Raw genomic sequence first — 72,089 nt, 5'->3', positions numbered from 1 at the left:
TATATATATATATATATAAAACTTTCCATTTGTTCTGTGGAGGGGGCCTCTAATTTTGAAACACCCAGTATACATATATATATATATATATATATATATATATATATATATATATATATATATATATATATATATATATATCGATACTACTAATGAATTTCTTTGGCAAATAAGTATCTGTAAGTTGTATAAAGAGATAACATGCGTTTTATGATGAAAGTTAATTGAATTAGTTTAAAAGAAATTCACCAAATAATGTTTTGTTGCTGGCTTTATGTTATTTCCTCTGTTTAGACTTGTTGGTATATGAAACCCTTCCCCACTTCCCCATGAGCCCTTGCTCCGACCTAGAAGAGCAGTCTTTAGACAACATCCCCCAGTGCCCCCACGGTGTTCTCAAAGCCTCAGAGGAAAGGGGTCCGCTCGAGAGTGCGTGAGGGGTTGGGGGGAGGTGTTGGCACAAGAAAGACACCGCTGTAGTTTGATGTGCAAGAAAGGCTTTGCTTATGTTCACTGCATTTATTCCATTGTACCCATATACTGGATAATTCATTTTTATGTTAATATACCATTATAATTTCTCCCTTCTTATTAATAATGTTCATATGTTAATGCGGAACTTCCGCCTCCTTAAAGTGCGTACGCCATGGCAATAAGGACATTTCACCACGTTGGCAATACTGTTGCTCCCGGGACAATAATTCAGTGAGTCGGAGATTGTCCCGACGGTTACATCCGATTTGTGTCCCTTGCATATTTTATGCCGTTCCACAAGATTATACTGTAAGATCCTACTTTATTTCGGTGTTTGCTCTCACCCACCGGTTGAGATACAAGAGTGGTTGCATAAAAAAAGTGAATGAAATTTGGATTTACAAATATTTCTCAAAATGAATTTAATACCGAATGAGTGACAGAGGACATGTTGGGCACCGAACGTATTCAAAGAAAGTTGTTAGCAGTTAATGTTATCACAATGAAGCTCTCAAACGCCGTGAGAGGACATGAAAGTGAAAGGTAAGAACAATGAGCAATATCGTAGCATTAGAGGTATAACATCGTAAGCGGTCGTGGAACGATTCCAAACAGAATAGCTAAGACTCAGATCAATAACCGATGATGCCACTAGAGAAGGAATGGAACGAGAAAAGGTTTTCTCAGAAAGCAAAACTGGAAATGCAGAAAAGAATGTCACTCCAAAATCCTCTCGCAGTCACGCTGAACAACGGAAGGAAGCTTCTCTAAAAAATGAAAACTGTTCATACAACTGTTTTGCAATGCCCGTGGAAAGATAAAAAAATATTCGGTGTGGTTTTATACGCCTGGACAACCAACACTAGAAGAACTGAACGAAGTTGCAAAATGTTTATGTTGACAACCATGAGATGACTAGAGATACTAACGATTAATTACCTGAGATAGATTGATATAAATACAAATAATCAAGAGGGAAACTGTTTTAAAAGGAAAATAAACAAACACCATTAAATGGATAAAGTCACAAATTAGAGACAGCTTTCATTACCCGGTCAGTGCGAAGTTTTATATAATCTTTTCATTCTGTTTCTTCATGATATTCAGACAGAAGTAGATGGATTCCTTGACGTCTCAGGAAGAAGGCAGATTCCTATACGTTTCTCAGAGGCCGTCTTTTAACCGGAAATTTCTCCTTAGCATTGTTACAGGAACTAGTAACGACTATATATATATATATATATATATATATATATATATATATATATATATATATATATATATATATATGTGTGTGTGTGTGTGTGTGTGTGTATAATTATATTATATATATATATATATATATATATATATATATATATATATATATATATATATATATATATATATATATATATATATATATATATATATATATATATATATGTATATATATATATATATATATATATATATATATATATATATATATATATATATATATATATATATATATATATATATATATATATATATATATATGGGAGTGTGCCCGTGTGCGCTTGCGTGAGGAGGAGGAGCACTTACTAACTTAAATGTTTCTTACGTAAATTCAGTTACCTTTAACTGGAATAATTTAAAACGCATAAAAGGTTCGATGTTGAGCAACGAGTAGGAGCTGTGAGTGGACATTGTTCTCATCTAACTATAACCTATCAATGATCACTATCGAATGCTTTGTTGTTACATTTGTCTCTCCTGTTGTCATGTGTTACCGGTTAATATGAATCACAGCGTAACGCGACCACTTGTACGGAGTTTTGAGAAGGCAGATGAAAAACCCACCGAAGGGAAACTGGAAACTCGGTTTTGCTTCAAATTCCGAAGAACTGTTTGTCGGCTCCAATATCAGAGCAGAAGTGAATCACCGACAGCCGCAATGCAGTCGCAATGAAAACGTAAGCGCCGTTTAACGAAGAATGCAATCGTTATCGTTCCGGTAACAGCTGAACAATAGTGTTTTTTTTTTTTTTTTTATTTTAAAGGATATTTCAGATGGGCTGGTGGTATTATTCGCTCAAAACAATAGGCAATCACATCAAAATAAAAGCTCCGCCTCCCGGAGGCAAATTTTGCCTTTCACTCGGCGAGGAAAGTATTCTCAGGGGTATCATTTCGTACCCATATTGGTTTCATGCAGCAGGAGAATGTTTTTCTGATAACTCGCCAAATAAATAAATAAAGAAATGAACTGGAGGCTAGGTAATTGTTCTTGGAGTGCGGAATGCTCGAAAATTCAGTGGTGGTATAATGTCAAGGCAATAAAAGCCATAGAATGGTTAATGTAGGAATCTTCAGGCTTCTGGAAAAACTTCTTGCTTCGTCACGTTCCTCCTTCCAGTTCACCTCACTTACCTCACATTCCCTCTCATGCCGAGTCTGACCCTGGGACCCCGGGGCTTTCGCGCAGCATCATAACTGAGGACCTTTGTTAAAATTCGCTGGTTCACGGTGGAGGGAAATGGGTTTGCTTCGCCATGTTTGTATTTCGTTATTACTAGCATGGCTACTGTTATGGTTTATGTTGTTATCGCTATTATTTTGGTAGCTGTTCTCCTTTCCTTTGTCTAAAATACGACAATTAGCCTACTATCTTTTGAAATATGCTGTCACGGGTTCTAATCAAGGATGAATTCACTTGTGTTTATGAATACTTCTATTAATTTTATAAAAATTTACATATCACCAACGAAAAAACCCTATTACTCCTTCCACTTTTAGTTTTCTGTAAAATAAAACTATTGAGATGGCTTTGTCTGACCGTTAGCACTTTTTCTGTCCTCCCTCAGATCTTAAAAACTATTGAGGCTAGAGGGCTGCAAGTTGGTATGTTGATCATCCACCCTCTAATCATCAAACATACCAAATTGCAGCCATCTAGCCTTAGTGGTTTTTATTTGATCTAAGATAAAAGTTAGCCATGACCGTGCGTCTGGCACCTCCATAGGTACCAACACCACATGCCACCACCGGGCCGTGGCTGAAAGTTTCATGGGCCGCGGCTGACAGTGTCATGGGCCGTGGCTGAGATTTCATACAGCATTTTAAGCTCTACAGAAAACTCGATAGCGCCGAAGAAATTTCGACGCATTTTTACTTGTTTATTATAGCAGCAGCAGGAATTATTGGATAAAAAAACATCACATATCTTCAGAGGTGTCATTTTCAAAAATCTCTTTATGATATAAATTTTTTATTAGGAAGTAATCGTTTAAAGAATAATTTATTATCAGAAGTTGAAGCTAAGCTCCAGGTAGCAATGGTACTGTGTTTTCTTTACTGATGTTCACGTACCTTGATAAAAAATGTACCCATCATCTACAGTCATTCTCCTTTGTTAGTTTTCATTATATTATTTTGTTGTTGATGTCTTGTCTTTGCTGCAACAATTATTTGTCGTTTGCTACAAAATTTGATGCGAACGACACCTATCGGCTTCTCGTCACTATCTGAACCTAGTGGACCAAACAAAGCAAGTAACATGGATGATAAGCTGTTTTCATCTATTATTCCTTGTTTATGTTTTTCATTATTGTGCCACACACCAGTTTTTAAGCAGAGGGCGTTCCATGCCTATTTTGTACATGTTTTATTCCATTATTAAACTAAACATTCAATTCCAAATACTTTTTTCACTGGACTTTGTTTTCCATGTAGACCAGTAAATGGGATGTGCTTACATTATAAATCGATTAAATAACTTGAATTTTAATTTACATTCAAATTTAGAATGTTTCCAATAAGTTTCAAAATATTCTAACATCGAGAGGCTTTGAAACAGACTATAATGCCACACTGTTAACTAATTTCATTCACGGCTATAAAGATGTAAGTTACTGAAATCTAGTCAACTAAAAATAAGTCACATGAGCTTTCGCTGGATCTGTGTACAAGAAAGAAGAGTTCATCATTTTCTTCAAGGGTCTGAATATTTATTTTTCGGAAAAATAATTTATTGAGATAAGATAAGAAGAAATTCGTCAAATTAGTATGAAAAGTTCTACCGGATGTATAACTTATTGTACGTTGCCTTTCATCGTGAAATAATTTTCCAAATAAAAATAATCACATGCATTGCTCTCTTCTTGACTAAAACAAAGCGTTTTGTGAGGCAGAATTTTCTTTTGAGGTCATAACTCCAGAGTGAGAGAGAGTCTTTATCTTCTCGCGTTCATTTTACTTCCTACAATGGTACCGTCTGACAAATGTAGTACAACTTGAACGAAAATGTCTGATAAGTGTTTAAAATGTACGCATTTATTTCGCCATATAATATAATTTTCTTTGTTTTCTTTTTTTTTTCAAAAGCGCCCGTCAATATGATAGGCAAAGTTCTTGCCCTAAGTCTCTCCTACAAAAAAAAAAAAAAATCATGGCTTTTTGGGGCTCATGAACAAATTGCGCAAAGAATGTAGAAATGTAGTACTGAGCAGGAAAGTGATGCTTCCATGGATGAATTGAAGACAAAAAATAATAAAGATAAAAAGAAAGACGGTTCCCTTCACACCCCGTAAACATCGGAGATACCGTGTAGAAACACTTGATGCTTAAATGGCCATTTGGACACTGCTACTGAAGTTTTTTCCTACAGACACCCAGTGTTTTGATCTAATCTCACGAAGACATGCGCACGCGCTAAAAACGATGAACGGTCTAAAGAACACGACAATTTGTTGAACCCCGAGCAACAGGTACGCTCAGTTTATTGTTACGAGCACTGAGTAGGAAGTTCTTAGATTGCGGAATGAATGAATGATGAGAAATTGCATAGGTTTTAAGACGTCATGACGCTAGACTGCAGATGGGAATTATATTTGCTCTTTGATATCGTAGGGTAGCAACAAAATAATAGACTCCTGATGTAGAGAAAACTGCTCTACAGAAGGACGGAAGAATCAGATGACCCTCTCTCTTCGTTCCCCATTGGAGGTGGGTACCGTTCTAAGCAAGCACTCTTCTGGTCCGCGTTCGATTCTCCGACCGGCCAATGAAGAATTAGAGGAATTTATTTCTGGTGATAGAAATTCATTCCTCTTTGTAATGTGGTTCGGATTCCACAATAAGCTGTAGGTCCCGTTGCTAGGTAACCAATTGGTTCTTAGCCACGTAAAATAAATCAAATCCTTCAGGCCAACCCTAGGAGAGCTGTTAATCAGCTCAGTGGTCTGGTTAAACTAAACTTTTGACCCCCATCTCTCTCTCTCTCTCTCTCTCTCTCTCTCTCTCTCTCTCTCTCTCTCTCTCTCTCTCTCTCTCTCTCACTTTACCACGTAACCTTTTAATTTCTCCCTTTCCCCTAGTTAGTGCAAAGTATATATGATGGAATGCATTTAAAATTTATTATATATATATATATATATATATATATATATATATATATATATATATATATATATATATATATGTGTGTGTGTGTGTGTGTATGTCTGTGTGGTGTGTGTGTGTATATATATATATATATATATATATATATATATATATATATATATATATATATATATATATATATATATATATATATATATATATATATATATATATATATATATATATATATATATATATATATATTCACAGCAATGCACGTGACTTCAGCGAGCAAGCGAATTCCACAGGAAAATGACAGGCAGAAGTTCAGTACCAAGCATTTTCACGTTTATTGACGAATCGTCTGGGCACATATGAGACACAGATACAAAGAAGGTTACAAAGTAAACAAAAAGAACAAGAATACCAGATGGTCAGTTGTCAAAGGGTAATGAGCAGAAAGATAATCCAGGATAATCCGGGATCGAGCTGTCACAAACTGGAACCATAGACCAAACAATAAGAGATACGGGATTTTAGGCTTACAAAATCCAAAAACATATATAACCTTGTATACCAGATGGTTAATTGCCAGGGGGTAAAAAACAAAAGGTTAATCCACGGCAAATCCGGGGTCACGCGGTCACAAACTAAATCCATATATATATTTACCATAAGATAAACGGAATCATACCCATTCACATTGCAGAAACATGTATAAAAATGAATATTAATTTTGCATATATTTATTAACAACTTTTTTAATTATGAAGGCATCAAGTTTAAACAAACCAAGACTTAATTATAGAACACTTTCATTATTTGACTTGATAGGTACTGTTGGAGGTTTTGTCACATTAGTGAATTGTTTGTTAAGAAAAATTCGAAGCTGTTTAAAAGATAAAGTTTGCGGAAAGCAGTTACTCATGAAATATTCTGAGAGGAAATTAATTTCCTGATGAAATGATTGCTTTCCGTAAACTTTATTTTTTAAACAGCTTCGAATTTTTCTTAACTAACAATTCACTAACGTCACAAAACCTCCAACAGTACCCAAATTAAACTTTTACGCCAAATTTCCCTTTTTACACGATGACTCTTTTTGAAAACGGTTTTGCAAATTATCCACAATCATTATGGTGCGATTAATTTAAAATTAATTCCCAAAACCCTTTAACAATAGGTTCGTTTTTTTTTAACTGCAAGGATCGATTAAGCCGTTTTTTATCCTCTAACGTAGTGTATAAATATACTAGCCCTAAGTGTAACTCTGGGACATATGTCGGATCCACGAGGAGGTTACTGAGGGTCAGAATCGACTCCCATCGGGGAATAAGCTTTCGTACTAGTTGTAGGCTCTCAAATCCAGAAAATTCTAATATCAGAGCTCATTCTAAAATTTGCAAAACTCATATTGAAAGAAATGATTTCAGCACAAGCCAAACAGCAATTCCTCACGAATTGCCTATACTCGAGTCATTGTTTATCAAACACCTGGTCGCCCAGTTAAATACCCAAACCTCCTCTACTCAACTGTACCTGAGTTAACTCTGTCTATAAGCATTCTGTCGTTTGCTCTCTCCACCTAAGGTTGGTTAGCGGTCTTTTGTTCTGTTGTGTTTTTAGCTGTATTGTATTTGACGAATTTTATTTTATTTTTCTTGTGATTTTTAAATTTTTACAGTAATTTTTGAGTAATTTGTTCATTATTCAACAGATCCCTGATGATGTAATAGAGAAATTATTACGAAACGTGGAAATAAAGAAATATGTTAGAGTTAACTGGTTTCCCTGGTTCACCCTCACACTGGTGTGTCTTGCTGGTCGTCGACTATTTGCTTTTGATACACACACACACAAACACACACACACACACACACACACACACACACATATATATATATATATATATATATATATATATACATATATATGTATATATATATATATATATATATACACATATATATATACATAAATATATAAACATGTATATATATATATATATATATATATATATATATATATATATATATATATATATATATATATATATATATATACATATATATTATACCTCAAAGAAAACACCACGGAAGAAGCATGGCGTTGAACATTTCTCTTAACTTCATAGTCAATTTGTCAATTTTTAGTTATCAAATACCAATTACTGCCGTTTATGAAAATATATGCAACCAAATATTCTAACTAACTTGCTGTGGCTTGTCAAGCTATTTGATTATTTAATTTTCCTTATTCATTCAAAAATTTAATTGATTAGAGACTGATGAATTGAAGTGTGGCAAATATTTGAGTGAAAGGATTCCCACACGCCAAAATAGTAAACGGGGATTTAGACAGACTTGTCGAATATGGAGTCCCGCCGAATATGGAGTACCACAAAGTTGATTTTGGGACCTATGCTGCGTATTACGAAGATGGCATACGTTTAGTTGCCATTTCAATGAGATATATTTATAAATATGAGGATAATTTTGGTAACTTTGAAGACTCAGGATTTACATATGGAAAATTGATCTCTAGTTTTTATTTCATCTAATAAAATCTGGTTAAAATTAAATATAAAAAATAGGTTTATATTGGACAAAGCAAATATTAAAGTACAAATCATTAGAAATAAGCTACAAAGGGTCAGTAGACTTATCTTCGTTGAAATCGTAATGAAGAAAATCCTCAAAAACTGAAGAAGAAAGCATCAACGGTGTTCTCAAAAGAATAGCCTTAAAAAAGCAGGAATAATCTTTTTAACCCTATTACCTTGAGTTAGTGTGGCTTAATCTAAAAAAAAAAAAAAAGACGAGCGTTAGGAACGACTGTTTGTGTTTTAAGTTTTCTCATTAAGAATTACCATCATAGGTTTCTTTATTGTTTGAGTTTTTTTTTTTTTGCCATTTTTCGAGGAAACACTTTCAAAACTAACCAGTATTGTACGTTATTCGTCTAGTTTATTAAGTGGATTGTCCCGTTACATTAAATATTTACAGTCATTTTTGAATTCAATTTAATTTCATTGATCTTATAAGGGAAAGACATCCAAAACTCATACAATGGCAGCATTATTGTGCATGATCAGTGATTTTAATGGGTCTACATGGACAAAGATAGCTCATATGTGAAATTCTGTGATCAGCATTTTCGGTGTAGACAGTCTTAGGTTTTATAGTTCTGATCTTTTTCTGAAGAAGTATTTTAATGCCGTAGAATGAAAAAAGTGAGCAATATATTATGTCCTTGACTTAGAATGAAGAATTGCCGTTATAATCTTAACATTATCTATTTCCTGTCTCTTTCTCTCTTTGCTTGTGCTCGCGATGTGTAACTATAAAGCAAACGTTTGAGTACAGTTGCAGTAAGACACATTCAGTCCTCCTACCAAAACGTGTCCGAAGAGGAACAAGAGAGGGGAAAGTGGAAAGGGGAAAGGAAGAGTGGCTTTCAATTTAGGCCCCTAAAAGCCAATTATGACCTTGCTGTTCCGGCGATTATTTTCCGAGGTGGAGAGACAGACGGTTCCAGCCCTCCAGAGATGATGGGCGACTGGCTGTCTTCTTGAGTGAGGCCACCTCCTCCCTTCTTCTTCTTCTTTTCTTCTTCTTCTTCTTCAGTTCTTCTTCTTCTTCTTCGCGCTCTGTGTACACAGGACACTTGGTTCTGACGACTTGTCACTTTCCAAATCGTTTTGGTCTCTTGGTGCTGGTTCGTTCAGAATATTAGGGTCAAGGATTCAAGATGTGTATTAATATAAAGATACAGAGAAAGGCCTTGTGCAAAACAAGTATTATAAATCGATTAGGAAGTTGACGGTGGTATACAAGGCAACTGTCCGTCTTTTTTACAGATATTGGAAGTTCCACTGCACACTACAAAAAATGAATTAAGTTGTAAATGGTACGACGGTTTGATTATAAATAAAGAAACAGTCTCACAAGAAGAGGTAACAAAACAAGCGTATTAAAAATTGTAAATGAAAGGTTCATGTGAGCTAAGACGTTGTTGAAAGTAACTATCGATCGCCATATTAAAAATGCAAACTCATTCTATATTAAGTCAAAAGAACTAAACAGCACCAGCAAAGGCACGTAACAGAGAGAGAGAGAGAGAGTAGAGAGAGAGAGAGAGAGAGAGAGAGACTGTCTTCATCGAAAGGAGGAGAATGGCAGAATTACAGGAAGAAGCACCAGCAAATGAATGAGAATGCTTTTTCAAAATATAAGTGAATTACAGAGAACGTGTTTATGAAGATGTCCGAACAGCATTCCATTTCCCAAACCGCTGTTATGCTGAACCATCATGCAGAAGCTGTCGTAGCGCTCGATTAACCCCAGAATGCAGTAAACAGAACTTACTGTCATAAGTATGTTGGACGACATGGGTTTTTAGTTGAGGAAAATTAAAGCCTAGGGTGCAATATTTGACTTGGATACTATTTGCCTGCTGAATGATTAATGAAGAAAACGCCATTTCCTTAATACAATAATAAAATGCCACGGAAAAAATTTTTGATGTTCTATCTTACTTGTATGGAAGATACAGATTACCAATAGTACACACTAATTTATTAGTTAAAATGAAAAAATAATTTGATCGCCCTAGCATGAACCTTAAATCATCCCATTTTAGCCATTCCTTCTTTCTGTAAGCGTAATTTGATGGTAAAATAAAAAATGATCAACACTGCCAATACACGAACTGAAGCCCAGACCAAGGCACTACCATTCTGGGGACTGATGTAAAGGGTTACAGAAGTCAGTATGCTGTCCACAGGCTGGACGATTGAAGATTCTAAACGCTATAGATCATTATCCAAAGACTATCGTTATAAGACAAAAATACCAATAATATATAGAAACGTAGATTTTACATAGTTTTAAGTGAATGACAAAAGCCCATTAACTACAGTTGACAAACTTGAGGTATAACTTAGAATATGCATATGACTAGATCCGAAGGTAAAGAAAAATATATATAATATATATATATATACTGTATATACACACACACACACACACACACACACACACACACACACACACATTATATATATATATATATATATATATATATATATATATAGTATATATATATATATATATATATATATATATATATATGTAGAATCTACTGGTCACTTTTTCGAGAAGTTAAGAGGCATTGTGGCTATTAGAATTACATATATATATATATATATATATATATATATATATATACATATATATATATATATATATATATATATATATATATATATATATAAATTCCTTTCGTTTGTCACTCAAGAACAGAAAATCATGTCTCTCTTATTTATTATTCAATCAACAAATAACTGAATAAATGACTTACCCCATGAAAATTTGAAGGGAGTAGATTTAAAAGAGGACGATTAACAAAGAACCAGACATAAGGAAGAAACGAATGAAGAAAAAAGGAAAAGATGACGAATATTAGCAATTTAGTGATATAAATGTAATAAAAACTTGTTATAGGAACTTTAGGTGTTTTAAAAGGTGAACTTTGGAAATGTTTTCAAGGTTAACACTTTAATGGATAGCTATTCAGATCTGACTTTACATAAAGTTTACCGCTTTTCCTTCAATTCCAGAATAGTCATATTATCGAAATTGTCTGTTATAGTCTCAGTAACCAGCAGGGTAATCGAAAAAATGATATCAAAACTAACTTTGAAGGCGGTATTCTTGTTTTGCTCCTGAGGAAGCACAATGTAAAGCGAAAGTGATTTAGTTATCAAAATGGCGCTAAATTTTAAAAATTATACGCACTGACTCAAAAAAGGTCAGTGAAAGCAATCTATCCCTGAAGATATATATATGAACGAACGCACCATGAATATATACGAAACCTTCCTATATAGTATATATGTATATATATAAGATGCCAGGTTCAATATAATATACATAAATTTTATATTGTATATATTTCCATGAAAGAAATATTGCTTCAAATAAAGATTTGTTTCATCATCAGCGCTTTGCTTCGATTGCAAACGGTCTTAGTATATTTCATATTTATTTCATAACTTATCTGGTGTAAAAGAAAAACTTTTTAATTGTCTAAAGTTTCGTCGTCTCGTGGGATCGAACGTAAAAATAAGAATGTGGTTAAAGTGGACGCATTTTAACCCACGCGGCCACGTGTTAAAATCGTAATTCTTTCGCTGGTTCCCACGAGACGACGAACTGGTTATCAACTAAATATAATATATATGAAAATATATTATTTCGAGGTAGAGCGAATTGATGTTGTGTGTGTGTTTGTAGCTTACATATTCATGTATATATCTATCTATGATGATTATTATACTTTGTAAATGATTCATTTATCATAATCAAAAATCTTTAAGCCATTACAACGAAAGGAATAAAACAGAGTATAAGATTTTCATAAAACTTATTTGTACTGCCTTTTAATAATAATAATATATATCCCCATCTTTTTAAGTTTAAATTTTGGTGTTTACATTAGCGATCTTAAGTTCCGTTGTTTTAATGATAATGGTATACAAGAAATAAAAAACACAAAATAGTGTATATAAAATTCAGCCATTAGACCTTCTCCTCCAAACATTTTATATCTCAAACTCAATAACGAAAAAAGAAACTGATCGTAATTCATGTGTGAGATATGCACAGGAGAACAGTCTCTTCTCTCTCTCTTAGTGAAAACAATCATGCTATCAACTGGGAAGGGGCAAAATGCTTGTATATTGTCTAAGTCTTTGAGGGAAAGAAACGTCATTGAATAAAGCTTATTTAAGAGGCGCAACTTAAATGAATATCGTGAGTCCGGGATGACATTCTTCTTGATCCTCCTTAATATCAAAAAGAAATTTGTACCAATTGTTTAAATTTTAAACTCCATAAAATAACAAAGAAAGAAAGTTATGCATATTTACAAACCCACCAGTACATTTTGGTTAAAGTACAATGAGCTTCAAACTAGTAGCCTGACACTGTCAGTCTCTCTGAGGTCGCTACTATGGTCGGTATCGTGTTTATCAGCATTGAATCCCCTGGAGAGTAGATAATGATTTTTAGCCAATATTTCAAGGGGATTAAACTTACACTTCAAGCCTTTTTAAGTATTTATATATGGGGTCTAACGGTTGTAAAATGAACAAAGCAAGTTCCTGTAGTATATAATTTGTGACAGCTTATACACATCAGTCCACGTCAATGACTTGGAAATAAACACGAAACTGGTCACACCTACAATATATGTCTCTTATTTTTCACCTGTATATATATAGATATACATATATATATATATATATATATATATATATATATATATATATGTATGTATGTTATATATCTATATAAATATATATATATATATATATATATATATATATATATATATATATATGTGTATATATGTATATATATATAGTATATATATATATATATATATATATATGTATATATATAGCAGAGTATATATATATATATATATATATATATATATATATATATATATATATAGTGTTATTTATATAATGGGATGGCTTAGATCTCTAGATTTTTTATTTCCAGATAGTAAAAGCTTTCCATACCTACAACAGTCTTCTTCATCAGGAATCAGATGGTCATCGGTAATCTGAAGATGTCTAATGTAATTAGCAGTATAGAAATTAAAAAATCTGGCACGGAGTAACAACCTTTCATCTGAAGAGAATTGCAGCGAACTATATATAACACAGTGAATTTGTGTACACAGTTATTTGGTGATTATATATATATATATATATATATATATATATATATATATATATATATATATATATATATATATATATATATATATAGAATCTACTGGTATTTTTACAGACACATTTGTGATCATAGCCAGTTAATGATTTAACTTTGACTTCCCTCCTTGATTTATATGCTTAATCACGGCTGTAATTATTCAAACGCAAGAAACTGAAAGACTGTGATGGCCGGTAAAAGGAAAAGAATAGACAAATTAATCACAAGAAAATAACCAAGTGCCTGACCTGACCACGAGGTAAGAATGAAATCATTTTACATTTTACATGAATTCTGTAATTTATATTATACAGCAATATATCTATATATATAATGGCTAAGAGCAGTTATGCGATACACGTCAGGCAAACGGTTTCACTCCCAAAGTGGCCGGACTGTACATACAAAAACGGCTTGATCTTATACAGGTTGACTCTTCCACAGCAACAGCTGGAAATATACCTGCACAGAATCTTACCAGTCACGTTGAACACCCATTCACAACTACGCGCAGTTTTAGGAGTGCTTCTTCTGTGTTCGCAGAATGTCCATTTTCATCCAATTTTAGTGTTGCTATTATAATAAATGAACTTCATTCAAACTTAGTTTTACTAATGTATTCAAGCATATATGAAAAACAAGTATTATATGGATATATAGAAACAAAATATATATAATGCCAGGCGTCATAAAGGTTAAATATATATAAATTGAAAAAAAAGTAGATATCATATATATGAGAAATATTAATATAATGTATAAAAACATCATAGCTGAACGTGTGTGAATGGCGAAATTTGTCAACATGTATGTGTGTGTGTGTGTGTGTGTGTACATTAGAATAGTCTTTCTTGAATATTTTCATTTAATGCCAATGAACATGAGAGCGACTGTCATTTTATGCCAGTCGTTCTCTGATATCTTACTTTCATTATCTCTAAAGGTAAAACTAAGGTAATAAAGCAAAGTTTTGTTTCGTTGCTGATAGCGGTTTCACCCATTACATTAGATCTGCATTAGAACTATACTCCATCATATAGGTGAGAAATGTCAAAATGAAAGAATGCAAGAATAGCAATAAAAATAAAATTACAAACAATTTTATCATATCAGGATGATTCCCAGTGAAACTTCACAAGACTGGATTAGGTTGGTTGACAGCGCGGTGCTGTCCTCTGCTGTGGAGAGAATCTGGCCATTCAAGGTAGACTGTCGCAATTCATCTCCTCAACAATACATTACTACTTCAGCATTAATGTATTGGTAAAGTAATAATATATTGCTTAGCAATATATTACTACTGTAGCAACTGCTTCAGCAGCCTTCTTCCCCAAACGAGTCTTATTGTAGACTCCTGCCACCAACGAGTTATTATCCATTCTTCCCACATAAACAAACCATCACTGATTCACTCTTTCACCTATACTCAAATTTTCAGACATATATGTATTATACATTTCCTCACTCTATCAGTTCTCATACTGCAAACAGTTTGCTTCATTCATATTCAACATCTACATTTCATTTCACATGCCCCCATTCATACTCAACATCAATTTCTTTTCACATACCCTCATTCACACTCTACATCTACATTTCATTTTCACATGCTCTCATTCTCCTCAACATCTACATTTCATTTTTCACATCCCTCATTCACATCCAACATCGGCATTTCATTTTCACTTGCCCTCATTCACACCAACATCTACATTTCATTTTCACATGCACTCATTCCTCAACATCTGCATTTCATTTTCCATCCCTCATTCACACTGTTACATCTACATTTCATTTTCACATCCCCTCATTCACATAAAATCTGCATTTCATTTTTTCACTTGCCCTCATTTCACCCAACATCTACATTTCATTTTCACATGCACTCATTCACTCAACATCTGCATTTCATTTTGCATCCTCAATCACACTCTACATCTACATTTAATTTTCCACACTTATTCATTCACACTCAAAATCTGCATTTCATTTTCACATCCCCTCATTCACATCCAAAATCTGCATTTCATTTTCATTTGCCCTCATTCACACCAACATCTACATTTCATTTTCACATGCATCATTCACACTGAACATCTGCATTTCATTTTCACATTCCCTCATTCACACTCAGCCTCTACATTTCATTTTCATGCCCCATTCACTCAACATCTGCATTTCATTTACACATGCCTCATTCACACTCAATATCTACATTTCATTTTTACATGCCCTCATTCACAACCAACATCTGCATTTCATTTTCACATGACCTTCACACTCAGCATCTGCATTTCATCTTCACATGCCCTCATTCACACTCAACATCTGCATTTCATTTTCACATGTCTTCATTCATTCAGCATCTGCATTTTATTTTTACATGTCCTCATTCACACTCAACATCTGCATTTCATTTTCTTACATACCCTCATTCATGCTCAAAATCTGCAATTCATTTTCACACGCCCTCATTCAGATTCAACATCTACATTTCATTTTCACATGCCCTCATTGACACGCAACATCTGCATTTCATTTTCACACAACCTCATTCATACTCATCATCTGCATTCCAATTTCACGCCCTCATTCACATAGCATCTGCATTTCAGTTTCACACTCTCTCATTAATCATTCAACATCTACATTTCATTTTCACAAGCCTCCATTGACACTCAACATCTACATTTCATTTCACACGCCCTCATTCTCCTCAATATCTCATTTCATTTTCACATGCCCTCATTCACACTCAACACCTACATTTCATTTTCACATGCCTCCATTCACACTCAACATCTGCATTTCATTTTCACATACCCTCATTCACTTAACATCTACATTTCATTTTTCACATGCCTCATTCACACTCAACATCTGCTTTTCATTTACACGCCTCATTCACACTCAACATCTACATTTCATTTTCACATGCTCTCATTGACACTCAACATCTGCATTTCATTTCACATGTCCTCATTCACACTCAACATCTACATTTCAATTTTACATGCCCTCATTCTCACTTAACATCTACATTTCATTTTCCATGCCCCCCATTCATACCAACATCTGCATTTCATTTTCACATTCCCCTCATTCACACTCAACATCTACATTTCTTTTCACATGCCCTCATTCACACTCAACATCTACATTTTATTTTCACATACCCTCATTCACACTCAACATCCGCATTTCATTTCCATACCCTCATTCACACTCCAACATCTACATTTCATTTTCACATGCCCTCATTCACACTCCAACATCCGCATTTCATTTCACATACCCTCATTCACACTCATCATCTACGTTTCATTTTCACATACCTCATTCACTCAACATCTACATTTCATTTTCACATACCCTCATCCACACTCAACATCTACATTTCATTTTACATACACTCATTCACGCTCCAACATCTGCATTTCATTTTCACATGCCCTCATTCTCACTCAACATCTACATTTCATTTTCACATTCCCTCATTCACACTTAACATCTACATTTCATTTTCATGCCTTCATTCACACTCAACATCTGCATTTCATTTTCACATTCATTCACACTCAACATCTGCATTTCATTTTCACATTCCCTCATTCCACACTCAACATCTACATTTCATTTCCCACATGCCCTCATCACTTTTCATTTCATTTTCACATGCCCCCCACATTCCTCAACATCTGCATTTCATTTTCACATGCCCTCATTCACCTCAACATCTACATTTTCATTTTCACATGCACTCATTCACACTCAACATCTACATTTCATTTTCCATGCCCCCCGTTCACCCTCAACATCTGCGTTTCATTTTCACATGCCCTCATTCACACTCAACATCATTTCATTTTCACATGCCCTCATTCACACTCAACATATACATTTCATTGTCACATGCCTCATCCACACTCAACATCTACATTTCATTTTTTGAAGAAATCAGAGAAAGAGTCTGCAAGTGTCTGTGAGAGAGAAAAATTGCAAATCAACGTGATCAAGGTATGGTCACGAGGACACAGAAATGGACTCCATGTGTGTAGGAGTTGGGATATTTTTGCAAAATAGAGGTGAATGGCAACGTGCATTTTGGAAGTTTTTGGACATGCTGATAATGACCGACCTAGTGGGCGTATCAAGCAGTAAATGTAGTGAAGCTTTCATAAGTTTCATACGAATCTTAGCAGTTAATGTATGAATACATTGGTGACTGCTGTGCTTCTTTTACTGGAGCCAACTCACGTTGGCTTCATATTGGAAAAAATTGCATGGGTACTCAGTAACCTTAAAATTAGAACTCTCATAAAAATATTAGATGCTATATATATATATATATATATATATATATATATATATATATATATATATGTGTGTGTGTGTGTGTGTGTGTGTGTGTGTGTGTGTGTGTGTGTGTGTGTGTTTTATGCGTCTTCTACAGGAAGATCAGCTCTTTGGAAGACCTTTTCCGAGGCCACCCGAGGGAGAAACAAAACTAATGCCCATCTACGATGAAAGACAGCTGGAGCTTGCAACCCTGGAAAAACAGGTCGCTTCCCGCCCAGTAAGGTTAACAACCCCGTATTAGGGAGGAAATAAGTGAGTTACTGAAACTTGAAACAGACTATTAGGAACTCGAAAGTCAGTGTAGTGCAATACACATATTTGTGCGTGAGCATACATGTTTATACAGCATTGTTCCCGTTGCTATGAGCTATTACTATTATTATTATTGGAACTTGTGACTGGCTACTATTCCAGCGACCTTCATATCGATTATAGAAATTGTCAGTTCAAGGACATGAATTTCAAATTGAAGACAGGAAATAGGTAAATGTATTGCTGTCCTAAGAATGCGAAAAACATATAACACTGTCATTTCATGACTGAAAAATTAAGCTCATATCGTGAAACATTTCCGTAGATACAGTAAACATCGTAAAATCAATATCTAGGCGTCCTAATCAAGCGTCAGACCCCAAAACAGCTTTTTCTAGACGCTTCCAAACCGACAGCGGCAAAATACATTTGGTCGGAATGGCGGTGGATTTAAGAACACAACTGGAGCTGCTGCTGCTGCAGTTGCTGCTGCAACTGCTACAGCTGCTGCGGCTGCTACAGCTGCTGCAGCAGCGGGCTACTGTTGCTTCAGCTGCTGCTGCACGGTTTTTCGCTTATGTGACTTGTACGTGGTAGGGGTCCACGACTAATTGCACAATACTTGCTCTAGCAAATTAATGCATCGTTATTAAATGGTAAAATTGACTGGAAGTCTGTCACTTACCTTTTATATTTCGTCAAAGAAAAAGAATGGCTAGATTCTGTTTTTTTTCGTTATTCGATCGCTTCATAGAGTCGACTGGAGACTTGCGTAACTGGTTGCCGATTCGTGAGGGAAAAGTACTTTCGTTCTGATGTTTATTCTTTTCTTCTTTTTAAGAAAGTGATATGGCACCGAGCAGCTATTATTCCTGATGGCTCATGTATCTCTATATACGTTTGGTTACGCTCATACTAACAGCATGCACGCACATTTACACGAAATTCACACTTACCGCATACATTATACATTGCTACTATTAATATTGCAAATTGCACGCCCATGCTTTACGTACATAATACACATTACAAACGTAGACATTGCTGACAAACGGCTGTATAATTTCAACTGTCTACAGCTAACATTCCTTATCATATTCCTTTAGGAGGTCGGCTTAGATATGCCGGGTATATGTCAGCACAGGTCCTTGATCACGGGCGGCCCGCTGTTGTGCTAACTCGCTACTAGAGAAAATGAGGTTGTGATGACTCTTGTCACGGACCACTGCCCTCACTTCAGCTCGCCAGATAAGATTCTTATGAAAAAACTTGAACAAACGCATTGCCCGTTCCTGTAGTGCGTTCTCGGTATCGTCCTCATCATGGAAATGCCTCGAGCTTCAGCAACATTCATATGAGCAGTTTCAATCGGAATCTAAGCACTGATTTTAAACTTACATTTTGCTGCCTTTGTTATGTGTCTTATTATTTTATTAGTATAGTATAGATTTCGCGCTGCAAAGAAATTCGCTTCCAGAAAGTGACTAACGCAAAGAAAGCCGCCGCGCCGGTGTCCATATAGATGTTCACTATTTTACTCTCAAGCAATCAATCTCGCAATCGCCAAACGCAGTAACCAGCCTCTTGTTAGATCTCCGAAAGAATTGCCCTTTGGGAATTCATGTGGAATTATTGCTTTACTTACGGTTCAACGATTCAGAAAGCGCCCCCATGTCAAAGATGCTCTGAAAGAAAGTGAAAGCATTTAAATGCTGAGAGTCATCGGTTCTGAGGACGACATTGTTGTCTAATCTTACCTTTTAGGAACGATTTTTGCAAATTAATGAACTGGCTGGTGGAACAGAGTCCAGAGGTCCAGACCATGCCACTTAATCACTACATCGCCTTACCATCGCTTACTGGATACCATCGTTGAGGATTCGTACCGGCATAAGGCCACCTTAAACCTTACCGATCAACTAAGCTGGATCGGTTAAGAATGATAGGCGTCGCTCACCGTTCAAGAAGAATCCCTACCCGAAAATGATCGTTGATGGTGGTGTCGCTTTGGACCCAGTAAGCCTTCTTCAGTCCCTTTGCAGATCTCCGTTGACGCCTTCATGCAGTGAAGCCCTCGCGTGTAAACCATTACCTCATTATTCCTCTTTAATTGCTGTGGAGTTCTCGGCGGGAAAGCCCTCTCATTGCCTTTGGGAACTTTGCCCCTCAGCTGGCCCCTCACCCTGCCACCCCTCGCATCTCCCGTGTGCTTCAGTGACATCAGAACCTCACCAGCGGTTGCTGTAACACCACCCGTCAACTTTTCGATTTATGATGAAAGTGATGGCAGTGCTAACAGTCACTGTGTTCAATGACACACCGGAAGGATTCACAACACACACGGCCTCTTTTGTGCAAATGATGCTGCAGAAGGCTCAATTTCGCAGTACGGGAACCTGCGCGCGCATTTTCGTCGCTTAATTGGCGTTTATGACACGTAGCTGTTTATGTGGTATGAACGAAAAACATCACCTGCCATGGCTCTTCTTCAATGTTAAATCTCTCTCTCTCTCTCTCTCTCTCTCTCTCTCTCTCTCTCTCTCTCTCTCTCTCTCTCTCTCTGTCATTAGTTATACTTTGGAAACATAACGAATATAATACACGTACTTCTGAAGAAAACAAATATGAATAACGTCCGCAAAAGCAAATTAATATTGGAAGGAAACAAGTAACGGGCAACGTTACTTGTTCTCTCGATTATGCAAGATGAATGGGCACTTTCATTATCATTCCTGAGATCTTAGAAAAATGGTTATTTTCAGAGTCCTTTCACACACGCCGTTGTCCGTATAGATTTTTCGTTGCTGCAACCTTTTCAGTAAAGAAGTGCATGTTTGTAGTGACTGTTTGGGCTTATTTATTCATATGCGCGTCATCAAAAGTGCACAAGCATTTATCGGTTGGGCATTATGGACTCATGCCAGGCACCTCTTATATCGCCGCATCATCAAATGTTTTGTGCCTAACTGTCAATGAGGAATAGGTGTTGACCCTCACTTAGCTATAGGTGCGTGACAGGAGTCTACTGTGAAGATTCCCAATTTGTACTAATAAAGGAGGGTTGCCCAGGAGGTACTTCAGCCACTCCTGTTGTCTCAGGGGCACTCCAAAGAGTCCTCGTGGAACGGTCATGGCAACATAAGAGACAAAGCTCAACTATTCGCGTGTCGACCAGTGTGCCCAATGCAACCTCATCCTCCATTCTAGGCTCCTCCTCCAACGCTTACTCCTCTCCCCTTCTCCGACCTACGGTATACTTGGGCCGTGGCCCTCCCTGGTCTCTCATGACTGGCACCGCGTCCTTCTGGATCAACCCCTTCTCCCGCAGAAGAGGTATATATACACTTCTTGTCCCGAGAAGTAATCAGACAGAGTTCCTCGACACTCTGCGACGGTACCATCTCTTTCTGCTTTCCTCGTGCAAACAAGGTTCGTATGGAAGCCTTCGTTTTTTAGATACCTGCTTCATTCTGTTTGGTTTCTGCCAACACCAAGCGGTCGGATTCTATTTAGTGCTTTGTGAAAAGAAAAAGTGGAGTGTGGATGAATATGTACAGTGATTGAAAAGAACGCAAAATGACTAAGGTGTACAATAAACATTATGGAAGACCTTTAAAATGAACGTGACTGTTATTGATACTTTAGATTCCCTGGACTCACTTCACTTTCATTGCGTCGATCGCTGTTATGCGCCACCGCCAATGGCAGCAGCTGTCTAGCTATTCCAGTGTTTGATTGCTTGCTTGCATTCTCTTCTTGATCTCCACGACCTTCTTTGCTTTATCTTGCTTTTGATGACCACCCAGACGATAGAACTTCACCATTGATACTCTTTGGCTATTTGTTTGAAACCTCTAACACAAAAATGAGTCATTCCCATCAGGTGCCTCACACTCCATGAAGAGTACCACTTTGGGGGAAACGTTTCTGTGTCAATGAATTAGCTTATGCCGGACCGGAAGTCAAACATGATACTCACTTTGACGTATTCTTAGCACTTCAATGTTCTTATCCCTATTGATAAGATTTTTTAGTCGTATCGTATCAATTATCGGTTGTATTTTCTTCACTGTCAAGTATATTTTCCTTCTTACAAAAATTCAGCAGTAATTTCAGGTAAGAACACCTATTTAACGTTCTAAATTTAATGACAGGATAAATATTAAAATTTCGTCGGTGTTACTTGTCATAAATGCCCATATTTCTTGTTGTGCAATTCAACATTACAGTTATCTTGTAGAATTTGGATTTACACTCTATCAGAGCAAATAAACTTACAAAGTAAAGTCTGAAATGAAAAATGAGAGAGAGAGAGAGAGAGAGAGAGAGAGAGAGAGAGAGAGAGAGAGAGAGAGAGAGAGGATGCTTTTAAAATATAAAACAGAGATATGAACGCACTCTATTTTCTAGTATTGTCATTCTCATCACCAATGAGAAATTCCGTAGACCTAAAAATTAGACAGAAGCAGATCCTCTACACTGCTTTTAGATGCCTCTGACGATAAATCATGGCGTAGAACTCATCTCCGCTCAAGCATGAGCAGCTTGATGTTACGTGATCAGACTCAGAGAAAGCCTGTGTCATCACATTTAGATCTGTGTGATGATGATACTAGTGAAGGATATTACAACCTCCATATTTTATGTTGTGTTTCGAAACCGGGTAACATAATTGACTCATTCAGTTCTAAATTCAAGTGTGTTTGCTTTCTTCGCTTTACGGCGCAAGTACTTTTGCCGACATTTTTAAACTGATGAAAAATATGCGTAAATTATGAACGTTAAACTATTGACTCAATATTACCACAGACCATTTCCGTTACGTTTCATTTACATAATAATAATAATAATAATAATAATAATAATAAATAATAATAATAATAATAATAATAATAATAATTTAGGTAAATGGGTTCTATTTTTTTTGCTATATGTTCAAGAGTCGTAGTTGATTTCACGGTAAAGTTATCCGTCATCGCTGATTGTGAGGAAATACTGCTATGGTACCTTTTTAATGAAAGCAACCTTGATTCTCTGGAAGTACAGTGGAGAGTCTCTAAATGTCACGTGCTCTGACGAAATGCTGCATTCCTCGATGGCACATTTCTTTTTCTGCAATGACTGGGAAGTCTACCAGGGAAAATGGAGATTTATACATAGCTTCTCATTTGTGCTGGGTGAGAATAAGAATTGAAAAAACCATAAAGGTGCTGCATTTCCAAAACAGTACTCTCAAGGTGTAAATCTTTACTACTTACAAGACTTATTTTTACAGGTGCTGATGTTTCTATCTTGGCAAATTTAATATAATCATGAGTAATTTTCACTGATTCAATGTAAAATATGCCGTCACTAATATGGATGCAGCCTGTTCCTGTGGGGGAAAAAAGTTGAGTCCAGTCTACAAATAAAATATTTAACGTTTTATTGTGTTAACAGGCTTGAACGATCTTCCGATATAGATCTCTCTCTCTCTTTGTCTCTCTCTCCTATCTCTCTCTCTCTCTCTCTCTCTCTCTCTTTCTGCCACTATAATAATTTCATCGAATATTCAGGATATTCATTTGTGTTTCATTCATAAAAGTTACCCTGATGATAGCGTTCACACTATCCATTGTAATTGAGAACTTTCGTTATCTAATGAATAAAATTAGAATAAAACACAGACAATAAGGATGAAAGTAAAGTAGCAATGCTTACCTTTTTAGAATCATATGGTCTGCACACAGTACGGCATCAGGATGTTCTTTTAACCTTGTTGGATTGTGTGGATAATAAGGTGCTAGCGGTCTCCAGCCAGGGAAAGTGCATGAAGATGTTCAGATGAAGCTTTTAGTATAGAGCTTTCTGAGATGAAAAGTGAAAGTACATCCTCTAGACACAATCCTGACACTAAAAAGAAAATTTCTTTGAAACTTTCCAATATTACTTAGATCAGCTGCTATCTATTGTATTTAAAGTCTGTGTCCTGCATCTCATCTGGGCGATAAAGTCCTCCCGGTCGAACCCGCAGAAACAAATGGGAGAAATTGCACAGAGGGAGCGGCGAGTGATTGGACTTTATTCCCAAATGAGTTGCTGAGATGCGGGGCTTCCAATCACCGCTGACTCTAATCTGTGGAATTTCTCTCTTTGCAGAATGTGGTATTTGACAGTTTCGCTGCTGCTGCTTGCATTGGCCTCGGCCTCCCCTCAAGGAGGATACCTACCTCCAACCCGCCCTGGCCCATGCCCTCCTGTCACCTCCCAAGTATATGACACAAGGATCCAAACGTCTTATGTAGTACAGACAGTTAACAATGCTAATACACAATATGTGACAACCACTATTCTACAAACACAGGTAGTTCCGACTACGATCTTCAGCACTCGAGTAGAAACTAGACCGCAGATCCAAACAAGCATTGTTCAACAAACATCAGTATATTTCAATAACAGGGTAATAACGCAAACAGTCCCTAGTCCACCAGTCCAACAGACACGTTACATTACTACAACAAGAGTTGTCCCTCAACTTAGTTATGTGACACAAACCCAAATTCAGACACAAGTGGTACCAGTTGAGGTCACACGTACCCAAATACAAACAATCAATCAGCCAGTCACTAATTATCGAACTGAATTCCGTCAAGAGACTAGAGTTGTCACTATCCCAGGTCAGGATGTTGTTAGGACTAGAGTACAGACTGTTGTGCAAACTTCTATTATCAGAAGTCAAGCACCTGGGAATACACGCTATATCACATCAACACAGGTACAAGAACAGGTACAAACAACTGTGTAAGAGGTCAAGATGTTATCTTAACAAGAACTGGTTCCAGAACACAGGTAATCCCTTACACTTCAGTTAACACCAGATTTGAAAATGCTGTTGCCACTAGAGAACAGGTAGTCACCAGTACCAATGTACAAATTCAGACTGTAGTACAAACTCAGTTTGTTACCCAGGAAGTTGTGAGAACTCAGGCTATACCAACAACCATCTACACTACTCGCTTTGAAACTAGAGTCCAACCTTTTACACAGATCCAGACTGTATATATCACCCAATATAATACCCCATCTGCCGTGGTACAGACCCGTGAAGAGACCCAAACCTCCATTGTACAGGTTCCTGGCAGAGACCAAATAATAACTAGTCAAGTTGTTCAAACCCAACAACAACAGCAAGTTATTTATCAAACTGTGAATAATAACCAGCAGTTCACTGTGACACGAACAGTAACTGGCACATGCTCACAAGCTGGTTATAATTATAATACGCCATCCAATCCTTTACCAATTGGTTAAAGATTTTTTGTTTTTAAGTGTTTAAATGAAGACTTCCTCTTTAGTTATCAAAATCTTTTAAATACTGTTGTCTCACAATATGCAAAAGCAGCAACAATTTCAATGTCATTAGTTTTGTACAGTGACTGTTTTATTGTGGATTATCCAGATGAAGTCCTCTGTATTTATATATAAGAAATAAAAACTTTTTCACTTCTTTGCCCATTTTACTATCTTTATTACAGAAAAAAATAACCACCATGTTCCCTATTGGTAAGTTGAATGAAAAATATTTGTTTGTCTTTTAATGTAATATATTTATAATCAACACAACACATTATTGAATTGAAGCTTTTATTCTCCTTACAGGATGAAGGTGTTATTACTGCTAACTTTTCTGGGTTGCACTTTAGGAGCTCATGTGAGTCGTGTATCTCGACAAGTATTCGGCAATGGTCTAAATCTCCAGCCTTCAGGGAATGGCTACTTGCCACCTGTTACTGAACACTGTGTACCTTCAACTATCTACCGTACTCAGACACAGTATTCCACTCAAGTCATCCCAACAACAGTGTATAATACTCAAGTACAATATGTTACTCAGACTTCTGTAAGGACACAGCAAGTCTATACAACCATATTTTCACAAATAGTCAGCACTCAAGTCGTTCCTCAGATTCAGTACAGTACAGTAATAGTTACCCGGACACAGGATAATGTTCAAACGCAGTTCGTCACTCTGCCCCCTCAGGTTAATTATGTAACACAAACACGTGAAGAGTTCCGTACTGAAGTGCAGTACCAAACCCAATTTGTTACAAGGACACAACAAATACCTACCACTGTTACCAGGACTGTTGTATCAACACAGATTGTACCTCAGCAAGTAATTAGTACCATTTTCCAGACGCAGACGGTAACAAGGACACAACAGCTCCCAGGACAAACTCGTACTATAGATAGCACTCAGTACAGTACAGTTTACTCAACTGTTGTACAACCAGGCCAAGATATTATCAGCACTCAGTATGTGACAAGAACTAATTATCGTACCCAAACAATTACACAACCAGGTCAGACTCAGTACGTTACATCCACACAGGTTATTCCAGTTACTACTACCATATTCTCTGAACAAGTTGTAACCAGAACTCAGACACAGTTTGTGACAAGAACACAGTTCCAGCAGCAGGTGTCAACTGTTGTAAGAACACAGCAAGTACCACAGTATGTTACTAGAACTATCACTGTTCCCCAACAAGTAGTAAGCACTATTTACTCCACACAGGTTGTCCCTACTACTATTTACCGTCAACAAACTGTACCAACTGTAGTTAACCTCCCTGGACAGACTCAGTATGTCACAATAACCCGCACAGACATCCGTACTCAACAGCTTCCAGGACAAACTCGCACGCAATATGTGACAAGCACATTCTATAACACTAACTATGTAACTTCAACTGTTTACAATACAGGGTATAATACTGTCACTGCCACTACAACAATTCAGCCACAGTGTAGTAGTGGTTACAACTATCCTACTCCATCTCAACCCTTCAACCCATTTGGTCGCTAAAAAAATTTGTATACATGTAAGCATTGTTAGGGAGTGTTTAAAATAAATGTCCATTCTTAAATGGCCTGCTAAATAGTGATTCCCATGTGAGTTTTTATGTATATTTAATAAAGTAACAGTAAACTATGTCTTTAAATGCCCCTTCTTAAATTTGAAGGTAAGTTATATAAAGTGAATTTTTTTTTAAACTTAAAAGTCATGCTTTACTTTTAAAAAAATAATGCAAAACTTTCCTAGTGCAAATGAGGTGATAGACTGTGCTCAGTGATCTGAAAACTAGACGAACCATAAAAGAAAGAGATTTGTGCCGAAAATCTTTTGATATAGTTATAAAAAATGAGATACCACAGATGACATGTTCACAATATGTAAAAATTACCATTTTCTTAAACTATACTACATTATTTTTTTTCAGTTATGCTAATATACTTGTTAACATTTGAATTAGCAACTTTTTTTTCAGTACTTTACAGGTTTGATCCTAGCTTATGAGGATAAAGAGTTTTATATTTTTGAACAACTGTCTTCTCTTCAAAAACCTGACAAACTGATTGAAAAAGTTGTTTCTAAAGTTAATTCAATTTAATGGCAGATGACAAAGAGATGCAGATGCCGAACTTCGATAGATAAGAGTTCCTGAAATGGATAATAATAATAATGATAATTGTAGAAATAGGCTCACAGAGGAGCAAGGTTGTCGGAAATTAATGGTAATCTGAGAATATCCAAAATATATTTGAGAAAGAAAAATAGCGAGGAAAATGGTTGATAAGTCTGTGTTAATAACTGGGTACTTTTAAACTGAAATTTTGATGGCATGATAATAAGATGTCTGACTGGATGCATATTTGATCATCTGGTCGAAATTTTACCTGGAGGAGAAATGTCGACGTTACTGCTGTAGCTGTAACTGCACTACTAACTTAGACCCAGGAAATGATGTAATGGAGAAAACAGATGAACACTGGGCTAAGGTTAGAAGCAAAAAGGTAGTAGTATGTCAAGATTACTCAAAATTCAAGGATCGTGTCACCGATTCAGTGGGGAGCGTTAGTGCGTAAAGAAGATGGTAATAAGAAAAAAACGTATTGAGTAAGGAGCTGGTGAAAATAGAGTTTTATTGAACATAAAAGAATATTGCTTCAAGGGTAGTGAATGGATAAAAGAAATTATCAATGGTATACAGAGCAGGGTACGTTTAATCTAATGGGTATATACGAGCAAATATTATATGAAGAAAATGTAGTTTTGTTGCGGAAGCATTTGCAGCGCACTACGTAATAGGACGAACCGTGTGAGGAGAATGCAGCGCCATGTCGTTGGGGTGAGTATTTTGAAGAAATAAAATAACAGGGATAAAAGGAAGACAGAGCTGAATGACACAGGAGTGGAATAGGTTAGAAGTACTTCATGAATGTTTTGGAAGTAGCTGCTGATGATACCAGGAGCAATGACACTTTAGATAGATACGGGGTTGTGGGTTTGATATTCTTTTACTAGAACAAATTGCAGATAAAAGATTAACGCCTCATGTGGCATTCAAGGACATATGATAAAACTGATATAGATGTAATGTGTAGAAGGCAATTTGTTGAGTGACTGGGAATTCCTATGTTGAAAGTATAGCATGCAATACAACACCGCTGAATCAAGTTAAGCTTGAAATCACAGTTGCATGTCTGTTAGCTCTCTAGAACACCATTATGAAATCCCATAAGATTTCAAGAAGTCAACAGGGCAAAGTTTGCACATTTCACAGTGGCACAGAATAAAATAAGAGAAATAACTTGTTGATCAACTTTCTATTACATAAAGATCCGTTACACTAATTTGAGGAAAATAATGTTATATCTGTCACAGAAGATATACACTTTCGAAAGACCTCTGACAAGATTGAAGGAACAACGAGCTGTAGCTCTGTAGTCATAAGAAGTATCATCAAGTAATTAGTTTCAACGGTTCTCAAATATTAGAAACATATGGACATAACTTTTTTGCAAGGTTATTATATGTAAGTTCAGTGAAAATCTGGAACATTTTACATCTTGCATTTTTACTTTTCTTGAAACGACACGAACTTTAAACACGAAAGAAGAATCGTCAGTTTTGTTCTGCTCGCAGGGAAAATGAATTTTCAAGTAAACGAAATACTTCTTTAGTATCGGCGGGCAATATCACCTATTGTTTTCCTCAGATTTATGTAACGGATCTTTATTAGATGGATACTTGATCAGCAATTTATTTCTCTTATTTTGTTCTGTTTTTTTCAAAGCTCAGATGTTAGTTATAGACCCCGTAATCGCACTCTTCTGTTTACCTACAAATGTATGTAAAGACACCTTGTAATCATATGCTATTCGTTCTGTTCGCATTTCTTGGGAAATAATGAAAGATTAACCCTTCATCGGCGGATTGGACTACCTATCCTGAAACACTTCCGCAATCACTATTTTCATAGTTACTTTCACATTAATCATCAGTTATTAGAATTGCCGATTGAGTTACAACAAACTTGACAATTCAGAAAGGGCATTCTTTATTGTCGACGGTAAAAGAATAAAATTATGAATTCAAAAACAGAAATGAGTCGTAGAAAATAGTGGGAAGATCTTATGAAAGGCCTTGGCGGTCAATTATTGTCCTTAATGGGCGCAGTTTTCGGAAGAGCTCTGCACGAGGTTAAAAGACTGACTTTTTTAGCTGAGCTCGTGGGAATACGTCCCTTCCGGTTTCATGCCAAACATACTGTCCCCGGGGAGAACAACAAGTGACAGTCATGCGAGCGTGCTTTATTGTCTTGCGATAGATTCAATGCAAACTGACGCTAGCCAATGTGGCACACACTTCCAGTCGCATATTAAGAACCCTCAAATTATCAAAGCTATCTATCTATCTATCTATCTATCTATCTATCTATCTATCTATGTCGAAGCCTTTAAATTACTCTGATGATACCGTGCCACAAAATAACAGACTGTGCCATTTTTATACCAAATATTTAAGCGGGAAAACTGTCAAGGGAATGTTGGCGGCCAACCCTCAAGTTCGACTGTTACATAAAAATGGTCTTCATTTTCAGTCATAGGCAATGCTGCTAGCACCTCTACATACCTAACAAGTATCAAATCACACTTAGTGAGAATAATGTACGAACAATGGATATGCACTGCGGTCTTTTAATGGACTGTAAGATGACCGGCATTGTAATGATAAAAAGTATTTGGTACTGAAATACTTTCGACTTATATATGGCAGATGTGCAATATGTTACCTTAGTATTTAACGTATCGAGAAAAAATTTAGGCGAATGATATCTGGAGACTTGGCCGTCAAGCAATTGCGTGACCCTGCCGATGTCAAGGAGGAATGGTTATCCATATGAGGCCAAAATAATGATTAGTACTGAAGATTTAGAGCGATCGTTGCGTTCATGAATCAATGTCAGTCTCAGTTCTTTTCGTTTTTTTTTTTTTTTTTTTTAAATTTGCTATGCAATCAGAATTCAAAATACCAAATATGTCCATCTCTTACAGATTGTCCTTTGCTAAACATAGACACACGCACTGATACGTACATATACACAATTATTTATTAATGTATATACATATGGACTTACATCCATATACATAAAGGCAAATGCCACAAAGGAAAAATGAAACAACGGAGTGGTTGCTAGGCCCTTCGACACAACAGTTCTGTACTGGCAGACTGGTGAAAAATATAAAAATAAGTTTTCAAGAAAGCTTGTATAATTGACAGATGACATTCAGATATCCCTGAGGATGTGGAATATAAGCAACAGATGCACCTGGAATCCAACAATTGAAGAATTAGTGGACCTACCAAGACAAAAGTAAATCTTTGAGAGGTTTTACAAATAATTAGGCCCAACTGGCTCAAAAGCAGGGAGGAGTCAATTAAAGGATTATACAGGGGAAGAGACTAACCACCAAAACTGACCTTGAAATGAATAAGCTGATTACCTATTTATAAAAGCACAACACATTTTCTCATTTTGGTAAACAATAACAATTTCTGCAAGTTGAACATTTTCAAGAAAACTATTAAACATACGAATACATAGAAACTATATATAAGGTACCTAATTAGTAATTAAGTCGGTGATTTTATCTTTAAGGTCATTCTTGAACATTTTACTAATAAATTTTTTTAAATGTTCATTTTGCAAAAAAAGTTTTTGTTTACAATTCATTCCAAGCTCATTTTTGGTGGTTAGTCTCTTCCCCTGTATAATCCTTTAATTGACTCCTCCCTGCTTTTGAGCCACTTAGACCTAATCCTTGGAAAACCCTCTCAAAAATTTACCTTTCTTTTGGCAGGTCCACTAACTCTTCAACTGTGTTGGATTCCAGTAGCACCTGTTCCTTAAAATCTCCATCCTCAGGGATAACTGAATGTCATCTGTCAATTATACAAGCCATCTTGTAAACTTATTCTTATGTTTTTCATCAGTCTGCTATTAAAGGACCATTGTGTCGAAAGACCTAGCAACCATTCCTTTGTTTCATTTTTCTTTCTTGGCATTTGCCTTGATTTATAGATTCATCACATTCCATTTCTTTGTGAGTCAGTTTACATACATATACATACATACATATGGACATGTATACATGTCCATATGTACACACACACATATATATATATATGCATGTATATATATAGATATATATATATATATATATATATATATATATATATATATATATATATATATATATATATATATATATATATTATACCTATGGACAATTATATAATACTCATATGAATAAAAGAAGGCCCATAAAACAGTATTTGAACGTTGCAACCACTCATATATATATATATATATATATATATATATATATATATATATATATATATATATATATATATATATATATATATATATATATATATATATATATATATATTGTTACGTGTGAGGAGTCTTGGTTGATCATGTATTATTCAATTTACGTAAATTTTACGGCCCTGCAAACCAAGATTACACGTAACCTGTCACTTGAAGCCAAAAGTTAACCTCAAAGACAGACGTTAATTAGCCAAAGGTCGCCAGTTAAGGGTTATTAACCTTAACAAAGAATATTTGAGATGAATTTGATTTTAAACGCAACGGTTCTCCCAAACATTCGGACGCGAGGCATACAAAAGCATCGAGATTTAACCTGATTTTGCTTACCCTAAATCCTAGGTATTTTACTGGAATAATGGGGTTGAAGCTAACAATAAAATAATTTGACTTAATCTAGACTTCGTGAACACATATACCGTAAGTGGTGGCTGAAGGGGGAACAAAGGAAATTTGAAATACAGAAAACAAAGGATAAAAGAATGGGCGAAGTTTTGAACAAAAAGCGACTTTACCTTAGGACGAACGTTGTGCGCATCAACGACCGACGTGGAGTTCTTGCAATTGTTTCTTCACTTCACTAATAGAATAATAGACAAAGAAAGGGGGAAGAGGTCCAACTGGACGTGTTATCTCTCCGAAAGCTTGGTTCTCTCTGAAGTTCTCGGACCGGCCTAGGTCAACAACAGTCACCCCAGGTGTCCACGTTCTTGTTTTCAAAACATTCGCCATGAGACAGGTAGGAAGGAAAAAGGGACCTTAGGACCACCTATTCTTAAGGCTGATAGGGAAATTTTCCTATAGGGTAAAAGGCCTAACTTACCTATCCCGTTCTCCAACGGACGTTAAGGGTTGAACTGAAGACGCACCTATATAGACAATGTCTTTTCCCGGTCTCAGTCAGGCTGATATTTTTACAATCAAAGTTACGAGGACGAACAGCAGTAATATTCATAAAAGCTCCCCCCCTTAAGAGGGCCTTCACTCCCTTTCGGGCGTGAAGGTCTGTACTAAGCAAGCTGTTCGCCTCTATTAGGTTGCTCTTCTTCCCCTGAGCAGATTAGTCCTGGGTAGCCTACCTAGCTACAGAACTACCTAACCCTAGATAGGATATGAGCTATAATCACTACTTAACCTAATTCTAATAGTACTAGAAGGTGCTCACGGTTATTATAGGCTACCTCCTACAATCATGATGTGTTTTAGACCTAGCCTAGTGGTACATTCTATGATATTCCCTAGCCTAACCTATCCTAACCCGACCGTAGCACCAACATAAGAGTTAATATTCTAACTAAATTACAACATGGTTTATGTTTAATACAATTAAAATTTACTAGTTAATTCATGAGGGTTGCCTCATATGATAAATGGGTGCCTCACTGAGGTCTTAGGCCATGCGTGTCACGAGCATCGTGGCTCGTTTCACAATAGTTAAGATTACTGAAATTAGTTAGGCTACTTACATGATTACTGCGGCTCGGTGGTAAGTGGAAGGAACAAGGTTACTAAATTGATGTACCGTACTTTAAGGTGGCCTAGGCTAGGTACAAATAAAAGGAAGAGATCACACTGGCTACCTTCTCTGGGCAAGGGGCCAGGATCACTCTTAGATGTTAGGGCACTGTGCCGAGAGGGCACTAGTGCCAGGATGAGCTTATAGCTTCGCAACTACTGGGCTCTCTTCCGCCCCTTCTTCTTCTTCTTCGGTTTCCTCCAAGGCCTATCAGTAGCTGGCCTAGCAGGTGATGAGAGCACCGACTCCGGGGACAGGCCAGAAGGGCTAGCGGGCGCGAAGTCAGGGGCAACTGCAAAAGCTGCGGGAGGACTCCCTACTCCGGCTGCTGCGACAACCGAGCGAGAGCGATCTCGACTTCTGCGTCCGAGGATGCCAGTTCCTGGTCTTCCAAGGGAGGGGTACCATTTCGATCCTCCAGGGGTTCATCCCCTGGAGTCAAATTTTGCAAAGAAGAATCTTGCAAAGAAGAAGTTTCGGGTGCTAGAGGCTCTCCAGTCGCGATGATCAACTGCATGGGGAATCCTAAATCTCCCGGAGGAGGATTTGCCTCATGATTTAGACCCGGCATAGGGCCTTTTCTATTGGTAGCTCAACGTCCGTGGCGGACGGAGTCTGGCACTGCTCAGTGCTCGCAAGTGGCACTGGCAGCAGTTGAAGGTCAGGCATGCCTGACAAGGGGTCCGAGGTGCAATACCTCTCGGACGACTTGGGTTTGGCTGCGGCAGAGATTCCTGCCCCAGCAGGCGATCGTAGCCTCTCCTAGAGTTTTGTTGGGGCGTCCGCTGGGCGTTGCTTGCTTGGGCAGCCCTCCCAATTGGTGGAGTGGTCTGCCCGCTTGCACGTCCTGCAGCGGTACTGCTCCTCCTGAATCTCTCTTCGCGGAGGGGGAGGACCTCTTGGTGGGCCAGCCCTTCGCGATTGGAGAGGGCTAGGCCTGAAATAGGTTGGGTGGTGCCCCTTCCGCGGACCACTTTGGTGGGCGGAAGGTGGAGGTTTGTCATTTTTGGGAGTTACAACTGGGGCCTCCGTGGAGGAGGTAACGTGGCTGCGAAGTGGCGTTGGTAGCGGGCTTCCGCAGAGAAGATCCCGACCCAACAAGAAGACCACTCCGGGCCGAATTCCACCTACCACGCCAAGGCGGTGGGGTATCGTGCCCCAAGGCGTCATAACCTGGAGTTGGACCGTGGGAACGGTGATGGTGTGGCCCTCTATCCACTTCATTTCCCACCGGGTTTCTTCGTCAACCATGGCACCGGCTGGCACTTGGGCCCTAGTGATCAGGCTAATGTCTGCCGCAGTGTCTACTGTGACCGGAAGGGTCACTGGCAGGCTAGTGCTCTGAAGAGGGGCCACCGAGATGAACTGGGTTTCCAGTCTCTCGGGTAAAGGATCCAGTGCGGACCAGCAGCAGAAAATGAAGTGCTGATTAGGTTGACAAATTTGGTGGCGGGGACATGATGTGGACAGGCCGGAGATCCAGCATTGTAGTGGCTAGCAGCCCCACAGGATCTGCACGGGCCTTTTGGATGGGCTCGGTGGCCTGCAGTAACTGTTGGAGGAGAGGGCTGAGCGGATGAATCGGGAGCGGAGTTCTGGCTGGTAGGGTTAGGCTGCTTATTAGTGCCGAGTTTGTATCGGCACTCAGCTTCAGCGTGGCCCCCTTCTTGCAATAGTTGCACAGGGTCTTGCTAGGCAGTCCATTCTTCGGGCAGTGGAGTTCGAGAGGTAGGCCGGAGGAATGATTCGCTTCTGAGAGGTGCTATGCGACTGATTGAAGGTTTCCACGAATCAGCCATGCGACAAGCTTCCATAAGTGTGGAGGGCTGTTTATCGTTAAGATATACTGCAAGGGGCCCTGGCACACATTGGAAAAGGTCTTCTAGCATGGTCCGATTGAAGAGATCCTCAAACGTCGTGCAGGCCAAGGAGTCGAACCAGCGCGTCCCGGACTGGGTTTTGTGACATGCCCATTCCGTCCAAGACCAGCCAACTTCCTTGGCAAGACCTCGGAACCGTTGTCTCCATTTTTCTGGGGTTATCTCGTAGGCCTTGGTAATGACTCTACGAACTTCCGCCATGTTGCCTCTCTGGCTCTTCTCCAGTGAGCGAAGCGCTGCCTTAGCTTTTCCCTCCATATGCTTGGCTAGTATTAAGGCTCTCTCCGTCTCCGTGGTGCTGTAGTTATCGAAAAGAGCCTCGATCTCCTCCAGCCATGCTTCTGGCTCGTCCTCAGTCCACTTGGGGACTAGGGAATTGATGCTCGAAATTGGAGCGTTTGATGCAGCAGGTGTAGGACTGGAGGCTTGATGGCTAGCCATAGCTTCGGCATTCTCCATTTTCGCTCTCTCAAGCTCGAGCTCCTTCTCCTTTAGGGCTAACTCAGTTTCCTTGCAGGCTAACTCATGCTGTCTCCTTCTTTCTTCTCTTTCCTCTTCATATTGCCTTTGCTCGGCTTCATACACCCTTCGTTCTTCTTCATACTTCCTCTGCTCGGCTTCATACTTCCTCTGCTCGAGTCTTTCTTCCTTCTCCCGCTTGGCCAAGTCGTCCACTTGCTCCTTAACCCAGGTAGTAAGTTCCGAGCCGGTGAGACCTGCCGCCGTCCCCAGCCCCAGGAAAGTTTTATAATGCTCTGCTGCCATGGTTCTGGTGGGGAAGGGCGTCTAACCGGGTTGAGTGGGCGTACTTGGGCAGCGAGGAAGTGTCTCTTCAATGACGTGGCACCCTTTCAAAAGGTGGCACTGTAGTTTGGGTGTGCCGTGTACAGGTCACACTGGTGGCACTCAGTATCCCTAGGCACTGGTGCAGGTTAGGTTCCAGAAGAACTTTCTCTTCTGTGTTCCCTTTTGGTTTTGTTTTATTTATTTTTCTGGATTCTTGCTTGGTGGCACTTATGGTGCCAATGTGTTCCTAGGACCCTCTACTGGAGTCCAACTAGGCTATATGGGAGGAAAGGCACTCTACACCCCTGCAGAGTGCAACAATCGAATGAGAGAGAAAGGGAAGGTAAAAGAGAGAGAGAGAGAGAGAGATAGAGAAGTAAGCTATTCCAGTGATGAGTGCGGCAAATTATTGGCACTGTGGAATAAAGTGAATTTGGGTTTTTTTTTTTTTTTTCTTAAAGATCCTCGTGAGTGGCTGGTCCCAGTACCGGCCCCAGTGCTGGCCCCTTCTTTTTTTTTCCAGAGGGTGAAAACTACTGTTTGCTTCGGTCTGGATAGCAGGCCTCACTCGTGACCGACAGTTTATCACTGTATTGTAATTACTCTTAACTTGTCCTCATCTATTGTGGGACAGAGGTGTTTCTTTTATTTGGTTTAAGTATTCGAATTAATTAGCCTAGTGTCGGCCGTTCTTTCTTTGAAGAGGGTCACGTACACTTAGGTTAGGAATGCTTACTTGAATGACGAGAGAGAGAGAGAGAGAGAGAGAGAGAGAGAGATTTTCAATCAGCGAATTTCTTGCTGCTTGAGAACATGTAAACAAAGATTTTATACATGCACAATGGCATGGATCTTAATAAAATGATATAGATGCGTCGTCTTGGCTTCCTTAGGGATTACTTTATTATCTTAATTTTCCGGGAGCCGACGTCACAAAGGTTTATCGTAAAAATTTTAAATTTTTTTTTATATGATTTTATAGTAGGTATTCGTATAGGAACTTGTTATTACTCCTAACTAAGGCCTAACTTTCCTGCCTAAATTATCTTTTGGTTTTTCCTAGCTAAGATATTAGGAGGTGGGTTCGCTATTTAAAAGCAAAAAAAGGAATGCCCCTAGAGTGTCTCGGGCAGAGGTCACAATAACAAGGTCTTTGAGATGGCGGCCAAGGTCCCGTTAGGCCTAAATTTCAAAACAATCTCGCGGCGCGAAGGAAACCAAAATGGCCGTTCTCTCACAAACAGTTCGAACAATTTCAAAACAATCGCGCGAACACGGCAGAGGAATCCAAGATGGCGGGTATTTCCTTTTAGCACCAAATTCAAAATAACGCACGAAACAAATGCAGGTATCCAGATTTTACTTTAAATATACCAATCATGCATAGCGTTTCGCGTTACGGATGGAAAACTAAATTACCAAACAACTTTGTGTTTTGTTATCGTATTCCTCACCCGGAGATTAAACAAAAGAATGAAAAGAGAGATGCTGGCTTGCCTGCGTAAATTTACGTTGTTAACGGTACCTTTATTGTAAAATTACTATTTCAGTTCGTTTGCTACTTCACTGACACGGTTTTTTGAATGATTCCTGCTATATGCAAACAATAACGATCGGAATTTCCGACGCGATTTCTAAATTACTTTGTGTACATGAGCTGGGCTCCGCGATTCTCGGCCTTTGAATTCGTTACTTGAACGACTTGACTCACAATCCGAACACGGTAATGTCCTTGTCTTAGACGTTATAAATTATGACTCTCTGCTCTCGACGCACCCTTTCCTACGCTAATTCTCGCTACACTTGTTATTATAACTATCCTCTTTACTGCTTATTATTATGCCTCGTTCCTTGTTTGGAAGAATGAAATGGAGTTCGATATCTGACTTTTATTTTTTGGAATTAATGTAATTTTAATTTCCTTTTCTCCAGATTCTTTCTCTAAAATGTACTTTAGATTCTCGCAAGGTCGCCAATGTTACGTGTGAGGAGTCTTGGTTGATCATGTATTATTCAATTTACGTAAATTTTACGGCCCTGCAAACCAAGATTACACGTAACCTGTCACTTGAAGCCAAAAGTTAACCTCAAAGACAGACGTTAATTAGCCAAAAGGTCGCCAGTTAAGGGTTATTAACCTTAACAAAGAATATTTGAGATGAATTTGATTTTAAACGCAACGGTTCTCCCAAACATTCGGACGCGAGGCATACAAAAGCATCGAGATTTAACCTGATTTTGCTTACCTAAATCCTAGGTATTTTACTGGAATAATGGGGTTGAAGCTAACAATAAAATAATTTGACTTAATCTAGACTTCGTGAACACATATACCGTAAGTGGTGGCTGAAGGGGGAACAAAGGAAATTTGAAATACAGAAAACAAAGGATAAAAAGAATGGGCGAAGTTTTTGAACAAAAAGCGACTTTACCTTAGGACGAACGTTGTGCGCATCAACGACCGGCGTGGAGTTCTTGCAATTGTTTCTTCACTTCACTAATAGAATAATAGACAAAGAAAGGGGGAAGAGGTCCAACTGGACTTGTTATCTCTCCGAAAGCTTGGTTCTCTCTGAAGTTCTCGGACCGGCCTAGGTCAACAACAGTCACCCCAGGTGTCCACGTTCTTGTTTTCAAAACATTCGCCATGAGACAGGTAGGAAGGAAAAAGGGACCTTAGGACCACCTATTCTTAAGGCTGATAGGGAAATTTTCCTATAGGGTAAAAGGCCTAACTTACCTATCCCGTTCTCCAACGGACGTTAAGGGTTGAACTGAAGACGCACCTATATAGACAATGTCTTTTCCCGGTCTCAGTCAGGCTGATATTTTTACAATCAAAGTTACGAGGCGAACAGCAGTAATATTTATAAAAAATATATATATAAATATATATATATATATATATATATATATATATATATATATATATATATATATATATATATATATATATATATATATATATATATATATATATATATATATATATATATATATATATATATATATATATATATATATATATATATATATATATATATATATATATATATATATATATATATATATATATATGTGTGTGGACTATTTTTCGAAAAATAATTATTCGAAAAACAATTATTCGAAAGACAATTGTTCGAAATTCAATTATTAGAAAACAATTGTTGGAATGTGTAATTGTTCGAATTCACAACTGATCGAATTACAAGATATTCGAATAAGCAATTCTTCGAAATGAATATTATTCGAATGAGTAGTTATACGATAAACAACTCAATTGCATTCTTTTTTTTTTTAAACATTTTTTTAAAATACTTAAAAAAACTTGCTTTGGTAAATAAACCACCGGCAAAACTTTAGTGTTATTTTTGACGCTTTCCTATCTAGAAGAAATCTCCTAGACCTTATGATGGCTGAATTCGTTAAGAGTGAAAAAGGAAAACCAATGTTATTAGTGGATGGACATTTATTTGTTAAAGACAAGAAAATACAAGATAAAACATATTGGAAGTGCCATAAATTTTCAAGTTACTGTAAATGTCGTGCTATAACAGTAAACGAAGATGTTACTATTTCTAAAGAACATAATCATTCAGCTGATCCAGCTGATATAGAAGTGCGAAAATTTATGGAAAAAGTTAAAGACGACGCAAAGCATACACGTGACTCCCCTCATTATATCATTTCAACCGCAGCTTCAAATCTTAGCGAATATGGAGCTCAAGGATTGCCAACTGTAAACAGTATTAAGCGTTCGATTAGAAAGGTTCGCGCGAAAGAAAATTGTGGACTATCCACGCCAAGTGATAGGATGGATATAGTGTTTTCAATCGAATATATGAAGACATTCAAGAATGACGATTTTCTTCTTTTTGACTCGGGCATGGAGGAAGAGAGAATATTAATATTTTCCACACACGCAAATCTTGATGTTTTAACTTCGTGTCAACATTTGTTCTGCGATGGTACTTTCAAAACTGTACCGACACTGTTTGAACAACTTTATACTATACATGGCTCAAAGAATGGGTTTTGTATACCTTTGATTTTTGCGTTGCTGCCTAATAAAAAAGAACAAACTTACGTTAGATTTTTGCCAAGCGTCAAAGAATTGACACGACTATCAAATATTGATTCAATCACTACTGATTTTGAACAGGCCATGATAAATGCTTCCAAGAATGAATTTTCCTCAGTCAAGCTTTATGGTTGTTTTTTCCATCTATGTCAATGTTTATATAGAAAAGTATGCAATGTTGGTTTAAAAATAAAGTATGGTACTGACGTAGAGTTTTCAATGAAAATTCGAATGCTATTAGCACTGGCATTTATACCAGAAGAAAGTGTTGTTGAAGCTTTTGAACAGTTAGCAGAACAGGAGCTATCTTCACGAATTACTTCGGTACTAGATTATTTTGAAGATACGTGGCTTGGTCGGCCAGGTAGACGTAATGCGCGCCGTGCACCTTTGTTTGCTATAAATATTTGGTCTTGCTTTGAAAGAGTTAAGAATGATTTCCCAAAGACCAATAACTTGATTGAGGGTTGGCATCGAGCATTTTCTCAGCAAGTCGGCGCTGCTCACCCATCATTATGGAAATTCATCGACGCCCTGAAAGAGAACAGTCTCTCACTGAAATTAAAATTGCAAAATTAAATAGAGGTGAAGAATGTGAGAGAAGCACCCGGAAATATAAAGAAAGCGCAAAACGTCTCAAGAAAATAGTCGATAGCTTTGAAGAATATGAAGACGTGATCAAGTATCTTCGCACAATAGCCCATAATTTAAGGCTGTAATAAAATGTCTGATTTCCTTTTATATTGGTAGTATTATTTTAAATTGCTTTTAAAATATTTTTGTTTTGTCATTAATGTGCAAAGACATGTAAATAAAACTTTAACTATTTTAAAATATTTGTTAAATTGCTTTTAAAATATTTTTGTATTTGTCATTAATGGCAAAGACATGTAAATAAAACTTTAATTATTTTTAAATATTGTTAATTAACATTAATCCTATTTTCCTTTATGGTTAGGTAAAGTATGTTATGAATTCTTTAGAAATGAACTTTAAAAAAAACAAACAATGCAATTGAGCTTTTCTCCTATAACTACTCATTCGAACAATATTCATTTCGAAGAACTGCTTATTCGAATATCTTGTAATTCGATCAGTTGTGAATTCGAACAATTACACATTCTAACAATTGCTTTTGAATAATTGAATTTCGAACAATTGTCTTTCGAATAATTGTTTTTCGAATAATTGTTTTTCGAATAATAGTCACTAAATCATATATATACATATATATATACATACATATATATATATATATATATATATATATATATATATATATATATATATATATATATATATATATATATATATATATATATATATATATATATATATATACATATATATGTATATATATATATATATATATATATATATATATATATATATATATATATGTATGTATGTATGTATGTATGTATATATATATATATATATATATATATATATATATATATATATATATATATATATATATATATATATATATATATATATATATATGTATGTATGTATGTATATATATATATATATATATATATATATATATATATATATATATATATATATATATATATATATATATATATATATATATATATATATATATATTTATATATACACACACACATATACATACATATATATATATATATATATATATATATATATATATATATATATATATATATATATATATATATGTGTGTGTGTGTGTGTGTGTGTGTGTGTGTGTGTGTGTATGAATGAATTTTTATCACATCACCGTGATTCATATACAAGAGATTAAACTACAAACGTCCTTTAATATCCAATTCACTCTACCTCGGGAATAATATATTTTCATATATGTTACCCGATGGGGAATTTTTTAGTTGATAATAGGTTCGTCGTCTCGTGGGCTCGAACCACGGACAAGAACTCATGACTACAGTGACGCAAATTTTAACCACACGGCCAACAAGTGAGCTATAAGTTGATATCGACTCTCACCTACGTTTTCGATCGAACTCATGTATTTGTACTTAGAATTGATATCAACCCACCTCTGCTATGCTAACCATGTAGTGTGTTTGTTGCACGCAGCCATATTATGAATGAATTTTTATCACATCACCGTGATTCATATACAAGCATTATATACCAGCGTCGACTGGAGTTGCTGGATGGCGCGTCTGTGTCGTGGGATCGAGACCCGGCAGTGCCCGTCCATTTATCACTTATAAATTCCCTTCCGTGATAATTCCCCATCGGGGATATTCCCGAGGTAGCGTGGATTTGATATTGCTAGCACATTTGTAGCTTCATGATTATATATATATATATATATATATATATATATATATATATATATATATATATATAAATGGTGTATATGGTTAAACAAACACAACCACTGGAATGCAAACAGCTGGCGTGAGTATCACAGGTACAAGAGATAACGCTAGACTCATGTTTGCTAGGCCAATTGCCACCTCCTAGCATTCTTGTAATACTGGTAAGAGTCCTACTTGTGTTATATGTCACTGGGCTCCTTCAGACCGTTGCAGTAATTGATGTTGGCTACTTGAGTTGATTACTAGTAAGAAGTTCATCTATTTTACTACGATCAACATACATATTAAAAGGAAATATTACCTCTTTATCTGTCTTTAATTAGCACTCATTACACACACACAAACACACACACACACACACACATAATATATATATATATATATATATATATATATATATATATATATATATATATATATATATATATATATATATATATATGTACATATATATATTGTGAGAACAATCATTGGCCGATTGTTCCCTTTGTTGCCTCCTGTATTTGTTTTTTCTTTGTTTGGCAAGTTGACGTCATGAGGTGTTCGGCAGCGTCAGTCAGGTCCAGGGCAGCAGCAAGTCAGGTCCAGGGTAGCAGAGGAGTAGTACCTCGGCAGCAAATGGCATTTTGATGGCTCAACTGTTGTTGGTCATCCATGTGAGGATTTGTTCCTTCGGCAGCAAATGGCTGTCTCAACGACTCGATCGGGGTCATCTGTTTTGTGGATGTGTTCCTGTTACGCAGTCAGTGGCTGTCTTGGTGCCTCAATCGTGTTCGTGTGTTTGGCTGCATCCTCGTTGACAGTGGTGGCTGTCTCGACAACTCTTAGAGTTTGTCTGTTTGTGCCTGTGTATGTCTTTTATATTTATTTTACTTTTACTGTATTATGTATTATGCTGCCTGGCTTTGCTATTGTTATTTATGATTTTATGCTGCCTGTGTATTATTATGATTCTTTTGAAGTGGTTAATTATGTGAATTTTATGTTGCTGCCTCATGTGTTTGTTTATTGATTTGGTCATTTTAATTTTTTTATGTCTCCTGGACCTGACCCACTTGTAAATTTTGTAAATAATAAATTAATATTAAGGTCACTTTTGGTTTTGTTCTGCTCCTTCCACCTTTGTTTGTCACCTCTCGTTAATCATTACAGCCCAATTGCTTGTTTTGTCTAGAACCTGTTGATCTCGAGGTAGTGAGACCATGAGACATATATATATATAAATCTCCGACTTACATCAGGATCGAACCCAACTCTTTCAATTGAAAGGCAAGGGCGCTGCCCACTAGGCCATACAATTCATTAAAGAAGTTGGAACCTGAGGGCAACTGCACCCAAGGAATTACCTGGGCAAGCTAACTGCTTGCATACCAGCGTGTTTTCCCCAACTTCCCAACTCAGCCATGACCCAGTTGACAGCATTTCAATTGAAAGAGCTGGGTTCGATCCAGATGTGAGTCAGAAATTTATCTCTGTTCCACACGTGATTGTGTGTTGATTATTTCTATCTTATTCACTCATAGGGGATAATTCGAATGAAATGCTGTCAACTGGGTCATGGCTGAGTCGGGAAGTTAGGGAAAACACGTTGGTATGCAAGCAGTTAGCTTGCCCACGTAATTCCTTGGGTGCAGTTGCCCTCAGGTTCCAACTTATTTTATGATTTGCATGGCCTAGTGGGCAGTGCACTTGCCTTTCAATTGAAAGAGATGGATTCGATCCTGATGTGAGTCAGAAATTTATTTCTGTTTCACACGTGATTGTGTGTTAATTATTTCTGTGTATGTATGTATGTATATGTATATATATATATATATATATATATATATATATATATATATATATATATATATATATATATATATATATATATATATATATGTATATATATATATATATTGTACTCGCGTAAAAAATAACACTAGAGATTATTTCTCTGCATATCAATATGAATGATTTCGAGTATAAAAGCGTGGACAATGAAATGTATTTCATTGATTTCAGTATTAAAGCCGTCTACGACTCATCATAAGCATGTTTTAAACTTAAAACCTAGAGTTTTAGAATAAAATTTATTGCCATTATTTCTTGTCTACAAGCTTTTGCTGACTGAATACGAGGTCTTCAGCGTGACAACTACCGGGTTCACTGACGCTATCAAAGAGACAGGCAAACAGACAGAAACTGAGAATTACTTGCTCTCCATGGCACTGGAGTTCAGTGAAAACCTACATTCTAAAGTTTTTGATTTTCCTCAGCTTAACATTTTTCTTTGATATGGTTCTGTCTGTAAAAACCACGTGTGTAAAGAATGTGTCGGTAAAGACAGCTTTTTACGGACGGAATTGCAATTGCCGTGCGATAGAGAAGTCTTCAATAAATTAACATGATATTTCTACCTTCAAGGCAATTTTATTTCTACCATTTCATTCTTGGTATCTTAAATGGAACTAATACGATAATTTTTTCAAAATGACGTATTTATCACGTTGTTAGCTAATTCCGTCCTAATATGAATAAACGATGTTAAAAGGAAAAAGCACTCTTAGAACACTGATATAGTTTTCATCTAAGATAAGCGTTGCTAGAACTGAATTTAGAAGAACGATGAATAACTAGTCACTGCAGAAGACAAGGGCGCTTATTCCATCATGTAATCCAAAAAAGGAGTCTATTTCTATTGGCAAAAAATTTTAAGAACAAGAGATTTAAAAGCTGAAATGGCTTCTTCTCACCAATCAAGTCGTTCCTTAGTGTCTGAATTTGCCAATGGTCTTGACGAATATATACTTTCTCAATTGTCAAATCTACAGTACGTCATGAGAGTCGAAATATTAGAATTGGAGACAAAGAGAGAATGCAATATCCCACTTGTTCCATCTAGTAGAAGCGGCTATGATGTTCCATTGCAATTTCAAAATCTTTCTTCAGGAGCCCTATTTCTTCAATATGACTCGGGATAAGTGATGGCGATAGAATATTGATCTTTGTTTCGAATGAAGGGCTGAAGGATCTTAAGCAGTACAAAAAATTGGGCAGTCGATGGTACAATCGAGATTTCTCCTGAAATTTATTACCAAATTCTCACGTTCACATTCAGATCGAAAATGTAACAATTCCTCGAGTTTGTTGTCCCTATGGTAAACAAAACATACGCTACCTAAGTAACTGTTTACAACAAAATTAAGGAACTCGTTGGTGATACCCCTGAGCGTGTAACAGGTGATTTTGAAAAAGCCTCTTTAAAGACAGCAAAACATGTATTTCCTAATGCTAATTATATTGGCTGTTTTTTCATTTTAGTCAAGACACCAATATCATAATGATAAAGAATTTAATTTGAAAATGAGACTCGCCTTTGTACCACCACAAGATATCACATCTGCCTTTGAAGAACTCCCTGATGACGAAGACATCCCGCCTGAATTTTTATCACACTTTGAATATACATATATAGGAACTGAAAGAGGAATTCGACACAACAGGAGAAGAAATGTACGGCTTTTCCCGGATGAAATTTGGAACGTTTATTCCCGTTTTGAGAGCTCACTGCCTCGTGCTAATAATAGTGTTGAGGCATTTCACAATTCCTTGAATGAATCCATCAGCAATAATCTCCTAATATATGGAAATTAATCAATGCCCTGAAAACTGAAAAAAGTTTGGTTATTGCAAAAAGAATCCAACTGCAAAGAGGTGATACACTTCCTATGCGCCAAAGTACAGAGACCTACATGTTCGACTTGGCAACCTCATTTCAAATTATGATAGTAATAATAAAATGTTGTATTTAAGGGGCAACGCATACAATATCCATATCTTTTAGGTGTGTCAACATTTCCAAGTAAAGTTTTTCAAAAAAAAATTCCAGTAAAGTTTTGAGTGTAATGATTTTTAATTCAAATTATTTTATAAATTGTATATAAGTAGTAAATGGATACCTTTAAATAAATTTACATGAAGTTTCGATAGTGATCGTTTTTTTTCCTTTCGATCCTTTTTTCCTTTATAATATAAATTGCACTTATCAAATGGCAATTTTACGCCTAGTAGTTTTCTTCATGGCAATTATCCCAAAATGGCAATTTTCCTATAATGGCAAGTTAGCCGGGAAATATTCCCAATGGCAATTTTCCGACTGTCAGTGTTCCTAGCACCGACCGCTTGAGTAAATAGTGAACATCTATATGGACACCGTCGCGGCGGCTGTCTTGCATTAGTCACTTTCTGGAAGCGAATTTCTTTGCAGCGCGAAATCTATATTATACTAATAAAATAACAAGACGCATAACAAAGGCAGCAAATGTAAGTTAAAAATCAATGCCTAGATTCCGATTGGAACTGCTCATATGAATGCTGCTGAAGCTCGGAGGCATTTCATGATGAGGACGATACCGAGAACGTGATCACAGGAACGGGCAATGCGTTTGTTCAAGTTTTTTCCATAGGAATCTTATCTGGCGAGCTGAAGTGAGGGCAGTGGTCCGAGACAAGAGTCATCACAACCCTCATTTTCTCTTAGTAGCGAGTTAGCACAACAGCGGGCCGCACGTGATCAAGGACCCGTGCTGACATATACCCGGCATGTCTAAGCCGACCTCCAAAAGGAATATGATAAGGAATGTTAGCTGTAGACAGTCGAAAAGGTGCAGCCGTTTGTCAGCAATGCCTACATTTGTAATGTGTTTTATGTACGTAAACATGGGCGTGCAATTTGCAATATTAATAGCAGCAATGTATAATGTATGCGGTAAGTGTGTGAATTTTGTGTGAATGTGCGTGCATGCTATTAGGTATGGGCATAACCGAACGTATATAGAGATACATGAGCCATCAGGAATAATAGCTGCTCGGTGCCATATCACTTTCTTAAAAACAGAAGAAGAGAACAAACACCAGAACGAAAAGTACTTTTCCCTCACGAATCGGCAACAAGTTACACAAGTCTCCAGTCGACTCTATGAAGCGATCGAATAACGGAAAAAACAGAATCTATCCATTCTTTTTCTTTGACGAAATATAAAAAAGGTAAGTGACAGACTTCCAGTCAATTTTAGCATTTAATAACGATGCATTAATTTCCTAGAGCAAGTATTGTGGAATTAGTCGTGGGTCCCCCCAAGTACAAGTCACATAAGCGAAACCGTGCAGCAGCAGCTGAAGCAACATCAGCAGCAGCAGCAGCAGCTGCAGCAGCTGTAGCAGCCGTAGCAGCAGCTCCAGTTGTGTTCCAAATCCATCGCCATTCCGACCAATGTACTTGGCCGCTGTCGGTTTGAAGCGTCTAGAAAAGCTGTTTTGGGGTCTGACGCTTGATTAGGACGCCTAGATATTGATTTTACGATGTTTACTGTATCTACAGAAACAAGTCATGCTATAAGCTTAATTTTTCAGTCATGAAATAACAGTGTTATATGTTTTTCGCATTCTTAAGACAGCAATAAATTTACCTATTTTCTGTCTTCAGTTTGAAATTCATGTTCTTGAACTGACAATTTCTGTAATCGATATGAAGGTCGCTGGAATAGTAGTCAGTCACAAGTTCCAATAATAATAATAGTAATAGCTCATAGCAACGGAAACAATGCTGTATAAACATGTGTATGCTCACGCACAAATATGTGTATACACTACACTGACTTTCGAGTTTCTAATAGTCTGTTTCAAGTTTCAGTAACTCACTTATTTCCTCCCTAATACGGGGTTGTTAACCTTACTGGGCGGAAAGCGACCTGTTTTTCCAGGATTGCAAGCTCCAGCTTTCTTTCATCGTAGATGGGCATTAGTTTTGTTTCTCCCTCGGGTGGCCTCGGAAAAGCGTCTTCCAAAGAGCTGATCTTCCTGTAGAGGACGCGTAAAAACACACACTCACTCACACCCAAACACGCAGATTATATATATATATATATATATATATATATATATATATATATATATATATATATATATATATATATATATATATATATATATATATATATATATATATATATATATATATATATATATATATATATATATATATATATATATATATATATATAATATATATATATATATATATATATATATATATATATATATATATATATATATATATATATATATATATATATATATATATATATATATATATATATATATATATATATATATATATATATATATATATATGTGTGTGTGTGTGTGTGTGTGTGTGTGTGTATGTATGTATGTTTATGTATATATATATATATATATATATATATATATATATATATATATATATATATATATATATATATATATCTCTATATATATATATATATATATATATATATATATATATATATATATATATATATATATATATATATATATTGCATCTAACATTTTTATGAGAGTTCTAATTTTATGATTACTGAGTACCCATGACATTTTTTTCCAACATGAACCCAACGTGAGTTGGCTCCAGTAAAGAGAAGCACAGCATTCACCAATGTATTCATACATTAACGCTAAGATTCGCATGAAACCCATGCGGAAAACCTTCAGAACATTTACTGCTTGATACCCCCACTAGATCGGGGTCATTATCTCATGCAAAAACCTCCAAAATGCACGTTACCATTCACCTCTATGTTGCACACGATATCCCACCTCCTACACATCGAGTCCATTTCTCTGCCCTCAAGACCATACCCTTGATCACGCTGTTTCTCTCTTGAAACAGCTTTTTCCTCTTTCTTCAAAATGAAATGCAGATGTTGAGGTGAATGGCTGAAAATGCTGTAGTTTCTTCAAAAATGAAATGTAGATGTTGAATGTGGATGAGGGGCATGTGAAATGAAATGTAGATGTTGAGTGTTAATGAGGTATGTGAAAATGAAATACAGATGTTGGAGTGTGAATGAAGTCATCTGAAAAATGAAATGCAGATGTTGAGAGGGATGAATGAATGTGAAAATGAAATGCAGATGTTGAGTGTTAATGAGGGCATGTGGGGAAATGAAATGCAGATGTTGAGTGAATGAAGTGGAAATGAAATCATGTGAAAATGAAATGCAGATGTTGAAATGTAGAATGTGAATGAGGGCATGTGAAAATGAAACGCAGATATTGAGTGTGAATGAGGGCATGTGAAAATGAAATACAGATGTTGAGTGTGAATGAGGGCATGAAATGGGTAGATGCTGAAAATGAAATGAAATGCACATGAAAAATTGTAAATATTGAGTGAATGAAGGCATGTGAAAATGAAATGTAGATGTTATGAGAATGAGGCATGTGAAAATGAAATGTAGATATTAGAAAATGAGAATATGAAAGTGCATAGGCATTTGAAAATGAAATGTAGATGTTAGTGAGAATGAAGTGCATGAAAATGAAATATAGATGTTGAGTGTGAATGAGGATATGGAAAATGAAATGGCATGTGGAAATGAAATGCAAATGTTGAGTGTGAATGAAGGCATGAGGGTGAAAATGAAATGTAGATATTAAGAATGAGAATGAAAATGAAATGTAGATGTTGATGAGGAGAATGAATAAATGACATAGATGAAATGTAGATGTTGAGTGTGAAAGGGGCATGTGAAAATGATATATAATGATGAAATGTACGTGTTGAAAGTTTTATGATTATTGGGTGTGAATGCATTTGAAAAAATGAAATGTAGATGTTGAGTGCATGTGAATTGAAATGTAGATGTTGGGTGTGAAAATGTGAAATGCAGATGTTGAGTGTGAATGAGGCCATGTGAAAATTGTAAATAGAAAATGAAATATAGATGTTGAGTGTGAAAAAGGGCATGTGAAAATGGAATGTAGATGTTGAGTGTGAATGAGGAAATGTGAAAATGAAATGTAGATGTTGAGTGTGAATGAGGGCATGTGAAAATGAAATAATGGTGTTACGTGAAATGAATGAGTGCATGTGGAAAATGAAATGTAGATGTTGAGTGTGAATGAGGGCATGTGAAATCAAAAAATGAAATGTAGATGTTGAGTGTGAATGAGGGCATGTGAAAATGAAATGTAGATGTTGAGTGTGAATGAGGGTGAAAATGAATGCAGATGTTAGTGTGAATGGGGTCATGAAAATGAAATGCAGATGTTGAGTGTGAATGGGGTTATGTGAAAATGAAATGTAGATGTTGAGTGTGAATGTAGATGTTGGTCATGTGAAAAATGAAATGTAGATGTTAGAATGAGGAGCATTGAAATGATGTGAGAATGAGTGCATGTGAAAAGAAATGCAGATGTTTGAGAAAATGAAATGTAGATGAGGGCATGTGAAAATGAAATGTAGATATTGGGTGAATGAGGGCATGAAAATGAAATGTAGATGTTGAGTGTGAATGAGGGCATTTGAAAATGAAATGTAGATGTTGAGTGTGATTGAAGACATGTGAAAATGAAATGCAGATGTTAAGTGTGAATGAGGCCATGTGAAAATGAAATATGTTGATGTGAATGAGGGTGAAAATGATTGAATGTAGACATGAATGAGGGCATGATGTGAAAATGAAATAGATGCATGTGAAATGTTGAGTGAATGAGGCCATGTGAAAATGAAATGTAATGATGTTGAGTGTGAATGAGGGCATGTGAAAATGAAAGGTAGATGTTGTGAATGAGCCATGTGAAAATGAAATGCAGATGTTGAGTGTGAATGAGGGCATGTGAAAATGAAATGCAGATGTTGAGTGTGAATGAGGGCATGTGAAAATGAAATGCAGATGTTGAGTGTGAATGAGGGCATGTGAAAATGAAATGTAGATGTTGAATGTGAATGAGGGCATGTGAAAATGAAATGTAGATATTGAGTGAGAATGAGTGCATGAGTGAATGAAATGTAGATGTTGAGTGAGAATGAGTGCATGTGAAAATGAAATGTAGATGTTGAGTGAATGAGGGCATGAGAAAATGAAATGTAGATATTGATGTAGGTGTGAATGAGGGCATGTGAAAATGAAATGCAGATGTTGAGTGTGAATGAGGGCATGTGAAAATGAAATGTAGATGTTGAGTGTAAATGAGGGCATGTGAAAATGAAATGTAGATGTTGAGTGTGAATGAGGGCATGTGAAAATGAAATGATGTTGAGTGTGAAAGGGCATGTGAAAATGAAATGTAGATGTTGGGTGTGAAAGAGGTCATGTGAAAATGAAATGTAGATGCTGAGTGTGAATGAGGACATATGAAAATGAAATGTAGATGTTGAGTGTGAATGAGGGCATGTGAAAATGAAATGTAGATGTTGAGTGTGAATGAGGGCATGTGAAAATGAAATGTAGATGTTGGGTGTAAATGAGGTCATGTGAAAATGAAATGTAGATGTGAAAATGAAATGGTGTGAATGAGGGCATGTGAAAATGAAATGTAGATGTTGAGTGTGAATGAGGGCATGTGAAAATGAAATATAAATGTTGGGTGTGAATGAGGTCATGTGAAAATGAAATGTAGATGTTGAGTGTGAAAGGGGGCATGTGAAAATGAAATGTAGATGTTGAGTGTGAATGAGGGCATGTGAAAATGAAATGTAGATGTTGAGCGTGAATAAGGGCATGTGAAAATGAAATATAGATGTTCGGTGTGATTGAGGGCATGTGAAAATGAAATGAAGATGTTGAGTGTGAATGAGGGCATGTGAAAATGAAATGTAGATGTTGGGTGTGAATGAGGGCATGTGAAAATGGATTGTAGATGTTGAGTGTGAATGAGGGCATGTGAAAATGAAATGTAGATATTGAGTGTGAATGGGGGCATGTGAAAATGAAATGTAGATGTTGAGTGTGAATAAGGGCATGTGAAAATGAAATGTAGATGTTGAGTGTGAATGAGGGCATGTGAAAATGAATTGTAGAGGTTGAATGTGAATGGGGACATGTGAAAATGAAATGTAGATGTTGAGTGTGAAAGGGGGCATGTGAAAATGAAATGTAGATGTTGAGTGTGAATGAGGTTATGTGAAAATGAAATGTAGATGTTGAGTGTGAATGGGAGCATGAGAAAATGAAATGTAGATATTGGGTGTGAATGAGGGCATGTGAAAACGAAATGCAGATGTTGGGTGTGAATGAGGGCATGTGAAAATGAAATGTAGATGTTGGGTGTAAATGAGGGCATGTGAAAATGAAATGTAGATGTTGGGTGTGAAAGAGGTCATGTGAAAATGAAATGTAGATGCTGAGTGTGAATGAGGACATATGAAAATGAAATGTAGTTGTTGAGTGTGAATGAGGGCATGTGAAAATGAAATGTAGATGTTGAGTGTGAATGGGGCATGTGAAAATGAAATGTAGATGTTGGGTGTAAATGAGGTCATGTGAAAAGGAAATGTAGATGTTGGGTGTGAATGAGTTCATGTGAAAATGAAATGTAGCTGTAGAGTGTGAATGAGGGCATGTGAAAATGAAATATAAATGTTGGGTGTGAATGAGGTCATGTGAAAATGAAATGTAGATGTTGAGTGTGAAATGAGGCATGTGAAAATGAAATGTAGATGTTGAGTGTGAATGAGGGCATGTGAAAATGAAATGTAGATGTTGAGCGTGAATAAGGGCATGTGAAATGAAATATAGATGTTCGGTGTGAATGAGGGCATGTGAAAATGAAATGTAAATGTTAGTGTGATGGGAGAATGTGAAAATGAAATCTAGATGTTGGTGTGATTGAGGGCATGTGAAAATGAAATGAAAGATGTTGGAGTGTGAATGAGGGCATGTGAAAAATGAAATATAGATGTTGGGTGTGAATGAGGGCATGTGAAAATGGATTGTAGATGTTGAGTGTGAATGAGGGCATGTGAAAATGAAATGTAGATATTGAGTGTGAATGGGGGCATGTGAAAATAAAATGTAGATGTTGGGTGTGAATGAGGGCATGTGAAAATGAAATGTAGATGATGAGTGTGAATGAGGGCATGTGAAAATGAAATGTAGATGTTGAATGTGAATGAGGGACATGAAAATGAAATGTAGATGTTGGGTGTGTGAGGGCATGTGAAAATGAAATGTAGATGTTGAGTGTGTGAATGAGGTTTATGTAGAAAATGAAATGTAAATGTTGAGTGTGAATGAGGGAAAATGAAATGTAGATGTTGAGTGTGAAAATTAAATGTAGATGTAGATGTTGGTGTGAATGAGGGCATGTGAAAATGAAATGTAGATGTTGGGTGTGAATGAGGGCATGTGAAAATGAAATGTAGATGTTGAGTGTGAATGGGGGCATGTGAAAATGAAATGTAGATGTTGGGTGTGAAAGAGGTCATGTGAAAATGAAATGTAGATGCTGAGTGTGAATGAGGACATATGAAAATGAAATGTAGATGTTGAGTGTGAATGAGGGCATGTGAAAATGAAATGTAGATGTTGAGTGTGAATGAGGGCATGTTGTAGATGTTAGGTTGAAGTGAAAATGAATGGGCATGTGAAAATGAAATGTAGATGTTGGAGTGTAAATGAGGTCATGTAGAAAATGAAATGTAGATAGATGTTGGGTGTGTGTGAATGAGTTCATGTGAAAATGAAATGTAGCTGTAGAGTGTGAATGAGGGCATGTGAAAATGAAATATAAATGTTGGGTGTGAATGAGGTCATGTGAAAATGAAATGTAGATGTTGAGTGTGAGTAAGGGCATGTGAAAATGAAATGTAGATGTTGAGTGTGAATGAGGGCATGTGAAAATGAAATGTAGATGTTGAGCGTGAATAAGGGCATGTGAAAATGAAATATAGATGTTCGGTGTGAATGAGGGCATGTGAAAATGAAATGTAAATGTTGAGTGTGAATGGGAGAATGTGAAAATGAAATCTAGATGTTGAGTGTGATTGAGGGCATGTGAAAATGAAATGAAGATGTTGAGTGTGAATGAGGGCATGTGAAAATGAAATGTAGATGTTGGGTGTGAATGAGGGCATGTGAAAATGGATTGTAGATGTTGAGTGTGAATGAGGGCATGTGAAAATGAAATGTAGATATTGAGTGTGAATGGGGGCATGTGAAAATGTAGATGTTGAGTGTGAATAGGGCATGCATCAAGAAAATGAAATGTAGATGTTGAGTGTGAATGAGGGCATGTAAGAAAATGAAATTATAAAGGTTGAATGTAGATAGGGACATGTGAAAATGAAATGTAGATGTTGAGTGTGAATAAGGGCATGTGAAAATGAAATGTAGATGTTGAGTGTGAATGAGGTTATGTGAAAATGAAATGTAGATGTTGAGTGTGAATGGGAGCATGAGAAAATGAAATGTAGATATTGGGTGTGAATGAGGGCATGTGAAAACGAAATGTAGATGTTGGGTGTGAATGAGGGCATGTGAAAAATGAGGGCAATGTAGATGTTAGGTGTGAATGAGGGCATGTGAAAATGAAATGTAGATGTTGGTGTGAATGAGGCATGTGAAAATGAAATGTAGATGTTGGGTGTGAATGGGGGCATGTGAAAATGGAATGTAGATGTTGAGTGTGAATGGGGCATGTGAAAATGAAATGTAGATGTTGGGTGTGAATGAGGGCATGTGAAAATGAAATGTAGATGTTGGGTGTGAATGAGGGCATGTGAAAATGAAATGTAGATGTTGAGTGTGAATGAGGGCATGTGAAAATGAAATGTAGATGTTAGGTGTAGATAGGGTCATGTGAAAATGAAATAGTGTTGAAATGCCAGATGTTAAGATGTGTAGATGAGGTCATGTGAAAATGAAATGTAGATGTTGAGTGAATAATGAGGCATGTGAAAATGAAATATAAATGTTAGGTGTGAATGAGGGCATGTGAAAATGAAATATAAATGTTGGTGTGAATGAGGGCATGTGAAAATGAAATCTAGATGTTGAGTGTGAATGAGGGGCATGTAGAAAATGAAATGTAGATGTTGAGTTTGAATGAGGGCATGTGAAAAATGAAATGTAGATGTTAGTGTGAATAAGGGCATGTGAAAATGAAATGTAGATGTTCAGTGTGAATGAGGGCATGTGAAAATGAAATGTAGATGTTGAGTGTGAATGAGAGCATGTTGAGTGAAAATGAAATGAAATGTAGATGTTGAGTGTGAATGAGGGCATGTGAAAATGAAATGTAGATGTTGGTGTGAATGGGGACATGTGAAAATGGAATGTAGATGTTGTTGAGTGTGAATGAGGGCATGTAGAAAATGAAATGTAGATGTTGAGTGTGAATGGGGCATAAATGTAGAAAATGGAAAATGAAATGTAGATGTTGGGTGTGAATGAGGGCATGTGAAAATGAAATGTAGATGTTGAGTGTGAATGGGGGCATGTGAAAATGAAATGTAGATGTTAGGTGTGAGGGCATGAAAATGAGGGCATGTGAAAATGAAATGTAGATGTTGAGTGTGAATGAAGGGGCATGTGAAAATGAAATGTAGATGTTAGTGTGTAATGAGGTCATGTGAAAATGAAATGTAAATGTGAAGTGTGAATGAGGACATGTGAAAATGAAATGAGATGTTCATGTGAAAATAAAATGCAGATGTTGAGTGTGTGGGCATGTGAAAATGAAATGTCATGTTAATGAGGGCATGTAAATGTTAGATGTTGTGAATGAGGGCATGGAAATGAAATAGATGTTGAGTGTGAATGAGGTCATGTGAAAATGAAATATAGATGTTGAGTGTGAATGAGGGCATGTAGAAAATGAAATGTAGATGTTGATGTGAATGAGGGCATGAAAGATATGAATAGAAAATGAAATGTTGTAGATGTGAAAATGAGTGCTGAGAATGAGGCATATGAAAATGAAATGTAGATGTTGAGTGTGAATGAATGGAAATGTAGATGTTAGGGTGTGAATGATGTCATGTGAAAATGAAATGAAATGTAGATGCTGAGTGTGATTGAGCGCATGTAAAAATGAAATGTAGATGTTGAGTGTGAATGAGGGCATGTGAAAATGAAATGTAGATGCTGAGTGTGAATGAGGGCATGTGAAAATGAAATGTAGATGTTGAGTGTGAATGGGGGCACGTGAAAAAGAAATGTAGATGTTGAGTGTGAATGAAGGCATGTGAAAATGAAATGTAGATGTTGAGTGTGAATGAGGGCATGTAAAAAGGAAATGTAGATGCTGAATGTGAATGAGGGCATGTGAAAATGAAAATGAAATGCAAATGTTGAAGATGTTGAGGAATGAATGAAATCATGAAATGAAAATGGGGTGAAAATGTACGAAATGAAATAGATGCTGAGTGTGAATGAGTTCATGTGAAAATAAAATGTAGATGTTGAGTGTGAATGAGGTCATGTGATAATGAAATGGCATGAAAAGGTGCTGAGTGTGAATAAGGGCATGTGAAAATGAAATGTAGATGTTGAGTGTGAATGAGGCAGGTGAAAATGAAAATAGATGTTGAGTGTGAAATAAAATGTAGATGTTGGGTGAAAGACAGGAGTGAATGATGTCATGTGAAATGAAATGTAGATGTTAATGAGGGGTGTAAAAAAATGAAAGGTAGATGTTGAGTGTGAAAATGAAAAGTAGATGGTGAGTGTGAATGAGGCATGTGAAAATGAAATGTAGATGTTGACTGTGAAAATGGGGGCATGTGAAAATGAAATGTAGATGTTGGGTGTAAATGAAAATGAGGTGTAGATGTGAAAGTGAATGAAAAAAATGAAAGATGTTAGGTGAAATGAATGAGTTCATGTGAAAATGAAATGTAGCTGTTGAGTGTGAATGAGGGCATGTGAGAAATGAAATAAATAAAATTGTTGGGTGTGAATGAGGTCATGTGGGAAATTAAATGTGAGATGTTGAGTGTGAATGAGAGGCATGTAGTATGAAAATGAAATGTAGATGTTGAGCGTGAATGAGGGCATGTGAAAATGAAATGTAGATGTTGAGCGTGAATAAGGGCATGTGAAAATGAAATGTAGATGTTCGGTGTGAATGAGGGCATGTGAAAATGAAATGTAAATGTTGAGTGTGAATGGGAGCATGTGAAAATGAAATGTAGATGTTGAGTGTGAATGAGGGTATGTGAAAATGAAATGTAGATGTTGAGTGTGAATGAGGGCATGTGAAAATGAAATATAGATGTTAGTGTGAATGAGGGCATGTGAAAATGGATTGTAGATGTGAAAATGTTGACGGTATGTGAAATTAAATGTAGATGTTAGTGTGAATGAGGGCATGTGAAAATGAAATGTAGATGTTAGATGTTGAGCGTGAATGAGGCATGTGAAAATGAAATGTAGATGCATGAATGAGGGCAGAAAATGAAATGTAGATGTTGAGTGTGAATGAGGGCATGAGAAAATGAAATTTAGATGGGTGTGAATGAGGGTCATGTGAAAATGAAATGTAGATGTTGAGGAATAGATGTGTGAATGAGGCATGTGAAAAGTGTTGAATGAGGGCATGTGAAAATGAAATGTAGATTTTAGGTGTGAATGAGGTCATGTGAAAATGAAATGTAGAAAGTGTGAAATGAAATGAAATGTAGATGCTGTGTGAATGAGGTCATGTGAAAATGAAATGTAGATGCAGTGTGAAAATAAAATGTAGATGCTGGTGTATGAGGTCATGTGAAAATGAAATGTAGATTTTGAGTGTGAATGAGGGCATGTGAAAATGAAACGCAGATGTAGATGTTGGTGTGAATGAGGTCATGTGAAAATGAAATATAGATGCTGAGTGTGAATGAGGGCATGTGAAAATGAAATGTAGATGTTAAGCGTGAATGAGGGAATGTGAAAATGAAATGTAGATGTTGAGTGTGAATGATTGCATGTGAAAATGAAATGTAGATGTTGGGTGTGAATGAGGTCATGTGAAAGTGAAATGTAGATGTTGAGTGTGATTGAGCGCATGTAAAAATGAAATGTAGATGTTGAGTGTGAATAAGGGCATGTGAAAATGAAATGTAGATGTTGAGTGTGAATGAGGGCATGTGAAAATGAAATGTAGATGTTGAGTGTGAATGAGGGCATGTGAAAATGAAATGTAGATGTTGAGTGTGAATGAGGGCATGTGAAAATGAGATTGTGAAGGGTTGAATGTGAATGAGGGCATGTGAAAAAATGAAATGTAGATGTTAGAGTGTGAATGAGGTCATGTGAAAATGAAAATGTATATGTTGTGTGTGAATGAGGTCATGTGAAAATAAAATGTAGATGCTGAGTGTGTATGAGGTCATGTGAAAATGAAATGTAAATGTTGAGTGTGAATGAGGGCATGTGAAAATGAAATGCAGATGTTGAGTGTGAATGAAGTCATGTGAAAATGAAATGTAGATGCTGAGTGTGAATGAGTTCATGTGAAAATGAAATGTAGATGTTGAGTGTGAATGAGGTCATGTGATAATGAAATGTAGATGCTGAGTGTGAATGAGGGCATGTGAAAATGAAATGTAGATGTTGAGTGTGAATGAGGGCAGGTGAAAATGAAATATAGATGTTGAGTGTGAATGAGGACATGTGAAAATGAAATGTAGATGTTGGGTGTGAATAAGGTCATGTGAAAATGAAATGTAGATGGTGAGTGTGAATGACGGCATGTGAAAATGAAATGTAGATGTTGAATATGAATGAGGCAAACAAGCTGAAGTTAATGGGATGATCTGTTTGCAGTATGAGAACTGATAGAGGGAGGAATGTAGTTATACACAGAAGTCTGAAAATTTGAGTATAAGTGAAAGAGGGAGTGAGAGATGCTTTTGTGATGTGGTGATAGTGGACAACAGGTTGGTGGTAGGAGTCTACAATAAGGCTTGTTTGGGGAAGAAGGCTGCTGAGGCGGCTGCTGAAGTTGTAATGTATTGCTAAGCAATATATTACTACTTTAGCAATACATTAATGCTGAAGTAGTAATGTAATGCTAAGCAATATATTATTAATTTAGCAATAAATTAATGCTGAAATAGTAATGTATTACTGAGCAGTGATTTGCGACAGTCTACCCTGAATGGCCAGATTCTCTCCCACAGCAGAGGAAAACACCACTGTCGCCCAGGGGATCCATTCTTGTGACGTTTCACAGGGAGTCGTCCTGATATAAAAAAAATTGTTTGCAATTTTCATTTTTATTGGAATTCTTGTTTATTCTTTCATTTTTGACATTACTCACCTATATGTTGGAGTATAATTCTAATGCAAATCTAGTGTAATGGGTGAAACCGCTATCAGCAATGAAACAAAACTTTCACTTTATTCCCTTAGTTTTACCTTTAGAGGTGATGAGAAAAGTAGGATATCAGAGAAAGACTGGCATAAAATGATAGGCGCTCACATGTACATTGGCATTAAATGAAAATGAGAGACTGCATGTACACACACACACATATACATTATATATATATATATATATATATATATATATATATATATATATATATATATATATATATATATATATATATATATATATGTGTGTGTGTGTGTGTGTGTGTGTGTGTGTACACACGGACGCATACACACTACACACACACACACACACATACATACATATATATATATATATATATTTATATATATATATATATATATATATATATATATATATATATATATATATATATATATATATATATATATATATGTGTGTGTGTGTGTGTGTGTGTATGTATGTGTGTGTGTGTGTGTGTGTGTGTAGTTAACATTTCGAAGGCTAGTTCATCTATCAAATATAGCTTTCACATCCGTATTGGATGAAATATCATTCTGCGAACACAGAAAGAAGTACATTAAAAGAAATAGGCTGAATGGAATGAAAGTTGACTGGTAAGATTAAGGTAAACTTTCCATCCAGTTCAGCATGAAGAAGATCCAACCTCAAAAGATAAGCCGTTTTTAATTACAGCCGGTTCTTTAAGGGGTGAAACCGTAATTCCTGACGTGTATCGCTAACTGCTTTTAGCCATTTACAAAGCAGAAGGTAAACGAAAGGAAATTTCTGTATAATTGCCAAAGTTACAGAGTTCAACGAAATGTAAAAGTATTATATTTTTACCTGGTGTGATGTCGCGGCACTTGGTTATTCTCTTCGAAAGTTTGTCTTTTTTTTTGCTTTTGCTACAACCACAGTATGCAGCTTACATTAGGAATTTGAATTACAGCCGTTATTATCTGTAAATCAGGAGAAAGTAATTAAATCATATAACTGAATGATCACCATTTATATATATATATATATATATATATATATATATATATATATATATATATATATATATATATATATATATATATATACATATATATAGAAATCATCAACACACAATCACGTGTGGAACAGAAATAAATTTCTGACTCATGTCGGGATCGAACCCAGGTCTCTCAGGTGGAAAACAAGGGCATTATCACTGGGCCATACAAGTCTAAAAAGAAGTTGGAACCTGAGAGCAACTGCACCCAAGGAATAACCTGGGCAAGCTAACTGCTTGCATACCAAGCGATTTTTTCCCCAACTTCCCGACTCAGCAATGACCAATAGACAACATTTATTTCTGTTCCACGTGATTGTGTGTTGATGATTTCTATCTTATTCACTCAGAAGGATAATTTGAATGAAATGTTGTCTATTGGGTCATTGCTGAGTCGGGAAGTTGGGGAAAACTCGCTGGTATGCAAGCAGTTAGCTTGCCCAGGTAATTCCTTGGGTGCAGTTGCTCTCAGGTTCCAACTTCTTTTAGACTTGTGGCCCAGTGGATAACGCCCTTGTTTTCCACCTGAGAGACCTGGGTTCGATCCCGACATGAGTCAGAAATTTATTTCTGTTCCACACGTGATTGTGTGTTGATGATTTCTATCTTATTCACTCAGAAGGGATAATTCGAATGAAATGTTGTCTATTGGGTCATTGCTGAGTCGGGAAGTTGGGAAAACTCGCTGGTATGCAAGCAGTTAGCTTGCCCAGGTAATTCCTTGGGTGCAGTTGCTCTCAGGTTCCAACTTCTTTTAGACTTGTATGGCCCAGTGGATAACGCCCTTTGTTTTCCACCTGAGAGACCTGGGTTCGATCCCACGTGAGTCAGAAATTTATTTCTGTTCCACACGTCATTGTGTGTTGATGATTTCTATCTTATTCACTCCAGAAGGGATAATTCGAATGAAATGTTGTCTATTGGGTCATTGCTGAGTCGGGAAGTTGGGGAAAACTCGCTGGTATGCAAGCAGTTAGCTTGCCCAGGTAATTCCTTGGTGCAGTTGCTCTCAGGTTCCAACTTCTTTTAGACTTGTATGGCCCAGTGGATAACGCCCCTTGTTTTCCACCTGAGAGACCTGGGTTCGATCGACGTGAGTCAGAAATTTATTTCTGTTCCACATGTGATTGTGTGTTGATGATTTCTATCTTATTCACTCAGAAGGGATAATTGAATGAAATGTTGTCTATTGGGTCATTGCTGAGTCAGGAAGTTGGGAAAACTCGCTGATATGCAAGCAGTTAGCTTGCCCAGGTAATTCCTTGGGTGCAGTTGCTCTCAGGTTCCAACTTCTTTTAGACTTGTATGGCCCAGTGGATAACGCCCTTGTTTTCCACCTGAGAGACCTGGGTTCGATCCCGACGTGAGTCAGAAATTTATTTCTGTTCCACACGTGATTGTGTGTTGATGATTTCTATCTTATTCACTCAGAAGGGATAATTCAGAATGAAATGTTGTCTATTGGGTCATTGCTGAGTCGGGAAGTTGGGAAAACTCGCTGGTATGCAAGCAGTTAGCTTGCCCAGGTAATTCCTTGGGTGCAGTTGCTCTCAGGTTCCAACTTCTTTTAGACTTGTATGGCCCAGTGGAGAACGCCCTTGTTTTCCACCTGAGAGACCTGGGTTCGATCGACGTGAGTCAGAAATTTATTTCTGTTCCACACGTGATAGTGTGTTGATGATTTCTATCTTATTCACTCAGAAGGGATAATTCGAATGAAATGTTGTCTATTGGGTCATTGCTGAGTCGGAAGTTGGGGAAAACTCGCTGGTATGCAAGCAGTTAGCTTGCCCAGGTAATTCCTTGGGTGCAGTTGCTCTCAGGTTCCAACTTCTTTTAGACTTGTATGGCCCAGTGGATAACGCCCTTGTTTTCCACCTGAGAGACCTGGGTTCGATCGACGTGAGTCAGAAATTTATTTCTGTTCCACACGTGATTGTGTGTTGATGATTTCTATCTTATTCACTCAGAAGGATAATTCGAATGAAATGTTGTCTATTGGGTCATTGCTGAGTCAGGAAGTTGGGAAAACTCGGCTGGTATGCAAGCAGTTAGCTTGCCCAGGTAATTCCTTGGGTGCAGTTGCTCTCAGGTTCCAACTTCTTTTAGACTTGTATGGCCCAGTGGATAACGCCCCTTGTTTTCCACCTGAGAGACCTGGGTTCGATCCCGACGTGAGTCAGAAATTTATTTCTGTTCCACACGTGATTGTGTGTTGATGATTTCTATCTTATTCACTCAGAAGGGATAATTCAGATGAAATGTTGTCTATTGGGTCATTGCTGAGTCGGGAAGTTGGGAAAACTCGCTGGTATGCAAGCAGTTAGCTTGCCCAGGTAATTCCTTGGGTGCAGTTGCTCTCAGGTTCCAACTTCTTTTAGACTTGTATGGCCCAGTGGATAACGCCCTTGTTTTCCACCTGAGAGACCTGGGTTCGATCGACGTGAGTCAGAAATTTATTTCTGTTCCACACGTGATTGTGTGTTGATGATTTCTATCTTATTCACTCAGAAGGGATAATTCGAATGAAATGTTGTCTATTGGGTCATTGCTGAGTCGGAAGTTGGGGAAAACTCGCTGGTATGCAAGCAGTTAGCTTGCCCAGGTAATTCCTTGGGTGCAGTTGCTCTCAGGTTCCAACTTCTTTTAGACTTGAATGGCCCAGTGGATAACGCTTTGTTTTCCACCTGAGAGACCTGGGTTCGATCGACGTGAGTCAGAAATTTATTTCTGTTCCACACGTGATTGTGTGTTGATGATTTCTAACTTATTCACTCCAGAAGGATAATTCGAATGAAATGTTGTCTATTGGGTCATTGCTGAGTCGGGAAGTTGGGGAAAACTCACTGGTATGCAAGCAGTTAGCTTGCCCAGGTAATTCCTTGGGTGCAGTTGCTCTCAGGTTCCAACTTCTTTAGACTTGTATGGCCCAGTGGATAACGCCCTTGTTTTCCACCTGAGAGACCTGGGTTCGATCGACGTGAGTCAGAAATTTATTTCTGTTCCACACGTGATTGTGTGTTGATGATTTCTATCTTATTCACTCCAGAAGGGATAATTCGAGATGAAATGTTGTCTATTGGGTCATTGCTGAGTCGGGAAGTTGGGGAAAACTCGCTGGTATACAAGCAGTTAGCTTGCCCAGGTAATTCCTTGGGTGCAGTTGCTCTCAGGTTCCAACTTCTTTTAGACTTGTATGGCCCAGTGGATAACGCCCTTGTTTTCCACCTGAGAGACCTGGATTCGATCCCGATGTGAGTCAGAAATTTATTTCTGTTCCACACGTGATTGTGTGTTGATGATTTCTATCTTATTCACTCAGAAGGGATAATTCAATGAAATGTTGTCTATTGGGTCATTGCTGAGTCGGGAAGTTGGGGAAAACTCGCTGGTATGCAAGCAGTTAGCTTGCCCAGGTAATTCCTTGGGTGCAGTTGCTCTCAGGTTCCAACTTCTTTTAGACTTGTATGGCCCAGTGGAGAACGCCTTGTTTTCCACCTGAGAGACCTAGGTTCGATCCCGACGTGAGTCAGAAATTTATTTCTGTTCCACACGTGATAGTGTGTTGATGATTTCTATCTTATTCACTCCAGAAGGGATAATTCGAATGAAATGTTGTCTATTGGGTCATTGCTGAGTCGGGAAGTTGGGGAAAACTTCGCTGGTATGCAAGCAGTTAGCTTGCCCAGGTAATTCCTTGGGTGCAGTTGCTCTCAGGTTCCAACTTCTTTTAGACTTGTATGGCCCAGTGGATAACGCCCTTGTTTCCACCTGAGAGACCTGGGTTCGATCGGCGTGAGTCAGAAATTTATTTCTGTTCCACACATGATTGTGTGTTGATGATTTCTATCTTATTCACTCCAGAAGGGATAATTCAGAATGAAATGTTGTCTATTGGGTCATTGCTGAGTCGGGAAGTTGGGAAAACTCGCTGGTATGCAAGCAGTTACCTTGCCCAGGTAATTCCTTGGGTGCAGTTGCTCTCAGGTTCCAACTTCTTTTAGACTTGTATGGCCCAGTGGATAACGCCCTTGTTTTCCACCTGAGAGACCTGGGTTGATCCCGACGTGAGTCAGAAATTTATTTCTGTTCCACACGTGATTGTGTGTTGATGATTTCTATCTTATTCACTCAGAAGGGATAATTCGAATGAAATGTCTATTGGGTCATTGCTGAGTCGGAAGTTGGGAAAAACTCGCTGGTATGCAAGCAGTTACCTTGCCCAGGTAATTCCTTGGGTGCAGTTGCTCTCAGGTTCCAACTTCTTTTAGACTTGTATGGCCCAGTGGATAACGCCCTTGTTTTTCCACCTGAGAGACCTGGGTTCGATCGACGTGAGTCAGAAATTTATTTCTGTTCCACACGTGATTGTGTGTTGATGATTTCTATCTTATTCACTCCAGAAGGGATAATTCAGAATGAAATGTTGTCTATTGGGTCATTGCTGAGTCGGGAAGTTGGGGAAAACTCGCTGGTATGCAAGCAGTTAGCTTGCCCAGGTAATTCCTTAGGTGCAGTTGCTCTCAGGTTCCAACTTCTTTTAGACTTGAATGGCCCAGTGGATAACGCCCTTGTTTTCCACCTGAGAGACCTGGGTTCGATCCGACGTGAGTCAGAAATTTATTTCTGTTCCACACATGATTGTGTGTTGATGATTTCTATCTTATTCACTCAGAAGGGATAATTCGAATGAAATGTTGTCTATTGGGTCATTGCTGAGTGGGAAGTTGGGAAAACTCGCTGGTATGCAAGCAGTTACCTTGCCCAGGTAATTCCTTGGGTGCAGTTGCTCTCAGGTTCCAACTTCTTTTAGACTTGTATGGCCCAGTGGATAACGCCCTTGTTTTCCACCTGAGAGACCTGGGTTCGATCCCGACGTGAGTCAGAAATTTATTTCTGTTCCCACGTGATTGTGTGTTGATGATTTCTATCTTATTCACTCAGAAGGGATAATTCGAATGAAATGTTGTCTATTGGGTCATTGCTGAGTCGGAAGTTGGGGAAAACTCGCTGGTATGCAAGCAGTTACCTTGCCCAGGTAATTCCTTGGGTGCAGTTGCTCTCAGGTTCCAACTTCTTTTAGACTTGTATGGCCCAGTGGATAACGCCCTTGTTTTCCACCTGAGAGACCTGGGTTCGATCCCGACGTGAGTCAGAAATTTATTTCTGTTCCACACGTGATTGTGTGTTGATGATTTCTATCTTATTCACTCAGAAGGGATAATTCGAATGAAATGTTGTCTATTGGGTCATTGCTGAGTCGGAAGTTGGGAAAACTCGCTGGTATGCAAGCAGTTAGCTTGCCCAGGTAATTCCTTGGGTGCAGTTGCTCTCAGGTTCCAACTTCTTTTAGACTTGAATGGCCCAGTGGATAACGCCCTTGTTTTCCACCTGAGAGACCTGGGTTCGATCGACGTGAGTCAGAAATTTATTTCTGTTCCCACGTGATTGTGTGTTGATGATTTCTATCTTATTCACTCAGAAGGGATAATTCAATGAAATGTTGTCTATTGGGTCATTGCTGAGTCGGGAAGTTGGGGAAAACTCACTGGTATGCAAGCAGTTAGCTTGCCCAGGTAATTCCTTGGGTGCAGTTGCTCTCAGGTTCCAACTTCTTTTAGACTTGTATGGCCCAGTGGATAACGCCCTTGTTTTCCACCTGAGAGACCTGGGTTCGATCCCGACGTGAGTCAGAAATTTATTTCTGTTCCACACGTGATTGTGTGTTGATGATTTCTATCTTATTCACTCAGAAGGGATAATTCGAATGAAATGTTGTCTATTGGGTCATTGCTGAGTCGGGAAGTTGGGGAAAACTCGCTGGTATGCAAGCAGTTAGCTTGCCCAGGTAATTCCTTGGGTGCAGTTGCTCTCAGGTTCCAACTTCTTTTAGACTTGTATGGCCCAGTGGATAACGCCCTTGTTTTCCACCTGAGAGACCTGGGTTCGATCCTGACGTGAGTCAGAAATTTAATACACACACACACACACACACACACACACACACATATATATATATATATATATATATATATATATATATATATATATATATATATATATATATATATATATATATATATATATATATATATATATATATATATATATATATATATATATGTATATGTACGTATATATATATATATATATATATATATATATATATATATATATATATATATATATATATATATATATATATATGAATATAAGAAGGCCCATAAAACACTATTTAAACGTTGAAAACCATATATTTGGGCACTAAGCTTCTGTGCCCCTGTTCACTGGTAGAATATGGACAGGTGGAAAGTTACAATGGTATATATACAAAAACATAAAGGTGTGGCCCTAGGCCTCCGATGTTATGGAGGTGGCGTTTCTTAAGGAGGAGAATGACCAAATTCCCTAGTGGTTTTTGGCCTCATTAGCTCCCGTTTGGCGATGGATCTGAAGTCGTGTTTCTTGGGTCATCCTCTTCAGGAGGGGTTTGAGGATTAAGGTGTCGATGTCATCCGATTTCCAATGTCCTCCTGACAGGTTCATATTGTTGGTTTGATTGATGATAGCAGATTCCAGCATCTTTCTTTTGTACGGACAGCTACTTTTGAAAACCAACTCCGCCCCACTCCAGTTAATGACATGCCCCGTATTTCTGATATGTAGGAAAATTCCCGAACTCTCCGAAGCGTACCGTACTGATCTTTTGTGCTCTGTTATTCTTTGCGAGAGCGATCTACCTGTCTCGCCTACGTAGATGTCCTGACAATTACTACACGGTATCTTGTAAACTCCAGCTTCTTCCCTTTTGTTATTTAAGTATAACGTTAACGAGCGAACTCCGATGGATTTGGGATAATGGAAAATGAAAGGATTGTTAGGCCTGAGTTGTTCGGAGGCCTTTTGGAGGTTTTCATCGTACAGAAGCTTTATTTTGTTGTTGAAATCTATTTGTCTGTTGTGAGTGGGACCTCTATAGTATATTTTATTCGCTTTGTTAATAGCCCTCTCGATAATGTGTGGTGGATATATCAGTTGCGTTAGGTGTTGGCGGATTGTGTTAAATTCTTTATCCAGGTACTCATTTGAACATATCCTAAGTCCTCTGAGGAATAAGTTGCACCCTACCATGATTTTTACGGAGACGTCGTGGTAGTTTAAGAAATGAATGTAGGAGACAGTGAAGGTGGGTTTTCTATATACTGTAAATGCATACCTGTTCTGTTTTCTTATGATCAGTACATCTAGGAAAACAGAACAGGTATACTTTGGCCCAGGATATATATATGTATATATATATATATATATATATATATATATATATATATATATATATATATATATATATATATATATATATATATGGAGAGAGAGAGAGAGAGAGGGATCAGGTTACTTTAGTCCACTGAGAGAAGTTTTGCTTTTTACTTGAATAGGTTATGAAATAAATATGAAATATACTAGGACCAGAAACAATGGAAGCAAAACACTTTGTGAAACAAATCCTTTTTTTTGAAGCAAGATTTCTTTCATGGAAAGAATCAGGGATAAAAGTGGAAAAACGACTGGACCTGGAACGTCTCAAGTTACCAGGCAGGAAGGTTTCGTTACTGACTTCAGTGGTGCGTTCGTTCAAGCTAGGTCTTCGGGAAAGGATTGCTTTCACTGACCTTGTTGCGTGTGGCAATGCACTGCATTCACGTTAGCGCTCATTTCACTTAAGCTAAATTACCTTTGTAATGGGAAGGGCATTTCAGGAACAAAACAAGAGTGCCATGATGCCTTCATTTGTCGTTTTGATATTTTATGTCCCTCAGTACCTTGCTGGAGACTGAGACTATAACAGACACTGATTAATTAGTATTCTTGAATTGAAGGAAAAATAATAAACTGTATGCATGGCATATGACACCCATTAATGGTCGTGAAAACACTTGCCAAAGACATCATGTAAAAACCTAAAGGCTCTGTCAATCAAGTTTTTCCCAATTATACCACTAAATTTACTATATTCGAATCTTTCTCCTTTTTCTTTGCGAGTTTTTCCGATGTATAATTCTTTGGCCAAAATCATCACAGATGAAATCTGAGTCCCTTCAAAATAATATGGGGTAGGTTACAATAAGTCGAATTTTATCATTGCTTCAAAAAATAAATAAGAAGGCCTTGATTTTATGTCCAACTGGTGGCAAACGAATATATATATATATATATATATATATATATATATATATATATATATATATATATATATATATATATATATATATATATATATATATATATATATATATATATATATCAGGCGAAAGAACAGGAAAATTTTTTTCGTGTTAAAGGAAGCAGGTGCAGGAAAACAAGCAGATTCCATGTACAGTGGTTTAAATCTTACGTTTCGTGACCCTTCGTCTCATCATCAGGGACATCTATAAATTAAATATCAGACATTAGAGTGCTTTCAAAACATTCGGCAAATACATGAAAATATATGAACTAAATTACACTTAAAAATTATGCATAAAAAACACGAATTAAAATGATATAGAAATGAATTAGGCGCTAAGTAAAATCACAGACACACTGCTGTAAAACCTCTGCTATAAATTACACATGAATTAAAAATGAAATAAGAGAATTTAAAATTACACAATAAAAAGGGAATAACAATACTAATAAGTAAAATCACAGACACAGTTGCGGGACATACACCAACCTTTCAAAGCAAGAGTAAAAAGCTCACTAAAATTCATATAAACCTACAGACCAGGGAACCGAAAGTATAAACAACCAAATTAGGCAATAAAGAGTGGAACAGCCGTAGTGTGGTGATTAAGAGAAGGGACTTTCAGTTTCATATTGAGGCTCTCAAATATAAGCAATTCTGATGTTTCTTTTCCTTGACCTATAATTTTGAAATAATCACACCTAATAGGTGTTTTACAGTTGTTAGCATGGTTTCTGATGTTAGACAATTCCGGGCTGGATAGTCTGCAGCCCCTACGATGACTTATTCCAATATGGGAATCAGCTCTTACCTTGAGTAAACGTCTGGTCGAACCCACATAATTACCCGAATTACATCCCGGGCACTTATACTCATATACTACCCCCGATGTCATCAAGGGACAGAGCCGATCTTTCATAGAAAACAATGAGCCAATAGTTCTATGATTTTTTGGAATAAGTTTCAGGTTGAGGGTTCCAATGTGCTTGTGGATCACCTTGATAACTTGGTTCTGAAAACTGTGGTTATTTGGTAAATATGGAAAGCTGGCAAACATAAGAAGTTTAGGAACATTGTAAGTAGGAATGGTAGGGGAAAATTTCTTATCAAGGACTTGGTGCATGATTATGTAAATCAGTTTGGTTGGGAAGCAATTATTGTTAAAATACTGGATTAAAATTACAGTTTCACGGTTAAAAGCAGCCCAGGTGGATGTTAAAGTAAAAGCTCTATGTACAAGTGTATAAATGGCATTGACTTTGAAATTTAAAAAATCAAAGGCTATAAAAATTGTAGCCAAGACCCGTAAATGTCTTCTTTCTGTAAATGGTAGTATTAAAATGATCGTGCTCTTTTGATGTTTTGGTCTCAAAAGAACACGATCATTGAATATCTTGACGAAACAGAATGAAAAGATTATACGAAACTTCGCACTGACCGGGTAATGAAAGCTGTCTCTAATTTGTGACTTTATCCATTTAATTGTGTTTATTTATTTTCCTTTTAAAACAGTTTCCCTCTTGATTATTTGTATTTATATCAATCTATCTCAGGTAATTAATCGCTAGTATCTCTAGTCATCTCATGGTTTTCAACATAAACATTTTGCAACTCCGTTCAGTTCTTCTAGTGTTTGTTGTCAGGCGTATAAAACCACACTGAATATTTTTATCTTTCCACGGGCATTGCAAAACAGTTGTATGAACAGTTTTCATTTTTAGAAGCTTCCTTCCGTTGTTCAGCGTGACTGCGAGAGGATTTTGGAGTGACATTCTTTTCTGCATTTCCAGTTTTGCTTTCTGAGAAAACCTTTTCTCGTTCCATTCCTTCTCTAGTGGCATCATCGGTTATTGATCTGAGTCTTAGCTATTCTGTTTGGAATCGTTCCACGACCGCTTACGATGTTATACCTCTATAACATTAACTGCTAACAAATTTCTCTTGAATATGTTAGGTGCCCAACATGTCCTCTGTCACTCATTCGCTATTAAATTCATTCTGAGAAATATTTGTAAATCCAAATTTCGTTTACTTTTGATATGCAATCACTCTTGTATCTCAAATGGTGGGTGAAAGCAAACACCGAAACAAAGTAGGTTCTTACAGTATAATATTGTGGAACGGCATAAAATATACAGGGTACACAAATCAGACGTAACCGTCGGGACAATCTCCGACTCACTGAACTATTGTCCCGGAAGCAACAGTATTGCCAACATGGTGGAATGTCCTTATTGACATGGCGTACGCACTTTAAGGAGGCGGAAGTTCCACATAAACATATGAACATTATTAATAAGAAGGGAGAAATTTTAATGGTATATTAACATAAGAATGAAATATTCAGTATAAGGGTACAAGGGAATAAATGCAGTGCACATAAGCAAAGTCTTTCTTGCACATCAAACTACCACGGCGTCTTTCTTATACCAACAACGCCCCCCACCCCCACCCCCACAACGACTCTCGAGAGGAATCCTTTCCTCTGGGGCTTTGAGAACGCCGTGGGGGCACTGGGGGATGTTGTCTAAGGACTGCTCTTCTAGGTCGGAGCAAGGGCTCATGGAGGAAGTGGGGAAGGGTTTCATATACCAACAAGTCTAACAGAGGAAATAACATAAAGCCAGCAACAAAACATTATTTGGTGAATTTCTTTTAAAATGATTCAATTAACTTTTATCATGAAATGCACGTTATCTCTTTATACAACTTACAGATACTTATTTGCAAAAGAAATTCCTTAGTAGTATTGATATATATATATATATATATATATATATATATATATATATATATATATATATATATATATATATATATATATATATATATAATATATATATACATGTATATATATATATATATATATATATATATATATATATATATATATATATATATATATATATAAATACTGGGTGTTTCGAAATTAGAGCCGCCCCCTCCACAGAACAAATGGAAAGTTATGAAGTTTTCTACTATAGCCTATCTCCAAGTACATTATTTTAAGTTTCTATTATTTTTCATTTAACATTTCATGTCTTTTCAGACTGAGTGACAGAGTTAGATTCAGCCATGACTAACGACTCAGAGGAAATCAGATGGCTTGACTGAATCCCGGCTATAACCTTTAGAGAGGCCAGGGATGCTGGTGCATCCTTCATTTCACGTTCCTG

The 72,089-nt window shown here is 36.9% G+C and overlaps 1 protein-coding gene across 1 annotated transcript; it reads left to right on the top strand.

Annotated features, from left to right (window-relative positions):
- The first annotated feature begins 21,590 nt into the window (after positions 1-21,590).
- Positions 21,591-27,189, top strand: LOC136845162 (uncharacterized). The gene is made up of 2 exons (XM_067115556.1): positions 21,591-21,647; positions 25,857-27,189. The coding sequence occupies exon 2, from the start codon at positions 25,858-25,860 to the stop codon at positions 27,064-27,066; it is 1,209 nt and encodes a 402-aa protein (XP_066971657.1). The 5' UTR covers positions 21,591-21,647; position 25,857; the 3' UTR covers positions 27,067-27,189.
- Positions 27,190-72,089: the final 44,900 nt, after the last annotated feature.

Source organism: Macrobrachium rosenbergii, chromosome 1 (genome assembly GCF_040412425.1).
Source record: "Macrobrachium rosenbergii isolate ZJJX-2024 chromosome 1, ASM4041242v1, whole genome shotgun sequence".
Classification (NCBI taxonomy): domain Eukaryota; kingdom Metazoa; phylum Arthropoda; class Malacostraca; order Decapoda; family Palaemonidae; genus Macrobrachium; species Macrobrachium rosenbergii.
The sequence above is the reverse complement of the archived record's forward strand: the minus strand, read 5'-3'. Positions and strand labels throughout refer to the sequence as shown.

Coding starts and splice junctions, on each gene's coding strand:
- LOC136845162 (XM_067115556.1), top strand. CDS start 25,858: ATGAAGGTGTTATTACTGCTAACTTTTCTGGGTTGCACTTTAGGAGCT.